The sequence below is a fragment of the Phaenicophaeus curvirostris genome, chromosome 3 (genome assembly GCF_032191515.1).
Source record: "Phaenicophaeus curvirostris isolate KB17595 chromosome 3, BPBGC_Pcur_1.0, whole genome shotgun sequence".
In the NCBI taxonomy this organism is placed as follows: Eukaryota; Metazoa; Chordata; class Aves; order Cuculiformes; family Cuculidae; genus Phaenicophaeus; species Phaenicophaeus curvirostris.
This window is the reverse complement of record NC_091394.1, coordinates 72640578-72712666: the sequence shown is the minus strand read 5'-3', so window position 1 is coordinate 72712666 and position 72089 is coordinate 72640578. Positions and strand designations below refer to the sequence as shown.

General features: G+C 39.4%; 1 protein-coding gene across 1 annotated transcript; it reads left to right on the top strand.

Annotated features, from left to right (window-relative positions):
* Positions 1–49131: 49131 nt before the first annotated feature.
* On the top strand, positions 49132–67582 carry CALB1 (calbindin 1). The gene is made up of 11 exons (XM_069854346.1): positions 49132–49234; positions 49348–49424; positions 54122–54196; positions 59049–59132; positions 59221–59277; positions 62286–62363; positions 64759–64814; positions 64908–64947; positions 65041–65094; positions 65227–65298; positions 65712–67582. Exons 1-11 carry the CDS (start codon positions 49153–49155, stop codon positions 65823–65825), a joined length of 789 nt encoding a protein of 262 aa, XP_069710447.1. The 5' UTR covers positions 49132–49152; the 3' UTR covers positions 65826–67582.
* The last annotated feature ends 4507 nt before the right edge of the window (positions 67583–72089 follow it).

Here is a 72089-nt window from a genome sequence, read left to right as displayed (position 1 = left end):
GTCTGATACCTGCCACGCTGTGGGGGCTTCCCCCTGCACCCTCACACAACTGCTGTGGGCTCTCCTCTATTTTGCTATTTTTTTTTTTCTATTTTGATAGAGAAGATGCTCCTGATCACAGAGTTGTAATTTGGTCTAAGTAATTAGGATGCCTGAAGCTGTAAGGCATATTTTGTCATAGTAAAATATGCTAGAAGATTCATTTATTTTCTGGTGAAATTACATAGTTGAGTGTTAATACTCATTGGAGCTGTTAAAAGTAAGAATTTATAGTGTAAATACTTGCTAATATTTGCTTTTATACTGAATAAGGCAAAAGAAATCCCATTTCTGGATGATATCAATACAGAAATTTTGAAGTACTACATTTTGACTTTGCTGAATATTGATCTGCATCCTCTTTAAGCCACAGCAGTATTTCAGGAGATATGTAGTTAAAAGCAACTTGTGATCCCATGATGCTCTGTAAGTTAGGCTCCTTCACTGGACTACATACGCTGTAATACAACACACATAAACAATTTAGAGGCAGATTAATGCCCAGTTGAGATGAGGAAAATAATTTCAGTTCTTTCTTAATAAAACATTTTTTCTGTGTTCAGATATTTCCTTCTAAAACTGAAATTGACGCTTTCTTTTGCAGCATTTCAGCGCAGCAGGAAATGTAGGAACTCTTCATAGTAGCTTTGCTGCTGCTGAGATTTTACAAGAGAGGGAAGTTTGATAGATGCAAATTACAGGGAGACATACAACACAAACTTTCTGATAAAACTTAAAGTTCTGTGGTTCTTAAAATCTCAGGTTTCTTAAAATCTCAAGGCTAAGAGTCCTCTGCAAGCAGGCAAGTACGCTGAAATGAGCACATATGAAGAACCCACTGCTCAGGGAAGTTGCCTTTTCATGCCATACTGTGATCCCCTGCACCTTCTCCATCTTCAATGCCTTGCTGGGCAGTGACTTGCTCTACCTAACTGTGTCATGAAATTTTTAGCCATAGGGTTTTAGTGGCATTGGTTTCTGAGGCAAGATCATCCTCATTCTTGGCTCATGCATGGCCCACAGGGTGAGCACTGCTAGGAGAGAGAGAGTAGCAAAAGAAAAAACAAGATTTAAGTTTGTCATTTACACCACCACTCAGCTCAAACAAACAAAAAAATCCCCACAATTCCATTGTGGGAACATTTCTCACTCTGTTTATTATTGCTCAGGCTACCCAGGCACACCTTGCGTATCAGCAAATGATCCAGGATGGACATGCAAAAGGAGCCCTCCCACTCTCTACTGCAGCTTCTCTCAGGGTGTCCCCTTTGACCAGACCATCTACAGACGACAGGGCCTGTTCCTGCAACACACACATTGGAGTTAGATTTAGAAGTGAGATCATTGTAACCTTTCCCTTCCATCATCAATCAACAGAAGGGACTGGGCTACGAGCAGACCAAGACTCCCTCAGAAATGGTAGGATATTGCCATATTCACCAGGAGTCCATAGAAGATACTTTGCTCTACACTGAGCTACAGTTGTCACTCTACTAAGCTACACGTTCTCACTCATGGAACACTTTGACCCATACAGGTTTTCTGTCATCTTCTGTGTGCATGGAGAGTTTGCACAGAGGACATGAAAAAGCACTATATTTCTACCCATTAAACAACTAAAAGCAAGCATATGCTTTTCCTATTGTTACTAAATATGTTTTCATGTGAAGAAGACAAATATATATTTCATGTTCTAAATAAAATTATGATTTTAGATTTCCCTAGTAACCCCTTATACACTTCTTGTCAGAGCATAGGAGCTTATCTATTTCCAGTCTGTGTTTTCAAAGTCTTGCTGAAGAGACACACAAAAATTTTGGCTATCTAGAATTATGATTCCAGGACTAGGATGTTCTTCCCTGGTCCAGCAGCACACAGCAGCAATAATACTACCTTCACCACTCTGATCCTGGGGATTCCTCTTACATGAATCCACAGTTTGACATAATCGTTCTGGATAACAAAGTGTGCTAATCCCCAAAGAACCCGTTTCTGCATCCTCACTCAGAGGCATGCCCTGTGCTGTTTACTTTTTGCCATATAATTGAATTATGTTTCTCATAGTTTCCAGGGCTGAACTGCTTTGTATCAAATTTTAGTTTTCAGAGGATATCAGCAACTAACTGCATTCTCCTACCAGCAGCAGAAGGCATCTGGGCAGTTCTGATGCATGCCAACTCACACAGTAGTTCATCGAGAAGCCTATAACAAATTATTTCCAGGGCTATCCTTCTGGGTCAGCAGTTCGCAAACAAATTTTCAAATGCAATTAAAATGTTTTATTTCCCCACAGGCCTGAGGATAATAAATGAAAGAATCTCTGTACTCAATATGTCTCTCCTTCAGAAATTCTTTATATTCCTCAGGCTTGGAACCAAAATACATTGCCAGAGACTCAATCCTCCATTGCTTTCCAAAGTGGAAGCAGTTACTCATGCCTAGGCATAACTAAATTTAATGAAGGGGCTAAATCACCATGCTCTGGCAATTTTCTGTACCCACTCACATAAGTATACCATAACAAGAAAACAAAAATGCGTGGAAAAAAGCTCCATGTCTTTTCAGACATTCAGACTCTTTAACATTCAAATCCACTAAATAAACAGACAAGACATCCACCAACTGTGAATGCAGATTAGACTTGCCCATTTGTTTATAGAAATTACCAGTTAATAAACAAGCATCTAATGGTAGCTTAGTTTATATAACAGTTACATAGTAGTAAAACTTCCATATCAGATCACAAAAATCCAACTTTGTCTCAAGACAACCACATGACAACGCGTTGTGTTTCTGTCTGAGCAGTGGTGGCTGTTTACAAAAAACTCCTTCAGTGTCTAAACTCATTGTCTCCCTTTTCCTAACTCAACGTATATCAAAATTCCTGTTTTTTCTAAGATACATTCAAAGCAATCCTTTGTTTTCATGGATTACAGCATGATGGTTTCCCTTACCAAACATTCTTCCTTATCCTCTCTTAGCCCCTGATGCTGGCATTAAAGTTAAATAAGAAATTTATCAGCCATTTTGGTCCATTGCTTGTTCTGATCCACTATATGCAGCAGGAATTTGAGGCAGAGGTCTGTGGTATGTTGTAGCTCAAAGAGAATCAAGGTAATCAAGTAAACTAAAGAAATTTGATAACTACCATTGACTTTGTCAGAATTAGATATTAAGAACACATAGAAAGGTGTCATACCTAGATATAAAATTATTACCTATAAGCACACACACATCTAGATACATACTTTTTACTACAGTTATAGAATTTAAATTTAAAGGACCCTGATAAGGGACCCTAATTAAGCTATCTTGAACCACATTTTAGAAACACATCAGTAAAGTTCAATGTCTAGAATGAATATTGGTCTGCAGGTTGAAAACTATACCCTAATAGGTACCCTACAGGAAGGACAGTTTATCTATAAATATACATTACTGGATAGTCCACAAAATGGTTGTATTATTGTATTGAAGAAAACAAGACTCATCATCCAAGCTGACCAGCTAATAGCATACTTCAAGCTGCCTCTAGACTGGATCTGTAAGAGGGTCACAAACCCCCCCAGGTTCCACAGATGCCCTGCATTTTTGGAATATGATATGCAAAATTTATCATCTTGATATTTGGGGTTGCTAATTATGTAAGTATCGCCTTACTACCATTAATTAAGTTGTATCTTATTATTTGGTCTAAAGTTTAGCTGGTCTTGTTTGGTCTGATTACTCTTCTTGAAGGCTGGTCTGGCTGTTAAAGCGGGATCGTGAAATTGGTGAAGAATATGACCACCGTCCACTCCTACTGAGACATCCAGGACCAACAGATTCATGGCAGTGAAGCTTTCTGGGAGATAATAAAAAAGAACAGGGAGATCTGTTTGTTTACATACACAAAAGCAAGAATGCATGCATGCATAGTTTAATTGCATTTTCCCAATGTCTCTTAAGATCTCCCTTTTTTCACATGCTAATTTCTTTTTTTTTTTTTATTTACTGAGTGCAAGCCACTGTAGTAAAAATACTTTATCCTTGTAGTCACCTCTGGGCATTAATTACCAACACAGTAGATCAAATCCAGTTATTTGATGACAAGTTAGGATTTTTTTCATTGGCTTGCAGAAAGTATTTTTCTCTTAAAAAGAAAGAAGTAAAGCATTTTAGCATATGAATACATATACTGCACACCAAGAATCTTGTACTGTATACCTTTCACTAATAATAGTGTTATGAGTACTAAATGAAAACAGTTTTCTTGGGTCTGGTCTGAGACACCTTCTTTAAAGTTTAGTATGGGAATTTACTTTGTAAATGCTTTAAGGAACCATTTAGTTCATTCATTCATACAATTAGCTGAAATCTGGTCTCAGAAAAGTGAACACTATGCCTGACAGAGAATCCATGAGTAAATAAATTCTTCCTGGAAATGCAAATGCAAGTGAAGATGCTGTTTCTGTACTGTAAATCAGAGCAAGGTCCTGGTTTTTTGAGGTAATTTGAACTAGGAATGACTTCAAAGAAATTAAGCCCCCTGATGCTAAAAGCCATCTGAATAAAGGCCCTTTGTAGAAACAGCTACAATATCTGTTGTCTTTCCCACAATGTTCTGTGAACAGCAGATTCACTAAAATGCCTTTAAATTTTAAAGAGTAAGGTATTAAAATGAATAAAACACTACTGAATCCCAGTTGCCCAGCTAAGATACCCTGCAGCAGAAAAAGGCCCAAACAGAGCCAATTTCTTTATGTCTTTGATGTGAGAGAAGGCATAATGAGCTCAACAATATTACTTTCCAAGGAAAGATGTGCAGAAATTAGCTCTATTTTGCTTAATAAACTTCTAAAACAAAAATGTTTTGGATATTAGCCTTGGTAGAGTTGAGGCTTTAAATCTTTTTATCCTCCTGCTCTCTGGGATGTGTTTAGTTGAACAAAATAGAACTCATCTGTCTAAATTAATGGAGCTTCCTTCATCTCAGGATCTTACTCTGTAAAGAGCGTTTTAGATCAAGTAAACATCTCTTCAATTAAAACAGCTCTTCAATTACAATTGATTTTTTTCAGCAATTTTTCATTTTGGTCTGTGTTTTTATAGTCTAGCACTGACAAGTAAATAGAATAACTCAGGGAAGTTAATGCCATTTTCATATAAAATGGAACTTTTTGGTGCTTGTTAAAGTTTTGGTATTTGAGAGTTTAATAATATTTTCACAGTGAACTTTGCTCTTTTTCAAGAAACCTCTGCAGGTTTTGGGTTTATTTCATCATATGAAAACTAAATATTTTGAAACGTAAAAATATACAAACCAACTGGCATTTAAATAGCTTAACTACTTATTTTTCCATGCCTAAACCAGTGAAGGAGATACTTCCTCATTCAGACTTGTTTTCCAGTGGAAAACTGGAGTCGCTTCTGTGGTAAAGATGATTTCCTGCAGAGCAGATGCCCACACTTGCCTACAGGACCTATAGGGCAGGAAGGATGGTGGCACCAACTTGTCTTTCCCTGAAGTGCAGATTCAATCATTGTCTCCATCCCGAAATGTCAAGGAACGGCAGACTGCCAAGACACCTCTTTTTAATTCAATCCTTTAACCATAGTGAGGGTTTTTTTTTCCCCACAGCTTTTAACAACAGTGAGGGGAGTTTTATGAGGAAAAGCTTGGGTATCTCAGTGCCACACTACAGACAGAAGTGTTGGCACACTCTGCATCTTTCCAGAAATTTCTGAAGCAGTTTCAAGTACCTTGAGCTCAGGTAACTAATGCAACATCTGAAAAGGGTATGCATGCTTTGAGAATAAACACTGGATATGGAATTGGATAGGTTTTCTGCTTTAGTCAGTTCCATTGCTAATGTCTCCTTAGTCATCAGAACACACTATTTGTTTGTGAACACATTAAATATCCTTTGCTGAGGATAAATGGTTTCATTTAGGATGTGTCTACACCTGCATACATATCCATGATGTGAGTTAACTATAAGCTTACAACCGAGTAGCTGCAGAGGAAGCTGCAGGGCCTGTTCCAGCAGTACCTTCTCCATGAAGCTCCCTGGAGAGGTTTCACCCCGGTTAAGCAACATGGGCAGGCAGCCCATGGCAGAGCTGTGTCATTGTGAAGAGATGTAACAGACTCAGCACCTCAGCCTGTGCCCTTCTTTTGCTTTACTCAGTGTTCACCCCATTCAGGAGCTGGAGGAAATGTTAAAAGCAGAGATATTTACATCAATTAATGTTGCAAATACCTCATACCTCTAAACTTTGTACATTTCCTTTTGAGATATGTCATTCCAGGTCTAATTATCTGACATTGCCATTCCCTTCACTTTTCTCCATATATAAGTAAATAACCTTTTAGACTCATGGAATAACTAGTGATGTCTTTTCTTTCAATGACTACATTTTTCCAACTGGAAAATGGAAGAAAATTTTCTGTGTTCTAGTCTTTCTGGCTCATTAACTCCAGAAATCTGATAATGGTTTTAATGCAAAAGAATAATGTTAGGTTTTAAATGGGAACAAAATAAAACATGCACAGGAATAAATTAGCCTGTTACATCCCCCAAATGATTACTTGTGCTGATTTGGAATTTGCATAGACAAGTGCCTTGCAAACAAGTATACAATCTCATGGTTCAGGTCTGAATATTGAAAGTAAGTCGGAAATTCAGTCTGTACAGACGGACCCTATGGTAGGTGTCTTCTGATCTTGCTGTTTCTTGTAGCATCTTTAAACTCAGAGGAGTGCACAGTAGCTGCAGGGGGTTCAACAGGGCATGGTAGGGTTCAACAGGGCACGGCAGGGCTCAGCAAGGCACAAAAGCACATCTATTGCTTGGAGCTTCAAATGCAAAGGCAAGCAGTGCTAAAACTTTTCTTAAACAGGAACAGTCAGCTGCTATTTCCACTCCAACTTTTAAAGCGACTGCTAGTCAAGAAATCTCATGTTCTAACGTATGCTTTGAGCTCCATTTGGTTGTATATATGTACTAGAAGAACAAAGTCCAGTCTGTTGAATGAAAGGTGAGAGCAACATATTAGCCCTTAAATGTGAGGGAAGTTAAGAATCCACAAACTCTTCATCTTCAGAATTACTTTAGAGAAGCTTCAACCACAAGAAGTGTTTAAGGTGAGTCATGGAAGATTAAAGGAAGGACAAAAACACCCTGCAGCTTCACACAATGAGCTTGATAGTTTGAATTGAAGTCAGAACAATTAAGAAGTCAAAGGACAACAGGCACAAAGCGAAATACAGAACAAAAGTGAAATACAGAATTCGTGTCTGAACATCAGGAGATACTTTTTTACTGTGAGGATCACAAGTACTGGCACAGGTTGCCCAGAAAGGTTGTGGAGTCTCCATCCTTGGGATATTCCAAAGCAATCTGGACATGGTCATGGTCAACTGGCTGTAGGTGGCCCTGCTTGAGCAGTGTGGTTGAACCCGATAACCTCCAGAGGTCCCTGCCAACCTCAGCCATTCTGTGATTCTATGAGATGCAGCTTTTAGAACTAGAAAAGAGCTAATGTAACGATTACTAGTTAAACCTACCTAATAGGTATGCATTTGCAATGCACATGAGGAATTGTTTCCTAGTGACCTTCAAGTGTAACCTCAGCCAAAGAATAATTACAGGTCTGCAGCAGAACCTCAAAATTGGAAAGCTAGAAGTTATGTGGAGAAAGTGGAATTCAAGAGAAACTGTCCAGATATATCAAGACTGGAAATAGATCTTCTATATCCTCAAAAAACAAACAAACAAACAAACCAACCAACCTATATGACCAAGAAATCATTAACCAATTAAAGTTTTATCGAAAACACAGTTCTTACTAAGGGCTAGGGAAACAAATTTATCTCAGCTGTTCAGGCTTGGTAAAACTGAATTCTCCTGTCAGGTCTACACGAAGAGCATAGCTGTCCAAATACTTCCAAAACTTTCCTGTTATAACCTTTGAGGCATAATGAGCAAGAAAAAGAAACTATGCATGAAAAATTGTATTTGAAAGGAGAGTACTTCTCCCAAATGTCTCAGCAAAGACCAAAGTAGTTAATCTGTCCATCTACTCTCCATCTTTGGCAAGATCTAAGCATACCTCACAGTGCAATATGCTCCTGGGTGATATATGGGCAGCAGCAGAATATTTTCCACTCCTAGGGAAACCACACTTATGTGTTTTCTTCAGGCTTGGAAAGTATTGAGGACTTCAGGGGACATTTTATCAGAAATGTTCCAGAAAAAAAGACAGTTGGAGAGGGTTGGGTTTTTTTCCCAGCTGGAAGCATATGAAATATTCCATGGTACTGAAGGCACTGTTTGGCAGTGGAAGGAGGAATTAGTCTGTAAATCAGGTAAGTTTTTGGTCTCTGGCCTGAGAAGTGGTGCATGTGTTAGAAGGGTCTTCATACTCCAAACTAGCTGTGGATCTAGTCCTCTGGGGGCACCAGGAAACAGGCCAAAATCACAGGCTGGATTCACAAGAGCCTAAGGAACAGGGAGAAAGACGGCAGCTGGTGTGTTTGCCAGCTGGAGTCTTTGGAAGAAAGGGTACACATCTGTGTTTCTAAATGCTCATCCTAATCACATGCTTTGTTCTGAAAGATTTCCAGTTGCTCTAAAATGTACCAAGAGACTGAAGGATCTCCAAGTAATCCAGGTTCACAGGTCTCCAGTGGGCAACTTTGTGCTTACTTTTCCTTAAAGGCAGTGAGTAGGGGTAGCTTTAGAGGCTGTATGCGCCCCTCCTGGCTGCTGCAACTGGATCTTTAACATATGTAAGTATGTCTGAGGCATCCATCACTGCAACGTAATGCCTTGTGATACGTAAATCTTTATGTGGGGAAATGTGATTTATTTTAGGAGTATCCTAATCCATCAGGCTCTTTCCTAGACCTCTGCATTCATCGGGCTGGGAATTCCAGGTGCATGCCCTGATGGCATACTCTGCTCTGCACCAGGACACTGACATAGTGACAAAGTATATAGTAACGGTGGAGAGGCAACAAGATGCCATGACATGTGATGCTTCTTATCCCCTATCTGCAAGAACAGGAGTACCAGCACTTGCAGAGGTATCAGATTCTTCACAAGATAGAAGTGCAAGGTCTAAAACTTGTTGCGAGTTTTGAGTCAAAGCAGACTAGCCTTTGGAATTTAGACCTATACATCCCTGGTATAGGCTAAATCATTTGCTACCTGTTTAGTAGCTAAGCTGTGTGACTGTCTGCTTCTTTCATAACTGTATCACACATTTTGGGGGAATCTGAATGAAAAAAAAGATTAAAGAAAAAGGACAAGCGTGGGTCCTGTCTGTCCTACAACTGCCTAGCACAGGTTTGTTCTGTGGGAATGATGGTTCTGGAGCACCTGTGCTATGAGGACAGGTTGAGAGAGCTGGGGCTGTTCAGCCTGGAGAAGAGAAAGCTCCAGGGAGACCTTATAACGGCCTTCCAATACCTGAAAGGTGCATACAAGAGAGCTCAGGAGGGACTTTTTAAAAGGTCATGTAGTGATAGGATGAGGTACAATGGTTACAGATTGGAAAGGGGAAGATTTAGTCTAGACATTAGGAAGAGATTCTTCATGATGAGGGTGGTGAAATACTAGAAGAGGTTGCCCAAGGGGGTTGAGGATGTCCCATCCCTGGAAGAGTTCAAGGCCAGGTTGGATGGGGCCTTGAGCAGCCTGATCTAGTGAGAAGTGTCCCTGCCCGTGGCAGGGGTGTTGGAACAGGATTGTCTTCCAACCCAAACCATTCTATGATTCTATGACAAGAAAGGGGAGCAGGTTTCTTAGCTAGGATTTTTGCAGTCATGTATGTAGCCCTCCTCTGGACCCGTTCCAACAGTTCCAAATCCTTCTTAGATTCAGGATTCCAGAATCAGACACAATTCTTTTGCAGGTCAAGTGGTGATGTCTTCCACTCATGAAAAGTGATTTATGGGTAACTACTTTTTCAGCCAAGAAGTCGGTTGCATTGGGCTTATACAGTCCCTGAACTCCTTAGTGTGGCCACAGGCAGAGAAGGCTGCAAAGCCAGGAAATGACAATCATCTGCATCGTAAACCTAGACATTTTGCCTTTTCCCTGTCTTTGTGTTGGTTCAGAAGCCAGATGAGTGCTCAGACCTGTTCATGGCAGGAAGCCACAAATCACAAGGACAAGGCACAGCTCCTTTGGCATCCATTCAAAGTTTGTAGAATGAAAAGCTAGACCTAAAATCATGTTCAGCTTGGCCCTTTTCCAAGCATCCTAGGAGGGAAGGTGTTGGAGGCTTCTAAGGATAGATAGAGCAGAGGTGTTAACAGTAAATGCTGGGTTGCTGTCAAACGCAAATCCAAGATTGTTAAAAGTGACTAGCAACTCTCTGAATCTGGTTTTAAGCCACTATCCTAAGGTGACTAAAGGAACTCTGCTTCTTCAGAAAAAGAACAACAACAAAAGTGCCCATAACTGTATTGGAAAACTAAACCACCCATTAGAAAGCTTTCATATTGCTCAGGACTGAGAGTTTTTGTCTTTCCTTGAAGACAAACAAAGTAAAAACAATAAACTTATCCAACTTCTACTAAGAAGGAAAGAGGTCCTTTCAGCCAGGTTGCTGGAATCAGGTCACTTACACAAACACATCTTTCTTGCTGCTGCTGGATTATTTTTCTGCTAAAAGAAGCATGTGGAGAAAGATAGGATGACAAAAAAATGCTTTATCACTTTACCAAAAAAAAGAGAAACATTTGCTGTCCTCTGGAAAGTGAGGTGGGTGTGTGGTGAGTGAAGGACAAAGGGAACTTCTGAAAGCCTCATTTTCCCAGTCAGCATGTGGTAGACCTTGCTAGAGGCACCTCTTCCTCTCTGCTTACCACGGCAAAGGAAACAATCATTCAGCACCTTCTAGATATGCTGGCAAAGAAGGCAGGTGCAATGACCAGAGATGGAGGGAACTGCGAGTTATTTATGAGACAGTTCTGTATGAATTTCTATCTTGCTAGCACAAGAAATCCCCTAATTAGATGTGTCCTAGAGGAAGCCAGACATTAAATTAGAAAGAGGATGAATTTGGTACAATACACCTTGTTCTAATTGTATGCCAGTAGGCAATCAGTAGCTCCCTGGATAGACGACTTCTTTATTACAGAGAATTATTATGAGATGTACTTTTTTCAAGTGCTTCAGGTTTTCAGAAAATGGTAGTGTTATCAAGCAGCGTGCTGAAGACACAAAGAAGCTCTCTTTCATGTGGGACATAGCTGATGGGTTGAACTCTGCAACAGGGCATTGGGAGGGCCAAAATATCAGTGCTCTTAGCAGGAGATTTAGTATACTGTAGACTAGACGCAACATTCTATTCCAGGGATCTCTAAACAGCTTTTTTTTTCTGGAAATGGAGAAATTATGATAGGGAAGCAGAATATACTGAGGAATAATAACCAGGAATATATATTAAAAAAAAGCATCAATAAATCATGCCTGTTTCTTACACATATTCTTCAAGCTTCGCATTACTGGGAGCTGCTGGGGACACAGCTCAGCAGCAAGTATGCATACAATTCATAGAATGTTTAGATTAGGGCATTCTATGTACTTGCTATTAGAGTCACAAAACGTCCTAACAAAATTTTGTTAATGAAATAAGTTTCAGGAAAAAACAAAGTTACCACAGTTACCTAGTCAGCCTTTTAATATGACTTGACCTGCCCTCAAAAGCACAAAGATTCACTGACTCATTCACAGCCTGCCTATTGAATTTATTTCCCCACAAAAATCCCCAAAGAAGGTGAAATTGCATACAGGCTAGTCAGCAGGTTTAGTGTTTGTGTCTGAGCTTTCTTAAATGAAGGTTCTTCCTGCAACATGTCAGCTAATAGAGATCCAGTTCTGCACAATTCACAGTTTGAGGATGTACAAATTAAGCTGACTGTAGAGTATATACAAGCATTATTTTTTGTGAAATCATTTGCCCAACAGCTGCCTTTTCAAGAGGAAAAAGATACAAACTTGTTCCAGTTTACAGCTGATGGAGGAAACAAGAAACCCCTTCTGGTGTTTGAGTGGAAGCCAAACATGAATGAATGAAAATGTAGATCTACATTTTTCTCACACTGACAAAGGATGCATGTCTTTTTCTTTACATTGGTGCAGGGAATAGGCCATCGTCAGCAGTTTGAAAATAAAAACAGATTTTTGAAAGAAACTTACCCTTTATTGATTCAAGAAGCACACTAAGATCCCATCAGCAATATAAGACTTGGGGAAATCTTCCCTCAAAAATCTTCTCAAGATTTAAGAAAATAGCATGAAGAACAGATGAACCATTCCTCTAATGAATGATTTTTCAAATTACAGTGGAATAAGAGTTAGCGAGCAAATAAATAAAGCCATTCCCACCATTTCAGAACTCCCATTTTGCTAATTATGAATGTTTCAAATTCTGTACTAAATTTAGGAGCTCTGCATGAAATCTTGGCTCTATTGAAGTTAATGGGAGTTTCTGTCATTTCGAGGAGTTTCTAAATTTAGCTAAATGAATTTACTCTTCAGTGGTTCAGTGCTTTCTCACGGTTTTGCTGACATGAGCCAAAACTACACGTTCTTGCATTAAATATCAACAGCTAATGTTTTGTTATTTCACATTAAATGCTTGTTTGAGGCAACATTTAAATTTTATTTCCCACTATCTAGTTTGCTTCCATAGATCTGAGAGAGCCCTTTTCAGTTTGACAGCTCTGAGTATGATCCTACAAAACTGAGTGAATATATATTCAGTGTTGAATACTTAAAAGTCTCAGCTGTAAAGGACTTCAGAGCCTCCCAAAGCAGAGTCATCCATAAATCACTTACAAAACTGTGCAGTTTTGACTGTTCCTATAGTGAGATAATCTCTCTGCTGGGAATCACTGCTATTCTAGATATTCTTTCGAAGTCTCCTAATCCAGTCTTATGCATGTTATCCCCCCTCTCTTCTTGTAAAATGGGAGACCTTCTGAGACAGAGGAAGTTTGGTAACTAGCTGTTTTATTTTGCATTTCCCTCTGAATTGGGCTTAATGAAAACTGTAAGTTATGTCACAAGCTGCTAAGTGTAAAAGAATTCTTCCCTGATCCTTAGAACTTTCACTGGTGAAGTTGGGGGTTAATCAGGTAACAGAAAGCAGTCTTTGGGGATGTCCCCACATAACCTGCACAAAAATAGACTAGCAAGAGACAGTCATAATGACCAAACTGTAATACTGTAATATTTTGTGATGCAGAGGCAAAGAACCAGACACTGAGAGGACAGACTTCAGGGAATTGTGTTAATCTTTACAAATTGTTATTTGGTAACAGGAAAATGCAACACAAACCACCAACATTTTTAACTCCAGGAGCACTAACATTAACAAACCACATGTCCAGATCAGTCTGTGAATCTGTGGGTTTTTTTGAAAGCTGCAGAGAATCATGAGATTTCCCTGCACTGTAGAACGTACTGTGTGGAAACTCTGAAATTAGCTTTAGATGAGATAGTAGAACAGTTTGCCACCTTTAGGAAGTAAATCAACTAATGCCACAAATGCATCCATAGTCCTGCTGGGAATCAAGCTGGTATCTTTTTAATTTGGTTTGGGATCTAGGATTTCCATTCTGTCTTCTGTAATAGTTGTGTGCTTTACCAATAGCATTACATCTATTCAAAGTACTGCAGACAGAAGAGGCAAAATAATCTTCAGAAGGCTTCTGTCTTTTGCAGAGCGTAGATTTAGGATGAAGCACTTAGGAACCTGTTTTTTAGTGCTGTTTCTAGATTTGTGTGTTAATGGCTGCCCCAAGAAAGCTGAAAGTTTGCAATGCTGTCTTTGCGTTCAGCAGGCTAAGAATTAAGGACTTTTTAACATTATTTCAATATGTCAGAAAATACAAACCAGCCACCAAATATTTCATTTAAGTTATTCTACTTTTGCCATGGAAGGAAAAAGAGGATTGTGTATCATTACTGAAGTTATATTCTTTGTGGAAAGCTTAAATATTCCATCTGAAATTATTGCTGTTTACAAAAGTGAAGTCAAATTTCTAAGCATAATATAGGCAATTCCCATTGAATTTGGTGGAGAAAGAGCTTCACCAGAGTAGATATAATCTTATTTAATGCAGTTGCTGGAGTATGCTGCAAAACGCTCAGGTCTTAGCATCTCTGTGAAGAGACCTTTTAAATCTGCTTTGCCTTGTGCCTGGCGCTTCCACTGCATGTTTTATCCTGATGTGAACTTGGGCAGGGACCACTGTGAACACCACTGAAAAGACAAAGTAATAAGAAACACACACAGAGACCCCAAAATGTGCAGAGAAATATTTATAACCTTGTAAGACTGGGATATAACGAGACCAGCACTCTATCTTACCGAGGATTTAACTGGAGATGAGGGACCAGGCTTCAACATAATACTGAGGTGTGGCTGCTTATAGCATATCCATGGTAAACAGAGAATCCAAACTCAAACTTAGCGCATGAATGCAAGCATCCACAACGTGAAATGCAGTTGTTACAGACTTATGTCAAGTGGCGAGCTAAAAGCTTCAGCTGGGTTTATGGTGTATCAGGACCTGAATCAGAGCATTTACTTGCACCCTCCACCACCAGCAAGAGGCAGACCTTGTTTCAGGGCAATGCAGACCATGAAATATCCAGCTTAGTGATGGTGTGGACTGCCAGGAACAGTACGGTCACTTTATTTTGACCTTCCTGATCACTGTCTATCCTGACTGCCTAGGGAGACCCATAAGTGCACAGAGAGCCCCACTGCCATGTGGCCATAAGCTCTTCAGTTCATGCTAAACGCTTATATAATATAGCTGTAGAGGGCAGCCTCAATCCGGCTCCTTTTTCTCTTCATCATTTAAAGAAACCGGGTCTGGCAGTGTTCAGTATCAGGTGGTCTGCCCTTTAACTCAAGATACCACACGGACACCTTCACTACATCTGAGCAAAGCCCCTAATTTACATCTTCTGGGAAGCCCTGTGCTAACAGTGGATCCCATAGATAAGTGGATTGTTGCAGCTAAAGTAGCCTGATCTCTAGTTCTTTTTGGCTTGGGTCTTTCTATTGAAACTGCCAACAAAAGATCTAATTATAACATCAGACATTTCTGTGATGAGACACTCACCACCAGGAAAGATATAGGGAGCATTTAACACTGCTCTCCAGATAACTTCTAGATGATAGAAACATCTGATGGTGGCCAATCTGAATCAGATTTGATTCACCTACTCTAAAAGGAAAGCATTCAAAGTCCTAATTACAAGTCTCAGACTATGTGAAAACTAGGTCTGTTTTACACTTGCAGTATTGTTTGGAGCTTTAGGAAAGTGCAAAAGAAGGCAAAATGTTTGAAGATCAAGGTATGCAGAGGTCAAATGTACAAAGAAAGGAGGGATATAGGATATAAATTTTAAAAAAGGCAACAGAAACCACCCAACAGAATTCTCTTTAATGTTTTACATTTTCAGTAACTCTTATTTTCTGATTAAAACTGAGAAGACATTGAAGACCTATCCTTCCTACATGAGGAAACAGAGGAATTGAGTCTGTCACTACAATCTCCTCTTTCCTTATCTTCAAAGAAAATATTGGCTTTACGATACTGTACGATATCTGTTCTTGTTCATGAGAGAGGTTTCATGCTGTGCAGATCGTCATAATATCAGGGTCAACAAGGGCATGAGTCAACTTATATGCAAATTGTCCTCCTGCTAGGCTAAGACTTACAGCAAATAGTCTTTGCTCTCCAGGTCGATGAGCACAGCCCTTGCCTTCTATATGTTTCAACCTCCCCGAAGTCTTAGTTCAGCTAGGCAGCAGTTTTGTGAGGTAGAAAAGCATTCCATACACACCTGGAAAACTCTACTTATAATGCTGGGATTTCAGGCTGGAGGTCTTAAAATGATCTAAACTTGAAAGACAGAGGAAATCCTTCGCTTTAATCCTCACTCAAAAGCATTCACTGTATTCTAGTCAAATTACTTCATCCTTTCTGGTAAGTAAGCAGGTTAGAAAGTAAGACCTGCAGGTTTAGTATCCAAAGAGCTCTTTGAAGATCATGTATCATATTAGTAAAGAACAGGATCTCAAAATAATTCACTTTTTCGCATTTCTGTTCTGGGAAGAAAAAATCCATCACTGCACACAGCATTCAGGGACCATAATCAAATATTTTCTGGCAATTAAAAAATAAAAAAAAAAAGAATGGACTAGTTTTAGTGGGAAGAGAAACAATATAGCTTTGACCACTGACCAGAACGTCTTCTTCTATTGCACTGCCTTACATATGTAATGTCTCTCTATCCTTAACACGTCTCATGACTCTGTTGATGCTGGTAACCTAAATTTTGGACATTATGCTATGCCTGCAGTGTCTGTAATTGCTTTGTAAATGGTGCAGCTGTTTTTTCCCCTGAAAAGAGACATCAGGACAGGAAGACAAATGCAAAGACGTTGGTTTCCTGTACATAAGCCTTGATAACTTTCTTAGTAGTGCAGAATGAAACTTTGTTAGAAGGTGAGATGGAAGTCAGCCTCAGCTGTGAAGGTTAAAAGGAATCAGGGAGTTATCTTTTCCAACAGCTGTTGAACTCCCAAAATTTTACAACAAGAAGGGGGCATAAATAACTTGGTACTCAGCTTCCCTATCTCATTGGGTTGATTTATTTTCAGGATGTCACAAGTGTTTTATACTGGGTGAACGTATGCAGATTGGGGAAGATTATAGTATTTCACTCACAAATCTCTTAAAAAGGCATTGCATTCCCCATTTTATTGCCTCACCCTGCATCCCATCCTGATTGCAATTGCTTCAGCTTGAGAACAAAGCCCAAAAAGGGGTGTTTTAACTTTTTTTTTTTTCTCATTGATACTCTGTTTAAACCAGTCATGACTTTTCCAGAATCACAGGATCACGGACTGGTAAGGGTTGGAAGGGACCTCTGGAGATCATTTAGGTCAATACCCCTGCTAGAGCAGGTTCACCTAGAGCAGGTTGAGCAGTAATGCATCCAGTTTCTGGCCAGTGGGTTTTGAATATCACCAGAGAAGGAGATTCCACAACCTCTTTGGGCAGCCTGTTCCAGTGCTTCATCAACTTCACAATAAAAAAGCTCTTCCTCATGTTCAAGTGCAACTTCCAGCACTCCAGTTTGTGCCCATTGCCCCTTGTACTGTCATTGGGTGACGGAAGAAAATATGGGACGACACACACCGATCAATGTGATCCAAGTGAAGCCGTTTTATTTACGGTTCGTTCTGCTTTTACAAACTTGTTTAACCTTAGCCCGCCACGGCTCGTAGCTCCATAGTTTGTAATGAATCACCTGTCTGTGTATTTAACAATACAGGATACGCTTCCACAATTACCCCTTCTAAAACCGCATCCCTAATTACCCCCTGCCAACGCGCTCCCGGTCCCCGCCACCTGGTCCCCCCAGTCCTGGTATCAAACCCCATCGATGGTAGAGCCGGTGCAGTTGGTTCAGGGCGTGGCTGCATTCCTGGGTAATCGGGAGGTGGTTCAGGTGGACGGCTCTCCTTTTCCTGGCGAATTCGAATTTCTTCTAGCTTTGCCAGCAGTTTATCAAATTCTTGTCTGAAATTGGAGCACTCTGGAGAGGGCGACACAGGACATTCAGAGTCCTCACTAAACGAATCCTCTAAGGAATTAATTGAAGGACTTTCTGGAGGAGGAGGCCAAGGAGGACCTTTATGTCCTTCACCTTCAGTAGCGTGAACCTCCTCATGTTCTTCCACTGGGGGAAATGGGGGAGAAGGCCAATCTTTGGAAGGTGGTGGTGGTGGTGCCTTCGTGGGTAAATTACTTTCACGGAACGATAATGGAGATGCAAATGAACCACCACTGTTCTCTTGATTCCTATGCAGAGCAGCATAAGCCGATGCCGCAACTTCTTGCTTGACTTTCATATCACACAATGTCTCTTTAACTAACCGCCAAAGAGTAAGATACTGCCAAAGGCTCTTATTTCCTTTTGTGCATTCATCAAACAGTCTTTGTCCCATTCTCTCCCAAGTTTCTTCTTCGAATAGGGCAGTGGTCGTTGTAACAACGCCGCTTTGATGAGCCCATGTTAACATAGACTGCAACGCAGTTTTTCCGTAAGTAATTACTCTCACTGAGAGCATATGTTGGAGGAGCTTCTGCGCAGATTCGATCCGCGCCTGCCCCATCTCCTCCCCGACCGCTCACCTGGCCAGTGGCGAGTTTCCTCAATTCTTTAAGCTGCGCAGCTTTGGAAAAATTTTTCCCGAGTGCCGGGGACAGCACTCACCTACGGCCGGCTTTTCCGTACCCTCTGCCGCGTCTTCAGTCGTTCAAGGCAACTTCGGCAGGCCATCTGAGGGTCCCTGTTCGGGCGCCATTCGACGGAAGAAAATACGGGACGACACACACCGATCAATGTGATCCAAGTGAAGCCGTTTTATTTAGGGTTCGTTCTGCTTTTACAAACTTGTTTAACTTTAGCCCGCCTTCAACAGTTACCTTCCTAATTTGCATAACACAGCAGAGTCGTTGTAACCTTTTATAACCTTGAGGACCCTGGCTATGGCTTCCCAGCTCCTCCCAGCCACAGTGCTTGGGCTGCTCATTGTATGTTGCTACCCAACAATTCCCCCGTTTTCTTTTTGAGCGACCCAAGCACTACAATAATGGCTATCAAGATAAACAATCCTTGCTTTAACGCTCCAACAAGCCACTTTCTTGACTTGTGACACAGCTTCAAGAGCTGCAACTTCTGGGGCTAATAAACGGGCGAAAAATTTTTCCTGAAAACTCCAAAAACGTATTGTATACTTGGTGTAAACAACGTTAACTTTCCCAAATAACAAGGTCCACCAACTGGTTTACTGGGTATTCCGCCCCATGCTCTGTCACCACAGATTAGAAAATATCCGGGTGGAAGAGCATTTTCAGAATCGTTATTCCAAATTCCCTTTTCTGTCAAAAGACCACCCCAGTTTCTTCTTCCGATGTGAGGTCCTCTTGCTCAGTCGTTTTCCTTTCTTTCCAGGGCTTGATCCACTTTTGTCGCACCCAGCGAGGTCCAGTATCTGTTAGGACACAAGCATAACCTCTTCTTGTCATTTTTAGTTCAACAGGTCCTTTCCATTCACCTGAGTCCCAGTCTTTGTATTGTACCTTGATACCTTGCTGGTCCTGGTTATTCAATCCTGATTCCAGTGATCGATGATGAATTACGATTGGAGGACTATTCCTAGTTCCAGTAAGGCGCAAAAAATTTAGCACATAAGTCGCTTTTGCAATTCTTTCACTAGGGGGCAATACATCTCCTCCCCCTTTTTGTTTTTGCAAAAGGGACTTCAAGGTTGCATGAGAATGCTCAATGATTGCCTGACCCGTTGGAGAATGTGGGATACCCGTATTATGACGGATTCCCCACTGAACACAAAAATGTTTACATTTTTGAGACATAAGCTGGCCCATTATCTGTTTTTATCATTTGAGGTATCCCTAATGCCATTATAGCAGCATACATGTGTTTAATTATGTGTTTTGCAGATTCCCTGGTCTGTGCCGTGGCCCATATGGCCATAGAAAAAGTATTTACTAAGACATGCACATATTTCAATCGCCCAAACTCTGGAATATGGGTCACATCCATTTGCCATAATTGTAAGGCTTGAAGCCCGCTGGGGTTTATTCCAAATCCTAATCCCATACCTTGTTTTTGACAATCTGGACAAGAATTGATTATACCTTGTGCATCAGACAGAGGAATATTAAATTGTCGTTTAAGTACTTTAGCACTTTGGTGAAAAAATTCGTGCGAGGCTTTGGCTTGTAAAAAGAGATTTGTTCGAGGATCATTCCAGACTGCAGCAACAAGGCGATCGGCACGATTATTCCCGATTGCCAGGCCAAAATTAGGTTGATGGCTTCGTATATGAGTAATAAAATACTTATGCTCTCGTTGTTCCAACAGGTACAGCAATTGTAACAATAAGGCATACAAAACTCCTTTTTTAACTTCTTTTATCATAGCCCATTCTATTCTACGAACAGTACCTACAACATACAATGAATCAGAAACTATATTAATAGGCTGTGATGTATATTGTTGAAATACCCAAACCACGGCTCGTAGCTCCATAGTTTGTAATGAATCACCTGTCTGTGTATTTAACAATACAGGATACGCTTCCACAATTACCCCTTCTAAAACCGCATCCCTAATTACCCCCTGCCAACGCGCTCCCGGTCCCCGCCACCTGGTCCCCCCAGTCCTGGTATCAAACCCCATCGATGGTAGAGCCGGTGCAGTTGGTTCAGGGCGTGGCTGCATTCCTGGGTAATCGGGAGGTGGTTCAGGTGGACGGCTCTCCTTTTCCTGGCGAATTCGAATTTCTTCTAGCTTTGCCAGCAGTTTATCAAATTCTTGTCTGAAATTGGAGCACTCTGGAGAGGGCGACACAGGACATTCAGAGTCCTCACTAAACGAATCCTCTAAGGAATTAATTGAAGGACTTTCTGGAGGAGGAGGCCAAGGAGGACCTTTATGTCCTTCACCTTCGGTAGCGTGAACCTCCTCATGTTCTTCCACTGGGGGAAATGGGGGAGAAGGCCAATCTTTGGAAGGTGGTGGTGGTGGTGGTGCCCGCGTGGGTAAATTACTTTCATGGAACGATAATGGAGATGCAAATGAACCACCACTGTTCTCTTGATTCCTATGCAGAGCAGCATAAGCCGATGCCGCAACTTCTTGCTTGACTTTCATATCACACAATGTCTCTTTAACTAACCGCCAAAGAGTAAGATACTGCCAAAGGCTCTTATTTCCTTTTGTGCATTCATCAAACAGTCTTTGTCCCATTCTCTCCCAAGTTTCTTCTTCGAATAGGGCAGTGGTCGTTGTAACAACGCCGCTTTGATGAGCCCATGTTAACATAGACTGCAACGCAGTTTTTCCGTAAGTAATTACTCTCACTGAGAGCATATGTTGGAGGAGCTTCTGCGCAGATTCGATCCGCGCCTGCCCAATCTCCTCCCCGACCGCTCGCCTGGCCAGTGGCGAGTTTCCTCAATTCTTTAAGCTGCGCAGCTTTGGAAAATTTTTTCCCGAGTGCCGGGGACAGCACTCACCTACGGTCGGCTTTTCCGTACCCTCTGCCGCGTCTTCAGTCGTTCAAGGCAACTTCGGCAGGCCACCTGAGGGTCCCTGTTCGGGCGCCATTCGACGGAAGAAAATACGGGACGACACACACCGATCAATGTGATCCAAGTGAAGCCGTTTTATTTAGGGTTCGTTCTGCTTTTACAAACTTGTTTAACTTTAGCCCGCCTTCAACAGTTACCTTCCTAATTTGCATAACACAGCAGAGTCGTTGTAACCTTTTATAACCTTGAGGACCCTGGCTATGGCTTCCCAGCTCCTCCCAGCCACAGTGCTTGGGCTGCTCATTGTATGTTGCTACCCAACAATTGGACACCACTGAAGAGTCTGGTCCCATCCTTTTGATGCTCACCCTTTAGGTATTTATAAGCGTTGATGAGGTCCCTGCTTGGTCTTCTCTTCTCTAGAGAAGAGATGCCCTCTCAGTCTTCTCTTCTCTTTTAGCATAAGACCTCTGCTGAAAAGAGAATAACGAGTGGGTAAGGAATAGAGATCTAGTTACACTGGGTGGATGCATAAATTCATGCTCTGTGCTTCCAGACATGTCTCATTTGTTGAATCAGCTCTTACTCTATTATTCCAAAGTGATCTCAACTAGCTTGTGATTTATTTCTTAATAAGAAGAATGTGGAAAGTCATATATCATTTACACTCTGAGATTGTACAGAAGATCCTAAACATAACTCCCAGTGCAAGTGTAATTTCCAGTCACCTCCACCCCATCCCTTTCTTCCTTTGATACTGCCTGCTCGTGCTACATCTTGGTTTAGCTAAGTCATTGTCTGTGTTCTGAATATTTGGGAGGAGGACCCCTTTGCAAGAACACACTAACTTTCTACACCTGCAGAAAGAGCTTCAGTACTCAGCAAACTCCAGTGCAAGAGGCACATACGAGATGCCACTCAATTTCTTTAAGCATATATTACAATATAATAGCTTTATGAAGCCTCATCCAGGCAATGCTCCCAGTGAATCGGTGCTGGAATATGCATCATGCCAAAACCAGTGTTCACCCCACTTTCCAGAAGTACTTCATGTTACAGAGTTTTCTCTTCTATCTTGCTCCATTATACAATACTCCTCTTCCAGGAAATGCATGGCTGCTTCTTTGGCAGGGTTTGTTGGGAAAATGAATGAAAGGAACTGATATTCCCATGAGAAGGGAAGAAGGGTGTTGCTCGTTAAAGCAAGGTTCTGCTGTTCCTTAACATCTTGCACTTTGTGTGCTGCCCAGGATAAAGGTCTGCCTGTGTTAACAACAGTGTGGAAAACACCTGAAGAGAAGGGTAGTGTCTCATGCAACTCCTTGGTCTCTGTTGGTTCCACAGGTGACCCAACAGATGGGCTCACCAGGCAAACCTGGTGGAAAACAAGGTAACAGAAAACAAACAAGTCCTGATGTGCTTGCTGCTTCAGCAAACGAGATGTCCCTGCACTTTCATCCCCTTTCTGGCCTCCTATTCACCCTCTGTGGTATCAGCCTTTGCTTTGTTTCTGACTTCAAGGAATTCTTCCACCTTACATTTGGGATCACAGTCCTCGTGTTTCACCTGTGCGTACACTGTGGAGAGCTGAGTTTAACACACATAAAGTCCTCTACAAAACTGTCCCCAGCAATAAATCCAGTGCTTCAACCACTCTTCCCGAAACCAAACCACTACTTCAGCAGTAGGAATACAGTTTATTAAACCAGGAGAAGAGCACCTGTTATTTAAAGCTTTACTACCAATCCTCTAATAGAGACTTACCCTAATAGGTGTCTTGCTCTCCAGCCAGCTACATTTACACTAGTATTATACATTTTCTCCCTCAGCAAATAGCTTCCTTGGCTTCCAAGAAGCTTGTGTATTGGCAATGTTCTCTAGCTTGCAGTAACACCCAGGTTTCTTGGGAATTGTATGGAAGAGTGCCAGCTAGCCTGGACTGCACTGGGGACTGTTTTAACAGCTAGCATAATAGATAATAAAATTTTACTGTCCAGCAACATTTTCTAACACCATTTCACAGTGCAGGCACTCTAAGGAGCTCTATAAGCTGCTGGCTGATGGAAGAACTGTTCCTTAAAGGTCTGTGGACAGGATGTGTGGCTGGAGCACATCTCTTTTTCCAGCTGTAGAAGAGGGAATTCTTCCTTTTGTGGTCAAATTCTTCCTGCTTCCCTATCTCTCGTCTCCAAAAGACCATCAGTGTAGAGGCAATCTGGATTTAAACATCTAGATCTGAAAACAGTACAATCATATTTGTCCATCAGAACAGAACGGGTAATTGTCTTGTCCTTTCATGCTTGCTGCTGGGCAATACTTCTCCATAGACCCATGAGGTATTCACAAATGTAAGAATGAAGAAAGAAAGGTGGAATTTACAAGGAAGCCAACTGCACATTCACATAGTAAAGGTGTGTGTATTCCTGCTTATGTGCCTATGGAAATAGGCCATGTCAGATTTACAAAATGAATGTGAAAAAATGCACATTTTGGATCACAAGCTTACTGCTGTGCCAGTTTGATATACAAACACACACTGCTCCCTCCCATCACATACTTGTGGGGTCTCATGCCTGTAAAAATCTGTTTCTATTAACTTTTTACATAGATGACAGTTCATCACACCACCCCACAGTCAGACAGCAGAAAATTCTATAGAGTGGAATATGCAAGACATTCAATCCTCCAAGACACTGCTCATATTTTCAAGTGAATTTAGCACTCATAAAAAAGCGGTGCAGATGACCAGCATCTCGCATTTAACCTCTGAAGGTTAACATCAGGGTCAGCTCCCTGTATAGGTAGACGCACTGGTTCCAAACAACCCTGATGCAGAAAGAATTGCCTCTGAGGTAAGAGTTACAGCTCTGGGCTCCAGCTGAAGCTGCCAAATTTTGGGCCAGTTACAGTTATGTAGTTTGTAGTGTCTGTCTTCTTCCACATGGAAATGAACACCTCACAGAAGTCAAAATCCAAGCATCACCTAGTGCCATTTTTTAAGTATTTCTAAGAAGAACCGTGTGGGTCCAACCTATTGAGGATTCTCTATACATTTCAAGGGGAAGAAAAATCTTGGTTGATTCTTACTGTCTGACTTCTACACCTCTTGCGTCCCTTGAGTATCTCACATGGTGATGTTGAAGTAGAAAATTGTTGTCAGTCCTTGTTAGAGGCCTGCACCAGCCAGTACAGGGCAGACATATAGTTTTCCAGAGGAGTATATTTGCTCCAGCTCCTTCTCTGCAGCTAGATTTCTAATGGACTCACTGCTGAACTGGTTACAGAGCTCCACGCTAAAGCTGAGGAGGTGTTTATGGCTCCAAAGGCTCATAAAGGAGAATGGTAAGATTGTTCCTGCTGACTGCCCAGCAGGGAACTGAGAATACAATTACTGTCCAGACACTTAATGCTTCCAAGTTAAAGAGCAAACTACCTAATTGCAGCAATATACATGTCCAAGATAAAGCATAATATCCCTTACAGAGGATTTTCCAGTGCCCTGTGTACTTGGCTAGAAGCAATTTATATGCACTCATAATTTTACTCTATTGCTTTTTTTAAGTACACTGAAGCTATTTTAACAGCTTGCATTCTGCTTGATGATGTTGTCTTTACTGTCCCAATTCAACTTTTTGGGCAGATGGGGGGGGAAGGGGAATCTTTTCCTTGTTAAATTCCCTGTAATTGATAGCTTTTCTGAAATGGAATACACAATGGATCAAGCTTGAGACAGGAATTTCTGAATGTCACTTCCCTGAATGAGGGTTTTGCAGATCCACTGAGATAAACATAATGGCCATTTTACTTTTAAAATCCAGGAGCCTAGTTTTCATAGTGAGCTATGAAGTTTTTGGCTCAGACTGTCCGTGTTTTCTTGAAAGAAGTCAAATACAGTAGTAGAGTGCAAATGGAAACCATTCCTATTGAACAACACTTCTAGAAACTGGAGGCCAATAATTAAAAATCATGCAGAATTCCTTAATGTTTCACACCAGTGCAGCTGCTGCAATGTAAAAAAATTACTATGTTTTTCAAACCTTTCTGGAGCTAAACAAAACCAATTACAATTTGAGGCAGCAAAATGTATTTAATTTAATTGTCTAAGACTTCGTTGTTACACCTCAAGGGTGGCACTAAACAGGATTCAGTAGGCTACCCAGAAGTCTTTGACTAGCATTTTGCTCATAAGCTATTGCATGTAATTAAGAAAACATCCTGTTGCTACGAGAAAGATAAAATAGTTGTTCTGTCCATCACGTTAGTTGTCTCAGTTAAGTAGTCCTTTAAACCATTCCTCAGGGAAGAGATGACTCTGTAAAGCATTTTGCCCCTCTTTAATCCATTAATAAACAAGATGGTGACAAGGATTATGACAGTATATCTGTTGGGGAGGGAGTGAACGAGTTGCCTGCCAGCTTTGTTAAATCTTTATATTTTACATACCCAGTAGCTTTCCAGTTGGCACTGAGATCTTCCACCTTGATGTTGCATTAATGTTGCCAAGGTCATGCTGACAATGAATTCAGCGGCTGGAGAGGATGTAGAACTGCATGACCACTTCCATTGAAGGAAAAATATTTTCAGTGTGACTAATGAACAGTAGTGTATTTTATATGGATGCATTGTGTATATACAGCAACTTAAAAAGTCACTCCTGTTGCACAGCACATCTGGAACAGAGCTCAGGGTCTTCAGATTCAGAACTCTCCCAGCTGAAGGAATATCTCTTCATCCAAAGCAGAGAGATGACACACACACGAAACCTCCTGAAAAGACCCATTTACACAATGTCAACCATCAAATTAAATTTGAATTAAGGATTTTTGCATTTCTCAGAGTTTTTTCTAGAGTGTTAGAGACTCTGCATTAACTCCTTCAACTTCCCTGGAGAACTTGGTCAAAACCTCCAACTCCCACATTCCAGTCATATAACAGCACCTCAACGGCTTCTTTCAACATGACTTTATCTTGTATCAAAGTGTTCCATTCATTGACAATATGCTTCAAAACATTTACTCTAGGGCAGTGATGTATTTTCATGGCTTTATGATGTGTAAAAGAATTGAGTTTTTTCTCAAGTCACAGGAGGATGTTTGGATACCTTGACTTCTTCTTATAATAGCTTCTGTTTCTAGTCCTCTGTTGCCTGATAAGGCCTGGAGTGAGAGGTTACTATACGCTGTTGGCACTTGAGTGCTGTTACTGATAGTTGAGTCATTTCTCTTGTTCACTTGAAGTTGCGTGTAAAGGATGAACCAAACCCAGCTGTTACTAAATTATTTGAAATTAAAAAGAAAATCTGTGAGGGAGTGATTGACACAATAGCTGATGTAAAGGCTGTGGTGTACTGAAGCCTTCTTATCTGTCTTTTGTATCTCATCCTTTGAGATGATCATTCTAAACCAGCAAAGAATAACACAAAAATAACAAGGGGTTGGAAAAGGTCTCCTGACCACAAAATCCTTCCTTCTTCCATTTCAGGCACCATGCCACATGAAATCTTTAATACCCTACTAAGATCTGCATCTGCTCTGTTACAACACAGTCGGGCATCAGGCATCATCTCACAAAGCCACAATCTCTCTCTTGCAGTGCAGTAAATGTGAAGTTTAAAGTTCATAAGGATAGAAAGATGATTTCCCAGCAGACTAAGAAATTACAGGAGTATCTCATATAAGCTACTCAAAAGTGACAGTTCTCCAAGTTGATAAAGAAATCCAGTGCATTTATTTCTCCTCAAAATAAAAGTGTCAAATATCAGGTCAACTGTAAAGAGGATCTGCAGTATCTGTGTATTAATGAGGCCAGCAATAGCCCGATAACCAGAGCGGGAGAAAACGAGTGGAAGCATCAGTGCTATTGGAAGGGACGATCATATTTCCCTGTCTGTATAAAACAGTGAAATCAATGTGCTTATGCTCGTGGAAGAAACTGTGGAGGACAACTGTGCTGGATCTGCTGTTATCTGGCATAGCCCCAGCCTTTCTGGACCTAGAAGAGCACTTCCACCTGACTTCTGCCAAGTGTTCTACGTGAGATGTGCAGTCAAAATGCACATAGGGTCCATCCACTGCAAGTAGACGATAGAAAATATGAGGAAATTCGTTTGCAGATCTGCTCAGCCAGATGTGTCAAAAATCTTCCGAGGTTACTGATAATTACAGTTATGCACTGAAACCAACCTGAAAATGTTTATAAATACTCAATAAAAGAGGGACCTTTCACAGTTTCCAGTGGGCTGGGGGCTGTTCAGGGCTCAGGGTGCCATGGGGTCCCCATTGCAGCAGCAGGGCAGGGAGATGGGGAGCAGAGCAGCAGGGACAGACCCAGCCCCAGCCCTGAGCAGCCTCCAGACAGCTGAAAATCGTGTGAGAGGTCTCACTTCATCTGTGTGTCTGTGAATATTGGGCACCTACCCAGGGATGAGCGCAGGCTAGCACATGCTCCAGCAATATTCTGGAAGTTACCACAAGACCAAAGACTTCATCTTCCCCTATCCCCCATTTATTTTTCAAGTGCCAGGCCTGGGCCTGATTGCTGTTCCCCAGGCTGGGAAATGTTGTGGTTTAGGGAACACTACAGGAAATCCTTCAGATGAGAGGAGATGGGGCAGAAAGTGTCATTCGGCAGACTACTATCAAGTCCTGCTTTCTCAGCATCTTCATGTAGCTGAATCTCTAAGGAGAATCAGCTCACAGCTGGATCAGAAAAGCTTCCTGAGCACCCAAGACAGACAAAGAGACCTTAACAGAGCTGCTCTTTGCAGAACTAAGCAGGGGAGAGGATGATGTGGATGTCTAGAGTGGAGTGATGCAAGATACTCAGCAGTGAAGAGGAAGGATGCTGAATGGCTTATTTACAACATCATTTCCTCTTGACTCACAGATGCTATCAATATTTGTGCATGTGTGATATACTCCTCTAGTTCCCTCCAATTATGTCCATTTTCTATGCCTTAATAAACAGATTTTCTATAATTAGAAGGAGGTAGCAAGGGTATGATTTGCCTGTACGGGTCAGGTCACTGCTCCATGAGTAGGAGATGTACCTTGCTCAGTCACTTATGAAGAGCAGTCCTAGATAAAACAAACTTGGTCTTTTTTTGCTGCTATTAATTACCCATCAGAGACGTTATGATTATCCTGGTAAATTTACCCTGACCAAGTTTGTTTCTGAACAAACTTGTGAGTTCTGGCAATTTAGTATTCAAAAAAAGTATCAAAGACACTTGTTGATTCTGCTGTGGAGCTGCCCCAATCATTTTCCTCTGCTCTTAGAGCAGCAGTAGTAAAACTAAGATTTGTTGTAGCTATAATAGGAATTTTAGAAGACAATCTTACTGAATCCTTTAAGGAAAGACAGAGTGGCAGAACACAACTGAATGGCCCAATTAACCTCAGCACAGTATCATCAATTGGCAATATAGAAGGCAAATGCTAGAAGTTTTTCATGTAAGAAGATAATTCAATCTTCTGGCATGAATACCCACTTTATAGAGATGACCAGAACTGCGATGGCAAGCAGCTCTTTTACCATCTCTGCAGTTTAGATACCAATTTATGGAGCTTTTCCTGGCAAAATAAGTGGCAATAAAAGTGCAATTTTGAAACTAGCCCTCAGTTTAGGAGAAATTTGACTTTTGGATATAAATAGCAGCAACACCTGCGTAACCTAAATGTTCATTTTCCTTTAAACTAGTTTAATTTAAGCAATAGAAGTTACACTTACTTTTAATGGGCAGCAGCTGTTCATTAAATTTATAATGACATTTAGATACCCTGGTGATAGACATTCAGAAATATCATATACATAGAGACAGAAATTCATTAGCAGCATCACTGAGATGGTTTGGAAGTGAAATTAATTTGAAGAAAGACACTTGTTTCAGCTCCATCAGCAGTTTGAAAACTTGATCTGTTTTCTGAGGCATATAAGTGCAGTGCAGAGTGGTATTAGCTATAGCCCATCTGCAGAAAATCTGAAGTATTTTCCTTGCACAGACATACACACTCTTAAGAATTTTCTACTAAATGATGATGCTACTACTACCACTAAAATCTATATCAGTTTCACTTAAATTATATATAGATATACAGAGACATGCAAATATGGGGTAGAGATGTATATTATTTCCACAGACAGTAGTGTGTGCATTAGAGTTTATGCACAAAACACTATGCAAGTCAGAGAAGCTGCTCATTTCCAATGGACGCTCTGTGTGTCCTTCTGATTATACATGGAATATTTTTATCAACTTCACTACACAAAAAAAGGTTTTACCCATATATCAGAGACTAACACTGAAAATAGTTACAGAACTCCAGTAACTGAATAGACTTATTCTTTTATTATTATTAATACAGTCTCTTAGTCCATTAATTGCACAGGGCTATCCAACTCCAGTCTCTTAGCTTGATCCTTTTCCTCATTTCAAGTCCATTTTTCTCTAAAATTAGAACTTCTAAGATCCACCTGTATCATTTCATCTACACAAATAAAGTACTCGCTTTACAATCTGGAGAACCCAACATGGGATTAGGATTAAAAATTACTTTCATGTCACCAGCATTAATAAGGCAGCCAAGGTCAAACAGCGTTGCTGTGTAAGAACCCCATGGTATTTGAAGTAGGCTGCAGTGACACCTATGAAACGTTTTTTACTTCAATGGAACTGGGAGATGTTATCACTTGCATTTCATTAAGCAAGCCTGTTGATTAAACACAGGAAAAGATTAGAACAGGCTGAATTAGAAGAAAACAAGTAAAGTGACACACAAGAACAAACAACAGCTTTGCTAGCTTCATTCAGCAAGGGAAGCAGCAACAAATTTTTATTTTTTTTAGCAGGTATGGCCCTAATGATGCAGCCTGTATTTGGTTTATCTAATAGTGTGGATCAGTAGAAACAGAACTGTAAAGTCAAAGAGTCTGAGAACCCAACATCTACATAGCAGCCATCACAGGGTTTTGGTTTGCGTTTTTCTTCAGAACATGTCTAGTTCAGTCTTACAGACTGAAGACCTATTTGTGGCTGCGGTGCATTAGTTATGCTACTAGAGAGCATTTTCCACTTTAGATTCAGGCAAAAGGAATCCAGTTCATGTCTTCCACGATAGGAATAAAAGCAGAGCAAGCATAAGTAGAGATATTTGTTTCAAAACACACTTCTGGTCCAAAATAAAGCAAAGTAGATAACCCTCTCTCTATACAGCAGATTTGTTATGTATAGAAAAGACAGCATCACACTGGAGCTGCTCAAAAAAGGACTTTTGAATATATGGAATAGCTTTGATGAACTAGAAACATTGCACCCTTACACAGTTCTCTGTATGCATCTCCCATTTTATTCTGTTGAATAAGTCCTAGTGTGGTAGGAAACTCAAAAGCAAACTCTTTCCTGAAAGTAATGCTTATGTAAGTTTAAGACAAGTACATTACCAGAATAAGGTTTAGATATATTTGTTGTACATTAACTGTACATCTTGGTGACTACAGCAAATTCTCTTTTGAAGGCAACCATGAAAAATTATACATGGATGTATTTTTTCAGAATCTAGCATTCTGAGAATATTTAATTACCTCTAACAAACGTTCAGTGTTTGTTTACGTCTGGTCCCCATTTAAACTGTAGCACACACCTGCAGGAGCACTAGCAATCTGAGGTCCCAGAGGGCTTCTTCCAAGAAAGCTCATTGCAGAGCCATAAAAAGTCCTCTTGTTAAAAGTCAACAAGGTTGTGTGTTATGTCACTCATGAACTACAGCTGGAGAACGTATATCAGCTTTTCCAGAGAACTCACAGAACTTAGTTTTCCCAGCAGGTCAACTGGTTTATGCTTTCTTAGCATCCAATATCATTGCAAACCCAAAACTTTGACCCGACTTCCTTTAATGACACACATATTTTGGTGACCTTTGTCAGAATACGTAACTAGTTTGACTATTAAACTGGAACTTAGAGAAAAATCCCACACTTTTCTTCTTATCAAATTAACAAATGGGATTTATTGTGAGGAAAGAAGCAGCAATGGACTACCCTTGCATTTTATCCCAGGGTAAAAAAAGAGTTTAAATGAGGGATTTCTTTCTGTACTGCATATGTGTATTCCTCCACTTTAGGATGATGATGAAGACATCATCAGTGTTTTGACTATACATACTAGCAACTGTATCACTCACAGTAAAATAGCTGCACAAGTAACAATGCTGTGCCAAGCTGGTACTCTGTAGTTATATTTGGCTAACGTAATCTGCTAGATAACATCTATCTACAAAACAGAGTATTCTTTACTGCAGTGCTGCCATATATTTTCACCAGAAGGCCTTTTTTTTCCATTCCCCTGTTGTTTCTGAGGAGAAAATGAGTGTACTGCATGTATTTCTAGGTTTTTAAAGAGTTTTATGATACTCTGGACAAGAGCACTTCTATAAATATAAGTGAGCTCATCCTCATTTTCTCCACAGTTTGCCACCTGCTTAATTTTTCAGTAGGTTTGCACAGAATACGATTGTCCTTTAACTTGGTTTCAGCTAAGTCTGACCTACTGAAAAACGGGCTCACCATTTTCACTCAGCTGCTGAGCAAAGACTGACCAAGGTGAATTACCAGTTAATAATTGATTAAAAGAAAATGGCCCTTCCTCCTAGACATCTCCTCACTTTGCCAGGGTGTAGTACCAGAGAAGTGGGAGGTGCAGTGGTCTGCTAGCACTGCTTCTATTCCTCCTTCTGCTGGAGGAAGGAGGGCAGTGAGTACTGGCCAGCAAAAAGACATCAGAAACACAGCACGGTATTAACAGCTCTTGCTCATTAAGGATAACAAAGAACCATATTTCAGGGTAAGGGCACAACATCTGCCAAAAATCTGCACAGAGCAGTTATAGACACAAATGAGTACTTTGTGCGTACATCCAGGTAATAGCAAACTTCAGTTAAACAATTTGAGTGAGTAGGTAGCTTTCCAAATACCTCCCTGGCTTTCATCCCGAGGCACAATGATGTGCACAAATCAAGCAGCTCAATAGCATTACCCTATGGAAATGTGTCCCCAGAGTCCAATGTTCCCTCTTTCTTCTCCAGTACCCCTAAAAATGACTCCTGTTAAAACCACAACTTGTTACGGACATAAAAAGAGCTTGAGGAGTCTTGTCCTTAAATCTTAACTGATTAAGAAGGGAGAAATTTAAAGGCATGATGCACAGAGAAAGTCAATAGGAAACTCTTGGAGCTCTGTAAAACATTTCTTCCTGCCTTGCTGCTAAATCAAATTAAACAAAAATTTGTTTCAGTTCTTTCTCTATAGACAGATTTGAATGCCTTCAGTTTTGAACTATTGTTATTAATACAAACACAGGGTTAGAAACACAAGGGATTTTAGAAAACTTCCTCCAGCCCTATGATCTGTGGCTGGGGAGGGGAGTCTGCCTGGCTTATACAGGCTGGAAATAGTGCAGCAGATCTGAGAGATCTAAAAACTAGTACTCAAGGGAAAGCCACCTAAGTCAGCAAAGCAGAAAATCTCCAAAAAAGGTGTCTTAAGAATTTTCCTATTGGTGACTCTTAGCTCTAAATCTTTTCCCATACAGGTAAGAACTGAGGTCTACAGAGAAATGGAGGTGCCTTTCAGCCTTGAGTGTTATACTAGGCAATATTCTTCTGACTATAGGTGTTACGCTGGGTGCTGATTAATGCTGAGCAAGTGTCACAATATTCCTGAATCTTCCTCTGAGTTTGTTTCTTTCATAAACTGGTCATAAAAGAGCCTTTTTTGTTCAAATCTGTACTTGAGATCTACTTTCCCTGTTGGTGTCTGCAGCTATGAGATGTAGAGATCTGTATTTAGCTGTTGCTTTTGTCCTAACGGTGTTGAACTCCGAGCATGAGAAGGCTCTATCCATGCATCTATAGGCTTTTTTGTGGGCTGGAAAAAAGACATCTCCTCCCTGCTATAAAAGCTATCAATTTTCTGCATAGAAAAGGGGGGACAAACACTTTCTCTGGCTAGTGGTTGAGGATGCTTATCTGAAGGAGGAAACATCTGAGTACTATTGACTATGCAGTATATATCAAGTAATTTTCAATAAAAAAACTACTGCAGATGATCTGAAAAGCATATTTTTATAATTGATTAGGAATTAAATAAAGGTTTCACATTTAGTAGCTACTGCAAATGAAACTGTTTTATCTCGGCAGGGCCATGTCAGTGCAGCACACCACACTGGATGGTGTAGCTTGCCTGGCTTCTATGGTCCCAGCCAGAGCACCAGAAACAGTTCAGGTTTCTCCATATGACACTGAACTGTGCAGCACTGACACATCCATTACTTCTGCATAAAGGGGACTTGCTTTGAAGAGTTTTGTTTCCCACCAGAGCTATCTCACTGACACTAATAAAGTCCTGCCAGCTACCACTCCATGCCCTTACAATTAAACGCAGAAGCACTACAGCAGGAGTGGGACCTAAATTCCAAATATTTTTCTCCTGAGCAAATATTACAGGAACAGTCAGGACCCTTTTGGCTCTGTACCCTCTGTTATCTTAAATCCATAAAATAATTTCCTGAAAAATGTAGTGCAGTTTTCCAGTAGTCTCAGGAATGACTAAGGACTGCACAGTTTTGAAAAAAAAGCCCAATGTGCTTTCAAATCTTGTTTCTTGTAGCCTTCCATATTACAGCCAGACCTAGCTTAGCACGTCATGGAAAAACAAGATGGGCTTCAACACAAAAAGCCTTGTCATCTCTTCCAGTTCCCTCACTACATTTCTTTATTCCATTTCAAAGAGACTGACCTTTTTCCTTTTGTATTGGTCTTCTATTCTTACCATATTGCACAACTGAAAGATCTGACATCCTTAGCTTCCAAGGTATTCATTTTCACCAAACTACTCTGAGAAAGAAAATTCATGAGTGGGAAACCGAAGTACTGGAGATCTGAAGAGCTCCCAGAGCCATTCAAGGAGTCAGTTCAGGGAGCACTGTGCCCAGACCTCCTAAATCTAACAGCAGTACCTCAGCTATTTGATCATCCTTCCTTTCAATAGCACCATTTTACTTGCCCAGAGATCACTTTCAAATGATAAATCTTCATAATAGTAAAAATACTTATATTCAGTGTATGTTAACTCATAACAAGACAACTAGAATGTTTTCACTGAATTATATTTGTTCTGTATCAGGTATTTGTGGATACCAGAGTTGTAACTCCTTATTCAATAAAATAGGTATGTATTCATTTGAATGAATGCAAATAAACCCCATTGATTCCTTTGACCTCTTTAACTTATTAGCCAGGCAGATTAGTTTTTTAGATAAAGTTGAAGTGAAAAAATATACCCAAGGTGAATTTTGAAACAACTGTGTCAAACTGAAACTGATCCTGGAGTGATCCTTATCTGCAAACTACAGGATATTTGTTCCATTGCACGTCAGAAGGATAAAATCAGTCTAAAGTCTCATGTTAGCGATTGGCAGCCACTTAAGAGCACTGCACCTGAGAACAGGCTTTACTTTACTGACTGTAAAAGTAAACTATGTTTCTTATAATTCTATACTTGTATAGCAAAATACTTTGAGATGGTAAATTGCAGTCTATAAGTATACAATTTCTTAACAGGTTAGTACTTTACCTAAAGATAGTCATCAGTGCAGACCTTGTAAACCCAGCCATTGTATCAGAAAATATCCTGACATTTTTGTCCAGAACTGGGAGCTGGCTGAAAGGCAGAGACATGAGGTTCTTACAACCCAAGTGGAAATTTTCAGAGTGCTTGGTCTGGTGGGGACCACCTTGGTCCTGAGAGTTTTACAACACATCTTCTAAAGGCTGGTTATCTGGTACAATGATAGGGCACATCAAAGCACTTTTCCTCAGAAGATGTATGGCTCCTTTTACAATATAAAGAAGATTTAAGAATGGAGCAGCCACAGAACTGCAAAATTTGTCAAGGATTGTTGCAACACAAGGCAAGCTGGGCGAATGATCCCAGAAAAATGGGAACTCCCACACCCTGGTCTTTAACCACTGGCTTTTATGAAGTATTCAGTAGGGTGTTGAAGCTTGGATTATACTCTCCTTCTTGGCCAACAAGGATTTGAATCCATCACGCCTCACACTTTTCAGGGGAGTAAAACTCTCACTTTCAGGTTATCCTATTTTCTTGGGCTGGAGGGAGAGGAAGAAGGCCCACTTACAATTTTTCCTGTTGGAGCCACTCATTTTATATAGGATGATTAAATATTAATTGGCCAGAAGATAAGAATTACTCTCTAGATGCTCCTTTGGCCAAGGGGACACCCATATTTTGATTCTGCTTTCTGTTACCACCTGAACAGCAGTAGAGTGGGAACAGGAAATCAGGTCTCTCTTCCGGTCTCTCCTCTCACTTAGGTGAGTGACCAAACATTGGGATGATGCTCTTCTCCAGCAGCAGGAACAGATAGCTACCCACTCTGTGTAGCACAGTTGCAGGGAAAGGATGGAGAGACCACTGTAGCCCACCACCTGCTGTGAGAGAACTCACTCTTGCAACTGAGTACATGGGCAGAAAGGAGAGAGCAAACCTGCTTTTACTGGGTTTGGTGATGCAGGAAGAACACAGAGGGAGGCATAAAACCTGAAGTAAGAATAGCTGCTCTACCAGGGTTCATAGCAATACGGTTTCACTGGAGACCAGAGCCTCTGGAGTTCTGGGACTTGTTCTCCTCTCCCCAGCTCGCTATGCACCTTACTAAAGAAAGAGAGATTTGAGGGAGACAAAAAACCCAAAACAAAACAAAACAAAAAATGATCAGTGTCATCTGGGGCTGTGCTAGCAAGTTTCCTGAGCTAGAGACAAGCAGCACCAGAGGCTGAGATCTGGCACGAAGCAGGAGGCCTGACAGCCTCTGGAGAAGCAGTCTCAGGGAAGAGGGCCCATGTGCCTCAGCACAATGCTAGACTTATGCTCTACCCTACACAACAAGAGAAACATTTCTTTTCTTTCTTGAGCATTTAGCTCTGAATCATCTGTAAAAATGGGAAAATATTCCTTGAAAAATTTACTTGTGCTCTTTATGTTCTTATTTTCAAATGTGAGTCATAGACCCAAGTGACTTTTAGTTCACGGGTTATACAGAAGAAATGAAAGACAAGATTCCGGTAGGTAATGAGAATTGCAGTGGCATACCTGGCTGTCAGGCAAGCCCCAGCAGCAGGGTTATGGGAAGGCAGAACCAGCAAAATCTCTAATATCCTTCACCAGATGCTGAGCACCAGCAAGAAGCTCACTTATAAAATAACCATTTAATTCAACCCTATATAATACTGTAGCTATTTATATTTACTATGTAAATAATGAACTTTATGCATGTATTGCATTGAAGACTGACTAATCCTTTCCTCCATTTCAAATTATCCAAGTAGTACTAAGTATGAACTAGCATCTTGCATGGCTTTAAGAGATACCTTTGGAAACACTGGGACAAATGTGCATACTGCCTCTCTCCATGCAAATGCGCTTCATGCCTTACTCAAACGCCTCTGGAGAAAACAAGATTCCTTCTTGCTAGGTCAGACTTTTGCTCTGCAGACAACATCTGTAATGACACATGTAAGACAAATTTGTAGCTTTCTAAGCTCTGTCAGCATAAAAATGAGGAAACACTGGTTTTATGGGAAATGGGATACATGCACTGATTTTGTAGGCATAATTTAGTGCAGGTGCCAAAGTCTTGAATCTGTAAATGCCAGAAAATTACAAATAATAGTAGGTAACATAGAAGTGATTGCCACTTATCCCTACTCCTGAATTCCTTTCCTTTATTAGATTATTATCTTTGCTTTTAAGAAGAAGTTCTTCCTTCCCAAATCTACAGTTCTTTAGCACAAGTGGGGACAAGAAAATGGCCAATCTATTTACAAGCAGTTTAGTCACTAATCCAACAGAAAATCCAGACTACTGTGTAATAAACAAATTGAGGTTTCACGCCATTAACACAAATACATAGCTTTAAGTCAGAGTTCTCTCGGCACTGCTCATCATTATAATGAGAGGGCACTAAGGTGGTTTTTTTGCCTCCCTGACTGGGGGGGCTTCACCACTTTCCTGACCTCCTCTACTTCTAGTGGGCATTAGAGCTGCTGAAGGATTTCTCCAATTACTGAGAGTCCACCTTGAACTCAGTACTGAGTTCACCTAACCCAGCCACCTTAGTCGACAGAGGTGCCATGGCAGTTCTCAAACTGGTTTTGCTCAGCCTGTGGATCTCCCAGTTGGGGATTATCCAACAGCCAGTTAAGCTGATGTTAGGTCTGGGGGAGCATTAGGGCAATTAGTTAGGAGTCCCTCCAGTGACGTGAGATTTCTTGAGCATGGTGACCTGGTACTGGCAACATGATGCTTTACTGAGACAAGGCTGCAGAAAAGTGGTCAAACCAGGGTATTTTCTGGTAAAAGTTTAAAAGACCTCTCTCCTTACTTTCCTCCTAATTAAGACCATGAGTAGAAAAACAACAAAGAGTAATCAATGTTCTTTTCTAACAACCACAGAAGCTGACACATTTTAGGTCTTTTTTTTTGTCTTTTGTGTTTTCATAAAATAGAAAAAATTGGTGTTTCCTTCCAAACCCAGAATATTCTGAATCGTACAAAAACATTTGTTTAGAAAAAGACCAGGATCCAAATAAGGATGAAAAAAAATGGAAAATCTGATATTAGAGACTGAAGCAGAGCTACATCTCCCCAAGTAGCAGTCCCTGAAAGCTGAGAGGATTGTATAAGCAATGATTTAACTCACATTTTTGTAAACGTCACGTACTTAAAGGCATTAGAGAGACTTCAGCATTGTCAAGGAGAGCTACTAAAATGACTGCATCAAATTCCCTGTCATGGTTCCAAATACTCCTATTTGCCAATGTAAAGTACTTAGAAATGACCACTCCCTAATAGCTTTTTTCTGCTGTAAAGCAGTTGACTGTATAAAAATCTTATATGCTAACAAGAGAAGGAATAAGAAATTTTACCTGGTAAGGATAACACCTGCTGACAAAAACAGAAACCTATATTTAGGTTCTGTTACTTCATGCCTGGTTAATCCAAAGAGCATGTCCGGGACAGCAACTGGTGTTAACAGTGTGATGCCCGCAGCAATACAACTTGTTAATCTTAAGTTTAAAATAGATCTTCAGCAGCAATTCAAGTTAACTATGTCTGATCTGAGTAGTTTTATCTTAGACAATTCACTTCATTTCATCTCCTCTCTTTTTGTTATGGGAAGATTTGACCCTAATTTTATATAATGTTTTGATCAGTATCTAGCCTGCACTTAACTGTAGAGACGGGCAATTTGTAGACTTTCCAAAGTAGTAGCTTGGGGCCAGTGGAATTAAATGAAATGTCAGACACCTAAATTTAAGACCCTTTGGGCCCGGTTATGGGCATGTTTTGGTAGCCCTTGCAGTTAAATCATAAATTAGCTATGGCTCTGAAAAAAAAAAAAGTTTATTCCACTCAGGAGATTTAGGAAGAAGCTCACCTTCTCCCAACTTGACCTACAGTACACAGCATCAAAGGTCCTAAAACTGATGATGATTATAATAAACTTTTCTGCCTGCAGGAAAAAAGCTTTCATGAGGCTTTTTTTCATGAGTATCTGTAGCTTCCATTGCTTTTGTAGGATTTGTGTGCACTTGAGTTCTGGAAAGTCATACAGTGTGTTCATAGGTGCTTAGATACAGACTTCAGAGCTTACTATAAATCCCTAAATTGAAGTATACTGGGCAATCTGATAAAACAATATATATAATTCTTTTACTGACTTTCTTACTGTTAGGGGAAAGAAAGACTCATTTGAAAAACTGAGCTGCAAAGTGTTATACTCTTGTTTGGCTTTGTTTTCTTGCATTTGTTAGCAACTTTGGTTTAAAGCACAGAAAAATCACACTGGACATTCATTTAGCTTACATTATTAATAATTTTATTCAATCTCAGGAGATCTTCAAAGATTTCTGTATCACAACATCAAGACTCAGAATCCCTAAACTTCCCTCTCTAAGAAGTTTCAAACACTGAAGAAATTAGGTTTTTAGTTTGCCAGATTGCAGGCAGAAAATGTAGCTCATTCAGAAGAGGTCTTTGGACATTCCCTTATTATACAAACAAGTTTGGTCCCCTTTCTTCTTTAAATAAAGTTTTAAAAATAGAGTTCCACACTCTTTAGTTTTTCTGATGATATGAGACACGATCTCGGCAGCAACCATCCTCACTGGGATAAGAAGAAGTTAACGTTACTTGGCCCTTTCAGCTCCTGCTACCAGTGGCCCAGTCAGCTCCTCCCAGTACAGGAGACAAATATCCATGTTTATAGGTTGCCGTGCACACCAGGCAGGAGGGGCTGCCTCTGTGCGTAAAACCAGCAAGCAGACCAGTTTGATCAAATGCATCCATCATTCTGCCTTCCAAAAGCATATTTTTCTTTTTTCCACATACATTTGACAGAGGAAGGATGAATAAGGTCCTGGGAACTATTGGCCTTGGTACTCTACAACCACGTTAGATAATGGAAAAGGTTCTTTCTTGATATTTAAAGACCTTCACATAACATTCCAGCTTGTCTGCAGACCCCTCCCAGGCTGCAGCAGCTTTTCACTATGCTCTGCACTAAGGCTAACGGCAAAAGTGCTGCTTAAACTTATGTCTATCTGCTCTCTCAAGGGAGTCACTTCTGTTGGAATTCCCTGGGCTATGCCTTCCACTTCCAAACCCTAGACACTTTCTGGTTTTAGGATCATGCTGTTCCTGTGTGCCTGTGATTAACTGTCTTTTAAATACATGGAGAGTGGAGACCATGAATCGTCATTACTGGTGATCTCCCCCTGAAGAAGTGAAGTCACCATTAAGAAAGCTTCCGCCGACTTTTTCACCGAAAGAATCCAGCCTGCCCACTATGCTATCCTGTGAAATCAAAGCCTCCTCCCACTTTCTTGAATTGCATCTGCTTTTCAGATCAGTTTTAGGAACAGATGACCTTGAAGATATGTAGCAAAAGGAAAGAATATGAGTCCCATGAAAGAAACTAGAAGAGCCCTTTGTACTACAGCTTTTCTTGTAATATACAAAACATCAACTAGCCAGACATACATATGTTCCTCATTGTTCTGAGTTAAAGAAATGAGGCTCTTGCATACAAGGAAGAAATGTGGCTTACAATATTTAATAATACATCTTCAGGTTACTTGAAACATTAATTAGAAAGATTAGAGATTAATCCTGCTCTATGGACTTGGATCGTCAATGGAAAATATATGGCAAAAAAGATTGTTATAAGTCTCTAGGAAAGTGCTGAAGAGACTCACTGAAGTTAGCAAACTTTCCTCAAAGGTAAAGGCTTTAACTGTTTCAAAATCTTAGCAGCAGCCACGCAAAATACTCTAAATCATGCACTTATCTGTACTCTAAACAGTATCACAGAGAAGAGGGAACAGGTCAGCCCAAAAGGCATATAGGATATTGCTGATGTGATGAGAAAAGTACAATTTTGAATGGAAAATCAGAGCAAGATTGCTCTAAAGTATGTGGGGTACCCACAGAGCAACCTTTTGATTAGCCAGGCATAAGCTCCATAGGACAACTGCTGAACGTGAATGGAGCTCAGTGTCAGCAGAGATATTTACTTTCTCGCAAGTCTGTCCTTCAGTTTGCAGACTGGCTTCAAAAGAAGTTACTGGAGCTCTGCCTGCACCAATATGGGAGTAGTTTGAATCTGTATATATCTGGCTGGAGAAATTCACCCCTGTAGAAGTGGAAGGAGACGGTTAATCTCTTCCTGTGGCCTCCAGATCTAACCCAGGCTCTGTCAGACTGCAGTGTTTGCTGGTGCTGAGCTCACATGTTTTACTATGTATGAGTTGGTTTATTCAGCTATTTGTGGCTTTCTGGGAGATTTTCCTCTGCATTTGCTGGATGCAGATTCACATATTGTTTCAGGCCATCTTCAATTTGAGAAGATACCTTTTAACTGTCATTTTTGCCTTCCATGGCACAGAGCCAAGTTCTTCCTTGCTGTCCTCCAGTTTGTGGGAAGAGCGGGGACGTGATGAGAAACAGAGGGACCGACATTTCAGAAAAAGTAATTCTGAAACTGAGCACCTGAATTTAGCTAGCAAGGCATTGCTGAAAAGTTGTAGGTAATCTCTGGCTACTATTCTCATTCCCAAGAAATCCAGGACAGGTTCACTGCAGGCAGACTGGCACTCAGGAGCCAACTCAAGCACCTGAATATGTGGGATTTCCATGCTCCAGGTGAAGAGCCCTAGTGCAGCTAATGGTGGATGACACAAAAAACTTGTGCAAAACTCCTGCTAGTGGGACAAGAGGCTTCCTGGGAGTATCCCTCTGCTTCTCTCACAAACAGATGCAGGACTAGAAACCTGGAGCTGAGGTCTGTCTCAGGTTGCAATCCAGTGAAACAGAGAAAAATACCTGGGCAAGTAAGTTTGGGCCCTGACAGAAAAGAAGTCATTTGAAATATTCATGACAAATTTTTCCTGTGTGGTTTTTAGTGCAAAACCTGCTCAGTCGGTATGCCCACAGCACATACTTTTTCATGTCGTTGTTTTGCTTAGTCTGTAGCTATATAGTCTGTAGCTAGTATAGAATGAACTTCTCCTGATTTATGTTGCTTCCATCTGGTCAAGTTGGCAGCCCTGCTGGTGACCATTTCCAGCCCTTAGCTGAGGAGAGAGAGCAAGCACCCCAAATCTTTTTGTGCCAGGTACTAAATACTCCCACTCACTGATGAGAAATAAAGCAACAGGCTGGACTGCATAGCCCTTAAATTTCTGCTCGCTCCCACAACACTGGTATTGCATGAGGCACGGTGGGAATAGCCTTGCAGCCCAGGCTGACCTTGATCAAGAAATAACAAAGAACCTTGTGAGTTCAGAAAGAGGGCTCTGAGGCTAAAGTTGTAAACTGATAATAGGTTGGACATATTGCACTGTTATGTTGTGAAAGCTTAATGTATAGCTTTTGTTTGCTTTAACTTGCTAATATTTTCCATTCTCTGGCTGTTGTAAATGTCACTTCTTTCCAGAATCACAAGGCCAGGCCATGATCTTTGCCCAGAAAAGGGTCCAACTCTTATATCAAACCTCCTCATCATAATTTTACTGCAAACCTTGGACAATTTTGATAAACGGCTAAGTTATGAACTGTTGGAAGGAAAGCTTCTAATCTTGAACATAGGAACAGGCAGGTAGAATGGATCGAATTTTGATATAAAACAAAGTAAATGCTTTTTAATGTATCATTTACAAGCTTCCAAGAAGCCACTGTGCTTATCAGATGCTGAAATCATTTCCAGGAGTTACTTAGAAGTAGCTGTCAATTCTTTTCAGAAGTGATATGCCTCGGAGAATTAATAAAGAGATTCCTTACTAAATTCCTCTTTTCTGATCTTGAACTCATTTACAAAGTAAATTATTTAAATTTTTAAAGAACATTAAACTTTCTCTTTTTTTAAATAGATCAGAGGGATGGAAAATACTGTTAGCAGCACTGCCTTCTCAATGTAATGTTCTATCTTCTTGATAAAATCACACATATTTTTTGTTCTGTGGATAAGAAAAGAGATAAGCTGGTGGAAATATGGAAAATTTTTAAAAAATAGAAGAATGCAGCAGTCTGTGTAAAAAAACCCCTCACATCATTTAGGAGATCAGTAGCATTCGGGAGAGTTATTCTCCTTTTAATATGCAAGATTGCCAGCCATTTATCTTCAGTGAGAGCCATACATAAGAATGGACATTACAGATGAACTACAGTTGTTGGTATTTTGCACAGAAAAAGTAGAGTTGCACACCTGCTTCTGTAGACTTACAGTCACAGCAATCGTTGATCAGACAAATTTCTCTCCATACCAAGAGATCATATTGCTGTGCAGCAGCACGCAGTGACTAAGATCTTTATTACAATGGCACTTGTGTCACTTTTGCTGAGCTAGTTTTGAGTTCAGCAGAGTTGAAAGATGAACCTATTCACCTTATAATATTGTTTGCTTTATTTATTGGTTTTTTCCATATTACACTTTGAGACTCTCACCATGTAATTTTACGGCTTTGAAGTTGTATGGGTTGACCTGTAACTGTAATAAAAGAATTTGGAATGAGATAACACAAGTTTTTCCATTATTTACAAAAGGTTGAGGCTACTTATTAAAGACCTTCATATTCTGTAAGTTTACTAACATGAATACTTTTTCAAGTAGTTGTTATGTTGTGGTAGCACCCTTGCAGCACACCAATTGTACAGGTTAGGTCTGTGCTGTGTGCTCTAACAGGAAAAAAATCCAGTTCTAATTTTTTATTCAATCTTTCTGAAGAACACTGCATTTCCTAGTTACAAATTAGCCGTGTGTTTTTATCCTGCATAACTCCTCTAGGACACATGTTCTGTTTCTTCTGATTCATGCTCTTTCAAAATCATTAGCTTTAGTTAAAAGGAAGTATGAAAAAGAGAGGAGAGCATTTTTCTCCCATTCTTTTCACAGGGGATTGAGTTGTAACACTACTTGCTTGGATCCCATCACATCTAACATATCCCTAAACTGTATGCTCAAGTTTTGGTCACACAGTCAGCTTTTTCTCCAAGTAGAATAAAGTCCCATGGATGTTCCTGGGCTGCAAAGCAGACATGCCACAGAGTGCACTCCACAGCCCTGGTCCCCTGTTCATCCAGACATGAGGCACGTGTGGGCGTACTATGGAGTTTCCTTTCAGCTGTCAGCTCAAGTTTCTCTCCAAAAAAAAGTCGGTGTTCAGGAAGTGAGGACTCTGAGAGCAGGGACCACTGACATACAACCAGCTCTCTTCCTGTTGTGGAGCTAATGCTCAGCCAAAGCAAGCATATTACCTGGCAAGCTAGACACACTCTGAGTGGGTAGGGTAAAGTGAAAGTGCCCTAAATACTCCACAGGAGCTCTAAAATCTCCCCAAAAGACAGTCCTGCTAAATCAGGATCGTAAGTTTCCAGCAGTCTCCCAGTAAGATCTCACAAGATGGGACTCTGAAAGCTTTGGTAATCAATCACCAACACCACAAGTAGCAATAACAGTCCAGTTAACTACTTGCTAGGCTATTAAACTGTGCTAAAGTTGCTTGGAATTACATACAAATACACATTATTCAAACAGTAAGAAGATAATAAAAACCTAGTCTGGCATATAGCAACATAGGCCACTAAAAATCCCATTGAAGCTGATTGGAAATCACAAAAAGGATAAACACCGATTTTAATCAACATTGGATCAGTCCCTCAGAAATAGCACTGAGTCCAGACAGCTTGCAGCTCATCCCCCTCAGTCCATGCCATGCAGAAAGCTCAAGGCAATAGCTGAAGATTTCCTTATGCCAGCTTTGGTGGTAATGGTAGCTTCACAATGCCATGATCCCATGAATGTGAAGGTATTATGGAATCATGGCAGGTGGACAAGAGGACATGCTTTCATGGGGCATGAGTTAGGTCATCCTCAAGCTGCTTTCTCCCTGTATGATTTAGGTCACCCTGAGATTCTTCTAAATCTCATAGTCAGGCAGGTATTTGCCTGCAAAATACAAGAAAATAAAACATTGTTAAGCTTTATCTTGGAAAAGATGGAGCTAAATACAAGAATGCTGCATGGTTTCTCTTTCTTTCTTCTCAATTTCCTTTTTGATCTATAGTATTGTAGAGCATCAGGCGGATACCATCGACCTCAGGTGCTCTTCCCGGTGGCACTGATATATCAGCACCCCAGTATAGCCTTTCATGCAACTGTAGCACTAACATTGCTGGATTCCTTCAAACAAAAATGCCCTTCTCCCATTCCTGGAGCCACAGGCTCTCACACTCACTGCCCTCGGGAACTGCTGTGCCAAAGGGAAGTGCAAAGCCAGTGCCTGTGTGGTCCTTGAAGGAATGGAGCTACAGTGTGAAGAATGAAATATTGTGATGTTTCCAAGGATCTTGCAGGGTAGGAACATATAGCAAAGGATGGTTGCATGGACTTCTGGCCTTATAATACTGAGGAATCTGTTCTTGAACATTGCCTTGTCATCAGAACACTGCTCCTTGGAAAGCTACAGATGAGACTGTAAGGGTATAAAATAGGTAAAAGGGGATTAGTTAGTCCCTAAATTCAGCAGGTTAAGGCTTGGGACGTGCTGTAATCTGAATTTACAAATGTCTTGCCAAATTGCGACTTATATTAAAATACATTTCATGCCCTTAGAATTATTTTGGACAATTTTGTCTGGTGCATGAAAAATATATTCCTATATAATCTTGTATTTGAAAAACAGTGAAGATCCATGTAAATCCATGTTTACATAATGTATTTTCTGTGCAAATAATGGCTTACCATAATGACTATATAACTCTAGGACACTTTAAGTTACAGTGTGCACTTCAATGCTACGTTTTCTTTTTAACTTTTAAAGAATACAAATACTGAATGAAATCCACTTCTGATAGTGGACAGAGAATAACTGAGTTATATATAAATATATAAATATATAAATATATAAATATATAAATATATAAATATATATATAAATATATAAATATAAATAACTCCAGTTGTAGTAGGGACCATCTGTGTTGCTCATGTTTCTCATTTGAATGCTCTTACATTTCGGTCTCTTTTGGTCTCAGATAATCAAAATCCAAGTACGTGATGCTTCACATGATGATGAAATTTTGGTGCTTTTCTGAGATGAGAATTACTTAACTTGTTATTTCTTACTTTTACTTGGGGGCTATTTTTGGTTGGATTGCTATTATAATTGGCATATTTTATTTCCACACATCTTAAGAAACCCTTGGGATATTGCAGCTAGGCAGTCTTCAGAGAGTGAAGAAGTCTGGTAGTCAAAACTAGGAAGTCTCAGAAAACTGACATATCAAAAAATATTAATTAAAAGCATTTGAAGAACAGCTATGAACAAAAATGTTTTCAAAGAAAATCACAGTCACTTATATTCTGGGTCAAGTTCCCAACTGGCTTCAGAGTAGCATTTCTGGCTTCTGCCAGATATGGATCTGGCTCATTTTTTGTAAGGAGTACTTCAAGTAGCTCTAGCTAAAATGAATGACAAGGCTTAGCCTTCTCAGTGAAGTAATTAATCAATGTGTATATATGCATATCACCATACATATACTTTCTGAAAATATGGAGAACTTTGTCCTTGCATAAAGCCCTCTTGAGTCACTAGAAACATTTGCATGGACTTCATTGGGTTATGGATCACATCATGTATATATCTGCATTTTTAAATCTTTTCTAGTGCTGCTTCTTTCAGTGAAAATTAATAGATTCTTGGAATTGAAATGACGAGTTTCTGATTTAGTTTTGCATAAGAAGCGGAGTCCAGTGGGATTAAATATGAATGGTGGTGTGGTAATTCATTAATCATGAAAATATGGTGTGCAGTTAGTTATATAAGTGATTACTTTTGCATGGAAATGTCTGCTACTTTTATGCCCATGCAGGATCATTTCAAGTACAGTAGCGAGAACTCACAAACCCATTCACCTCAATATACTGTTTCACAAAGAACATGCAAAGATACTTACATGCTCTGTAGAAAATACTGATTTTGCAGATGTTAGCACAATGAGAGGTCAGTGTGTCCAAGTATCTTACCTGCACACAATTATACATATTCCTGGTGTGGAGAAGTAGCACATTTTGAAAGTTCCTGAGAGGCTTTCTTCAAACCCTCCTGGCTATATGTGATAATATTTTATTCTGAGAAATTCTGAAAGTGTAAACATTACCATTCCCATTCATTTAAAATTCTGAGCACTCAGGTGGTCAAGATTGGGCTGGCCTCAAACAATGCTGAATTCTTCTCTCCCATTGAGCTACAGACTTCTAGGTCAGGGAAATGTAAAAAGTACAAGCTTTAATGTGCCATTGGAAAATGGTATACAGCAAAGAGAAATCCACATAAGATGCAAGTCACAAGACTGTTGAAACAGCTTCACTGCTCTGTTTCCATTCATGCAGGCTTGCTGGAAGCTGAAATTCTGCACTGAATGGAGTAATTCAATACGCTTGGCAAATATGAGAAGTTGCCTCACTGGCACAGACCTCTTCTATCTAAAATGATGGAAATGCCAGATCCACCTTTGTCTCCTTCCAGTGCCCTTGCGTCACTGGCACCCTGTTGTCTTTGGCAAGTACAAAGGATAATCCCAGGCTTGAATCACTATGCTTCGGCTTGTCAAGGCCAGTGTTCTGACACGTGCTTGCTTCTGGTAAAAAAAAAAACCTCATGAATTCTCTCTTTTCTTGTCATCATTACTACTTGATGGAAATGCATTAGTTTCAATTTTTATTTTCAAGACAAGATGTAGGCAGATTACAGAATTTTCAGGGTTTGGCTGCCACTGAAATCTACTCCTCTGAGAAAGCCATGCCCAAAAAATAGTTCCTAGATGGGAAATCAACCCAGCCATGAGTTTTTTAGTCTCTTTTTTACATGGCAAAACACAAAGCCTGGTTGTAAGGAAACATTTAAAATTCCTTCAGTTCTTTTGCAACTGTTCAATGATATTAGTGGTTGTAAAACTATTCTGAGCATTTTTCACTAATATTTACAAAGATTTTGAACTGGATGGATTAATGATGAGATTCTTATGTTATTCATCTTAGTCATTGCTTTGTTCAGCAGCCCACAAAACACAGACCAACATGATGTATCTCTTGAACAACTCACAGCCAAACAGCAGCAACACAATGAGAGAAAGCTGTACATAACAGGTGGAGAAACAGGAGAATGGAAAGATGGAGGGAATCAAGTGTAAGGTCTCATGATTACTTAATCGCTATGCCCACATCTTGTTCCATAATGCATACAAGATTTCAGCCACCCAATCTACTAAAATCCCTCTCAGGACATGTCAGCCTTTAACTAAGCATCCACCTCTCATCCTGCTGGGTTATCTGTCCTCCTTGGCATTTTGCTGTCTTCTGTTCTGCAGCATCTCATCATTTTCTTATCCTCATGCTATACGTGAGTCCTAACACACTAGTGTCCTACTGTTGCTCATGTCAGACACTCAACACATGGACATTCATGGGTTTCCCAGCTGTACTCATCCTCCACCCTCACTATACTACCTAATGTATTTGGCAATGTCCTGTCAGCTGATCATCTTGGCCATCAAATCAAGATAACCCAGTGCAGCATCTGCAGGAGATCGCTGACAGGGGGAAAGAAGTTTCAGAGTACCCAGCTAACCCTAATGACGAAAATGAGTCCTCCCTAAAGGAACTTAAGCACTATTACTCCTAAAATCCCACGTTACCGCGTGACAAAAGGAAGCTCTTTGGTAAGGAAAGGAAGAGCCTACTAATGAAGTCTTGCAGGTCTGGTTTGGGGATGGAACAATGAAAAACGGTGTAAACAAAGGCAACTCCTTGCACCCCACACACTGTCCCATCTGCCTTCCTCGCACTGGGACATCCCGCAGCGCTGTTAGTCACGCTCCCACACCCATGACCCTTTCCCAGATGGACACTCAACGGCTAAACTGGGAGACCCGTGCTCGCCCTCCGCCCCCGCCGTCTCACGGGCGAGGGATCCACGGTAGCCCCGGGGCCACCCCGCGCGGTCCCTCGGCGGCCTCCACCGGCCACCAGCGCACCCACGCCCGTCCCGGGCGGGCCCTAGACCCGCTGCCGCCGGCGGGAGACCCCCCGACCCCCCCGCACGGGGCGGGGAGAGCGAGCCGGGCCCCGCGGAGAGGGAGGGCACGGCCGGGGGGGGGAGTGGCCCGGCCGGGGCGGCCCCATAAATAGCCCTCGGCGGGGCGGCGGCAGGAGCCGTCGGAGCTCGTCGCCGCGCTCGTCGCCGTCGCCGCCGCGCCGGCCGCGGGGAGAGTCAGCACCGCGGACAGCGCCCCGGCACCCGCCCCCTGCTCCGCGCCCCCCGCCGCCCGCCATGACGGCAGAAACCCACCTGCAGGGCGTGGAGATCTCCGCCGCCCAGTTCTTCGAGATCTGGCACCACTACGACTCCGACGGTGACCGCTCGGCTCCCCCCGGGGCGGCGGGGGCGCGATGGGGGGTGGGGAGGAGGGGGGGCGAGAGAGCTCGGAGGGAGCGCTGACCGCGACCCTAACTCTTTCTGTTGTAGGCAATGGGTACATGGACGGGAAGGAGCTACAAAACTTCATCCAGGAGCTGCAGCAGGCGCGGAAGAAGGCAGGCTTGGTACGTTAACTTTTTGCCCTGCTTTTTCGCCTTCTTTGGGAAAAAGAGAGTTTTCTTGAGCGAACTCCAGTGCCTTGGTGCCTTCTGTTCTCTGCTGCTGCCGCACGGTCCATGCACTCACCTCACCGAGCAAAGGAAAGCAGCTCAGTTAGGAGTGGCAGGTAGCCGATGAAGTAAATCGTCTGCTTTGGGAAGGTCAGGCTGGCCCACCTCTCGGACAGGAGGCCCACTGACATTTGATGAGCTGATGCTTCTTACAGCGCTTAAAACAAATCCAGTAAATGCATGGACCTTATCTTTCTGTCTAGGATGAGACGTTATCCCATTGCAGTTAATCTTAATTGATTCAGCTATATCTTTATACAAAAACCCACCAACCAACCAACCAACCAACCATCCAACCGAAAAACAGTACTTCACGTTACTTTGATTCTATTTAATTTCATACCTAATGGGCAGTATGGGCTGAAATGCATTTCTGCCCCTTGGTGGTCAGTAAATAGATCTGCAGATGATTGCTAACTACTTTTTATCCTTCACCAGTTTTATATGCTGGGAGTAGAAGTAGCAAATGCTAGTAGCTGAAATTGTTCAAAGGGCAGCAAAGTTTTTGGCAATGCCATCAAAAGAATTCTGTGCATGATTTATTAAAGCACTAATTATAAATTTTCTCCAAACTAAACCTACATGGAAAAAAACCAACACAAAAACAGAGAAAGGAGGGGAAGAGCAAGAAATTTAAAAAAGGAAAGAGGGAAAGAAAGAAAGAGGGAAAGAAGGAAAGAAAGAGGGAAGAAGGAAAGAAGAGGGAAAGAAACAAAGAAAGAGAAAGAAGAAAGAGGGAAAAAAGGAAGGAAGGAAGGAAAGAAAGAGGGAAAGAAAGCAATGAAAGAGTCCATGTAAAGATTTGAATTAAACCAGAAGTGAACCATTTTAAGAAGTAAATTGCCTTTAAAATAATTGATTCTAAAGCGAGCCACATAGCATCAAACTCAAATTTATAACCTAATGAAATAAATTTGAGTCAATCTATGCTAAGAGACTTCTGGAGTAACAGAAAGTAAAATTATAATTTAAGTGAGTGGCATCTGTGCATGGGGGAAATAAATTGCTGTTTCATATAAGAGTATCTCCAAATTGAGCAATGTGTTTTCTATAACTTTTCCTTAGAAGTTGCTCTATGTTTTAGAAGTAAAGGGAAAAATGCATCTCAATTTATTATGTGGAAAATTGTATTTTATTCTTAATTTTATGAGTGGAAATTTTACGTATCTGGAAATCTGTCTCCCAGCAATGCCTCTAATGTAACTGCAGCCTTGTTACCAGTTAATTCTTACAGCCATTGGTGTAGGTATTAATTTTCGTGAGTGTGAGTTTAAACTAAAATTAAAAAACAAACCAACTCAAAAAAACCCAACAAATTTGAAAAAGAAGTGTGTCTTTTAGAGGGGAAAAAAGTCCTTTTTTTCATACAATAGATTAAACAGAACTTTGACACCTTACAAGTACTGCATCAGAACAGATTTCTGTATTGAAGTGCAAGAAACTTAAGTATGTCCATTAGAAAATATTGAAGCCTGTGTGTATTTAGTATGAATGACATTCTTAATTTAAATGCTGATCTATTGTTCAGTAGTTAAAAATTAATTAGATGCTCAAGGAAAAAAATATTTAGCATTTTAAGATCAGATTCTTTTCTCTCTCAAAGTAAGTGTGCACCTCTGCTTCAAAACAGAGCCTGCTCAAAATTACGCAGAGACGCCAGCCGTATTATTTGCTACAAATGTCATCATTTATGTCTTATTTATAAAACAAAAATACCCCAAAAACCCAAGCAAACACAGCTTCTGCCTGTATCTCACACAGTATTCTAAAAATGCTCAAGGGCTTAATTAAGTTTTCTTTCCCATTTCTCTGATTCAAACCTATTTTTGGCGTGTTCTGCTGATATGAGCAACCTACAGTTGCAACATCAAATTCAATGCTTGATCCATTGGCTCTGCCTTTGGTAGATGTTACCTTCATCCCTGAAATCTTTTTCTGGAGTATGGATATATGTCATCTTAGGTTTCAAATCTAAGCTGATTCTTGGATTTGAAGGCTCATTTGCCAAACAAGCATCTCATTAGTTCGTGTCTTGTCTCATGGGATACTAATTCAGTAGCTTCAAATTTCTGTTCTTTTGCCAGAAGGGACACATTGAGAAACTAGTGTAGGTTATATGTCATTTCCTCGGCTGTCCTTCTTTTAACACCCCAAAGCTTCTTTGTCATCATTAACTTCTGTATTTCAGGTCACTCTCCTGCTGACTATTTTTGAAATATTCAATTATGCATTCTTCATAGCTGGATTTTACATCAGTCATGCCATATGCATTGAAGAATCACATTGATTCTGTCATTGAACAGGATGGTTTAACATTTCCCAGTATCTTTTCCAGCTACAGAACTGTTCTAATTATGTTCTTGTTCTAATCCTTTTATTAATCCACTCAGTAAGCTTGTACTTTAATTTGCTTTTTCTCAGACAGGGCAGTAGCATGCAGCCTGATTCATGCTAGTCCCCAAGGGTGAATGTTTACCTGGAAGTTTTAGGTCTTGGGCTTTTCTCTGATAAAACATTGCGTCTTTTTGCTTCATGCATTATGGTAGATTATGAGTTCATCTGCTAAACTTTCAGACATGCTGGAAAAAAAATGCCTTGTTTTTAAAGATAAAATCTATGTAAGTACATAAGCATGGCTTTCATTTATTTATTGTGGCCATGTTTGTGCAATACCTTCTCTTTTTAGGTATGCTGGTTGCCAAAAGAAGCTGTAAGGTATAAGTGTCTAACACGGAGGTTGATAAAGGGTCAATAGGTGGATTTCAGCTGAGTTATTCCACAGCTGTTTCTCACTTTCTCTGCATTTATAGAAAATGACGATATTTCTCCACAGAAATGCATGATTTACTAGATATTTATGAATACAGTTATGTAAGCATTTCTGTAGTGCCATTTATCCTTGGATTTTCAAATCATAATGAAAAAAGCTATTTTTTTTTTCTACAGTTCCACATGGTTGAATAAGTATCTCTTAAATCTTAAAAGGGGAGACTGAGGTGTGAAGGGCTAGTTTGTTGATTTCAAACATTAAGCTCTGCATCTATATCAAGCTTAGGACTAGACTTGGTTAAATTTAGGACAGGTTTTTTTGACTGCAAACATTTATTTGAATAATACAACTCATCAAACATCAAAACCCAAACACTTTCTAAGTAATTGTAGAGAACAGGCATCGTTTTGCTTAACCGTAATTGGCTGTGCCTCCTTCAACGGCTGGACACTGTCTGGCACTGTGGAGCTGCTACTGGAAAGATTAGTAAAATATTTAACCAGGACTTATTAAAATACAGGTGTCTAAATTCTCCATTTTATCTGCTAAGCAAACCTGTCCCCACTTTGGGATCATTAGATGAAAGGTGACATTGAAGTGCTTTGTATTAATAACCACATCTCTAATTAAAGCTATGGCAAATTACTAACCTGCCATGGATGACTTTGACAGAAATAGGATACTAGGTCGTGACTGTATCAGCTACAAGGAACTGACATTTTAGTTAGCTTTGGTAGTTGAAATTGGGGACAAACTACAATGGACTTTGTACAGCTGAGATTCCCTCTGTCTCCAGTGAGAGAATCACTTAGATTCTATATAATCAGATCTATTATGGAAACAAAGCCTTTAATTTCCAATTATTACTTCACCTATAACCACAGAATTGTCCGTCATTTTAATATTATTGTAATCCTGGTTCTTGCTGCATGGAGTTATTTGCTCACACCTGCAGGAAATACAAAGAAAGTTAGAAGTTTACCCAGTACTGAAGGTTGATAGCTACTCATATCAAAACAAGGCAAGTGAAGTTGCAGCCTGACACCAAACATTTAGATATTCACCCCAAGGCTGGCACCTTTGCTGCAGCCTAGAGTGAGGATAGCCTGTAGAGAACACATGTATAGGAGGGAGTATAATTTGTGTGAACAATTATGCTGGCTTTACTCTGTTGGATTTAATGTATTACTCAAAGTTTTATTCCTCCTAAATCTATCTTTCTGCATTTTGGCAGTGACATTTTGACTCTGTTTCTATGATAACCAAATATTAAACAGTGAAAAATATGATATGATGAGTTCTTTCAGGACTAAAATAGTATCCATTGTTCAGGAAAAAATCCGCTCAAAGATATGGAAAGGCTATTTTGGTGTTCAGATGTGTTATACTGAAATGTTCCTTATTTTGAAAGATTTTGCACTGCCTTCAAGTTGCTAATTTAAAAATGAAAACTGAGAAAATTGCATAATAATTGCCGCTGAACTTCACTGTCATCCTCTTAAACAAAGGAGCTCTTATACGCATCTTTCAACACGTCTGTCTATAATTTTTTCATTCTGTAAACTAAAATAGGAGTTCTAAGTATTTAGATGCCAATCATCCACACTGACTATAATATAATTCCCTGGGAAGTAAAATTTAACACAATGACACTATTCATATCAAAAAATAATATAATTTAAACTTGAGGAATGTTGCTGCAGTAACTGTGAGTACTTCATTAAATATAATATATTATTTGGCAACTAGAAGAATATTAAAGTAAGTTCACATACATTTCTTTGTGTCTTGAAGTAATGGTTCTCTCATTGTAACTTCGTAGGATTTAACACCTGAAATGAAAGCTTTTGTGGACCAATATGGGAAGACTACTGATGGAAAAATAGGAATAGTTGAGGTAAGATGGTTACTTTGTAACAAGAGACTGACATGTTTGTTTATAGAAAATACATTTGGCACAGAAAGATAACATATAAATATTTTTAATTTTTTGTTAGACAGAAAATTTCTTCCTCTATCTTAAGACCTTGAGTATTTTTTCACTAAAATGTTTCATTAACAAAAAGTAAGGTATTCCTTACCCTTCTCCAGACATTTCACTACTCTTCATTTAACTACACATTTTTTTCTGTGTAAATAAGCATCAAAAGCAATTTATACTTCCTGTGAATCTGATAAAGTTTTATTTTAGAAATTTAAATTGTGAAAGGTAAATGAGATTTATTTCTACCCATAATTTTGAACTGTATTAATAACCATTCCTATAGTGAGGATATCATACAACTGAATGCAGTTGGACAGTCATTGTATATAGTCCGTTCTAAAGAAATATATATACTCTAATAGAGCAGGTTAATCATGTTAAATTTAAACAAAATTTTAGGAGTAGTTGTGTTCCCATTTGTGAAAGATCAACTTCTCTTACAAATTCCTTTATTGAATTTCAACAGAACTTCAGACAGAAAATTCCTATATTCTTACTCTTGCTTTCTAAAGAGGGCAAAGATAACCACTCCTTCTACACATACAGTGGATCAACAAATATATAGTTTAGACAATTTGCTAGGTAGGAGGAAAATATTGTGTTTTCTCTCTCTTTCACTCTTAGTGCTGCAAGTCAAAAAGGAGAGTTCAATGGGTTTACGCTTGAAAAGTCACTTTTTTAAGCCTAGATCTATGACTCACTTATGTCACTCTGAGTGCAGTGAGACTGTGGGTTTATTATTAAATGCTATTTAATTTTTTTTCTGATAATAAGAAATCTGACCTAAAGAGCTAATTAAGAAATAGCTGGAAACAAGCCAGATCTGCAAAATTTCTACAGTGACCAACTTTGGGTCAGTAGATAATTTTAAAATAGAGGACTGAATTGAATCTGTAAAAGTCAATATGAAATATCGCTGCTAATATAACAGATTATTTAAGGGGGTAGCTTTTCCCCTCTGTCACACTTACGATTTGCATGTGCTTGTTTAAATGCATATGTAATTATGACTAAACTATCATGGAAATATGAACAATTTGTTTCACTTGCAGCTGTAATTCATCTTACTTAACATGGGTCAAATAGTTCTGCATCTAAAAAGAACTAGTATTTGGAGTAATGAATTGTAGAATTTGGAGTAACGAATTTGGAGAATGAATTGTAGAATCATAGAATCTATTATTGCATGATTCTATGAATTGTTTGGGTTTGGACTACCAAATACTTTTTCATTCGACATTGAAGAATCTTATTTAATTTAGTATTTTCAAATATGTGTAATAGCAAGCATTGTATGCAAGAACATGTAGACAGTGCCTGAAAAAGACTGCGTTTCTTTGCTTAAGAAAGATAGGTGAAAGTTTTACCTTTCAAATTGTATTTCTGATTCTGTTATTGATTTAGTGGGTAAATGTGAGCAAATCTGATAGGGCCTGATGTGGTGTGGTGCTCACCACCCCCAGTGAAGTTCCAAGCATTCTCAGCATCCAAAGAAGCCATTGAATAGTGACAGTACCAGTCCAGTGACTGAAGGGTCTTTCTCCCTTAATATAACAGTTTCCTAACTCAATAGCTGTATTTTCTTTCACTTACATCAGCATGAAGCTTGATTTGGAAAGTGCTGATGGGACTCAGGTAAAATGTGTCGTACATGCAAGGCAGCATAAAATTAAAGTTGGTGTTTGGACTTGATTCCCCTTCCTTAGAAATAAAAATGTCCAGGAATTCCAGACTGCTCACATTTACATAGTACATCAAATATTTTTTCAGAAGCGTATGAATGTTGTTTAAAAAAAAATTTTGTAAAGCCATTCAGACTCCCAGTCATTTTAATGAATAGCCCAGCATCTGACAGAGAATGTCCTAGCAAATACTGAGTTTTCAGGAAATGTCTGTTGACTGAGATTAAAAGGAGGCCTGGGTGGCTTCGTAGAGGAAGGTGTGGATTTTCTGTCTTTGCAAGCACACTGCAGTTAATTCACTAGTTTTATCCAGTGCCCTCCAGCTAAAGGCAGAATCTGATTTGTCCACTTGCTTGTCATTGTATAAGGGACCTTTAATTCACTTTTTATACTCCTTTAGAATAATGCTTACACTAAAATGTGGATGTGCAACCCAAAGTTTCAAAACTCAGGATTTTGGGAATTCTACATCCAAATTATTTGAAGCTTACTGCTGCTGTAAAAATAACTACTTACTAGCCTAAAATATTCTTAGTACTCTCATTCTCTATTACAGGATTTTAAAAAGCAATTTCACTGTATTAGGTGAAAGGAATTTTAAATAGCATTAAATATCAACAGAATTTACTCAGAGAATGAATTCTAGAAAGTAGTTTGGTTTTGGTTTAAGTACCGAGAGTACGTTTTCTGCTAGGTAACCTATAAAGACATGCCTCAGCTTGCAGCTGAGCAGACCAGAAGTCAAGCCAATTTCAGGCATTGAGGTTGTCTTCTATTACTCACAATGCCAAAACAGCCAACATTCTCAATAAAAACAGCAGAGGTCACAGAAACACTCATTAAACTGCTATTGCTGCCATACACAAACTCGTAGTGGTCTACACTCTTATCCAAACAGGCTTATGGAATCACCCTGTGCATATCCTCACAAAGAAGCCTTCATTACAAATAGCACCAGGTGTTCATCTTCACTTTCTGTGATGTAACTGGGAAGCTGAGCCCATTTCCACATCAACTCCTTATCCTTCAGTAATACAAAGTTTTCCACAAGAAGCAATTTAATGCTATTTGATGCATGAGCTTGGAGAACTGAATTTCCCTTTATCTGTATTGTTTCTATTACACTGAAAGGTATGAAAGAAAGAAAGCATGAACGCCTAATTATTTTGGCAGAAGCCTCAGCTCATATTGGATATTGAGCTAGTACATCTCTGTAATGTAACAGCCTGTGTTTTCCCCCAAGATTTACAAAGGGTGAGAGACATAGCTTAAAATAAGGTAATTTTCTTCCAGAGGTAGTATATTCTGTACCTCAAATACAGTGGGTACTGCTAGGAAGCTTTTAATGTTTCTTTGGAAAGTTCCTGTTTTACATTTACCTTTGCAACTTGTACTATTTTACAGTATGTTTGTAAAATTCATCAACTAGCTATAGATGTCCCACAAACTAGGTCTTATTTATAATTTCCTCACATGTAAACCCTTTCCCATCATCATAATCAGTCCCTTCCTCCAAACTCTTATTATTATAATCAATTCTTCCATTCAATGTTTGTTGTTGAGTAGGAATGTTGATTTACTCAAAAAACCTTGTCATGGGAAAAATAAAGACCTTCTTTTTTTTCCACAAATCACGACTGAGTTACACATATTTAGCTGCTGTATACATATGAACATGTACTTACCCACATGTGTATATGCATACTTTATGTTTAATGCATATGTATATGTATAGTGAAGTAGGTTTTGAAAGCTGCTGACAAAAACACATTAAAGTTGGTTTGGTTTGATGCTTAGAGATTTAGCAAAAGCACTCAGAACACTCTGATGGGTCTGACAGGCTGTCATCAGCTGCACCATTTCTGTAAGGAGCGTGCTCTGATGTGTCTTTTCAGTTGTGCCAATGCTTAAACAATATAGCTGATTCCTTGCACAGATAATTTTAGAGAAACAAGAGATCTGTCTCCATCCCCTTGTTGTGCCTGTAGAGTGGGAGGGAGAGCTGAAGTCACCTATGGCACCACCGGAACCCATTAAAAAAGCCTGAGCAGTTAGGCAAAGCACTGAAATAGGCATAATGAGGGATTTGAGGGTATGAAATGTATGCAGAAAAAAAAAAAAAATCAAAATTTTAAGATGGGGCTCCAGGAAGTCTGCAAATGTCATTTTTCATGAAAGAATGCAGCTAAGAAATCTTTCTCCATTTTCTCTTCCTAGTAAGCACAGCTGGCCTATTATTCAAGTAAAAAGTTTCCTTTAATCAAAACACATTTTATACATTTTGAGGACAGTAAAAAATATTTGGCTTTTGTTAAAAACAAATCATGATTTCACACTAAATTATACAGCATACTCTCCATCTTCTGCATTTGTCACTTGCCAAAATTGAGTTACAGTAAATGAACATTTTCAATAATCATTACAATAATGTCTGATTTTAAAAAAGCCTTTTGTACAGCAGAGGCATTGGAAGAACCACCCCTGATTTTGCAGGTCTAAAAGCCTTTTTGATTTTTTACTGGTATTTATAGCTCTTCTTGAACACATCTCTGTGCCCGACGAATGTTGACAAGTTGCCGCCCATTTACTCTCACCAATATCTTCTTTTTCTCCTGGATTTTCCATAAATTTTTCTATTTACTTTACATGTGTTCTTCATGTCAGTCTTCCTTGGTATGTGTGAGTAGACTATTCTCCTCACTTTCTTCATGCATGGTCCTTCACACCTATCTTCTAAACCTCCTTGCATTATGCTTTCCCTTCATGCTCATTCCAAGGCTTTCACCACAGATCCTAACTCTGCATGGGTGATTTTTTTCCCCTCTTTCCCCAGCTACCTCTTTGTTAAAGTTCTGTATCACTCCCTTCTCTCAGACTTCAGTTCTGGTTCACCTTGATAAACATGGCAAAACTACAAGCCAGAAGCCTTTCAGAAGCATCTTCCAAACATTTTAGCTAATAGGATCAACATTCCTAAGGGGCCACAGTAGGGCAGTATGAGCACAAAGAATTTTGTACCCTTTTAAAGGCTCAGCTGGACTTAGGAAGAATCAAAATTTAATCTTTCTTAAATTCTGTTACAGCTTGCTCAGGTATTACCGACGGAGGAGAATTTCCTGTTGTTCTTCAGGTGCCAGCAGCTAAAGTCAAGTGAAGACTTCATGCAGGTGCAGTTTGAAAAGTTGCCTTTTGTAAAACCATCCAAGACTCACTTGCCATGAATATAGCATTAAAACATTCATATTCTGATTGCAGACATGGAGAAAATATGACAGCGACCACAGTGGCTTCATTGATTCTGAGGAACTTAAGGTAAACCAATACCCATGAGTACATGACATGAGAATAGGTGTTGGATTACAGCCTGTACTGATATCTGTTTCTTCAGATACCCACTCATGCATGTTTTTGCATTTCAAACATGACTGAAAAGCAATATGATTAGCTGATGTTTTTATCGCCAGTAAATTATTTAAAGTGAAACTCTTATCTAATCAATTTTTTTTAGCGATTTAATTCAGATCAATATTTATCTTAAGTGACTCAAGGTATCCTGTACTCTGGCTTAGAAGTAAGATTAAGAAAATAAGATAGGCTTCTGAAAGCTATGCTGTTCTTTTTTATGTATATTAGGGAGGAGGGCTCTTTTGTTATTTCCTGGGGTTTTTTTTCCTAAGGGCATTGCTACCTTTAATCACTCTGCTATTGGACAGATTATGCTTTCTCAAGCATCATGTCACCCTACAGTTTCCACCATAGTACTGTTAACTAACACAGCTGGTATTGTGTTACTGCTGCTTGCTTAACTTGGTGGGATTTTGGTATCAGCTTTAACGTGCACAAGTAAGAACAGAATCAAAATTATTCCATTAGCTATCTTAGCCTTGCAGAGTTAACAAACCTTAAAACTTGAGTGATATATCTTCCTAGTCATTACACTAACAAAAAATTGTAGATGCTGACTTACAGAGTCATAGCATCATGGAGTAGTTGGCAGAGACCTCTGAAGGTCATCCAGCCCAACCCCCTGCTCAAGCAGGGACACCTAAAGCCAGTTGCCCAGGACCATTTCCATCTGGCTTTGGAATATCTCCAAGGATGGAGACTCTCTGGGCAACCTATGCCAGTTCTTATTTACTTTCCTGATCTTTAGAGGGAACCCCTTGTGTTTCAGTTTCTGCCCATTGCCACTGATCCTGTCACTGGGCACCATCTTGGCTCCATATTCATTGCAAACTCCCTTGACTTATTTATTTTCATTGATGAGGTCCCCCTGAGTCTTCCCTTCTCCAGGCTGAACAGTCCCAGCTCTCTCAGCCTTTCAGCATATATAAGAAATGCTCATAAGCAGCAGACTCTGAGTAGAAAGGTGCCATTTCCCACAGTTCAATTACACTTAATAAGTTACTGTAGTTTTAAAATTGCAGCAAAGAAAGACCTAGAAGTGTTTATCCCTCTGATTTTGAATATTTTGCTCATATATGTTATTTAAAAGAACTACATAAGCTTTACCAACCAAAGCACCAGAAGATGAAACTGAAATCCTTATAGCTCTTCTGTTATGAGGAGGAATACATATCACAAAATTCATGGGTGTTTTTCCCCTTTCCCTTCTTCTTTGAATTTGATATCTGTGACATTTGCCAAGGATTCTGCCTCAAGGTAAAACTCAGGCAGACAAGCCTGTTCTTTCTGTTGGCTGATCGCAGCAGGCTGGTGTATTTAAAGTTGGTAGGATCAGGAGGAGGCCATGCATGTAGAACTCTCCAGCTGCTAGACAATGCCTTAAGGACTGTTACCAGCTGCTATAATTTAAAATAGACTTACGAAGGCGGGGCTGATTGAGGACCAGCTGAAGAATGAAGACATTTTAACTCGATCTCTGATGGTCTCATCTCTCTTCTGCTGTGAAATTTTGTCTGCCTCAGAGAAACAGGCTGTTTTAACATGTAGAAAATAAGACATATCCAATTTTATTTTGAGATCAGTTTTTGTTGATAAGCCCAAGCATTTTAAGTATTTGCTATGTAAGAATACACCCACTTGCAACATGGTAAGAGAAATCTAAGCTGGAAATCAGGAAAACTTTCTAACAATAGTAACGGCAGTGGAATATGCTTTCTAAGGGGGAGGTAGACTCGCCATCACTGTCGGTATTTAGCATAGTTTTGGCAGTAGCTCAGATTGGGTAATAACTCAGGCAGTTTAGATATAGAGATCCTGTCCTGAGACACGTAGATGGACCGGACAGCTTTTCAATATCCTTTCCAGTTCTATTTTGCATCAAAACATGTATTATTAAATGTCTCCATAATGTCCACTTACAACTATGCAGACGTGTTCTTCATATACAAACAAATACAAACTACCGGAAGGCCTTCTAGCATGGACAGGGCAAGACTGGAAGAACTACAGTAGGTATTAGTCATATGACTTATTGACATGTTTGCATTCAAGTTCAAGAATGTCATCTACGCACAAATAGATTTTCTTATAACTTATGCCATTTTCTACCTTGAAATGTGGGCTAAAATTTGACATAGATAATGACATTCCAACTAACGACAGTAATTAGATACTTCATTGAGCACTGACATCTGAGCACTGAGCATTCAGACATCTCAGGCCTTGTAATGCTCTTGTTAAATAAATTGTATCATTTTAATGTCACAGATATGGTGCAGAAATTTGAACCACTGAATGGGTGGAAGCAATCTTATTTTTTTAGTAAAAATGTCTTGTATTTAAAATCATGTGTTACTATATCAAATTCTCATTCAAAAAAATCCAGTGAAACTGGCTGCACACATTTAAAGTACAAGATAGGAAGGAGCAACATAGGTTAATGTTTACTTCTAGCATCGGGTACTGCCATAGGCAAGGAGAAAACTTGATTAATCATTAATCTTTTCTGTAAAATTTTTCCTGTGTCGCAAGAAGTGTTTAGGCATCCAAGTTTTCAATGAGGCTCAAGGTTAATTAGTTTAGTTTACTGATAGAGCTGATTATGAAGCAGTATATTTGACAGCCAAACTACTTTTTCCAAATTCACAATACAACAAAGGGTATCCAACACAGAAAGTTTTCCAAGTTACTTTTTCCAAATAAAACTGTGCAGTATACCTGAATTGACCAAAGTAAATTGTTATATTTTCAGCTTTTAAATTACTACCTCTTTTCATACTTATTAGGAACTTCAGTACTAAGTACTAAAGTGAGAGTAAAATAGTATTTCCCATTACTTAATTTGAAGTTAGCAAGTCGAGCATTTTACACTGTAGATAAAAATTCACCTATTACTCTTCCATTTATTTTAACAGAGCTTCTTGAAAGATTTATTACAGAAAGCAAATAAGCAGATTGAAGACTCAAAGCTAACAGAATACACAGAAATAATGGTAAGAATATTTACAGGCATATTTCAACAAGACTGAATTAATCCAAATTCTGTTTATCTTTAGCCACTTGAAGGCTCCAAGTGACCTGGAGCCCCCCCAGGTCCTAATCAGATGAACTATGTCATTGCAACAAAGATGACAGTGGCATCTAGGGCTTCAAGTACTTCTGCAGCTACAGAGCTTTGATGAGCAGTTTGCAGTGCTGCTTAAAAAAAATGCTCAGGAATTTTGAATTTCCTTGGTATTAGACCATACCTATGCATGGTGCAAAAAAATTACCCTGGCTTTGCCTCCTTGTGCCATTAATTGTAAAACTGAAGTCTTCACAGTCCATAGGAGAAAAATTGTAAGATTAATCAAATTATTATCTTTAGATAAAATTAAATTTGGGTTACTTCCTATGTTTTGCCTTCTTATGGTGCTGTAGTGTTTGTATCTTGTCCTAAAAGCCATCACTGCATGATAACTTCTTATCAGATTTACAAATATACTTTTCTTCTCTTACCTTCAAAAAAGGAGAAACTGGTGTTTTAGGTAAACACTAGAACAAAACTGCCACTTCCCTGGCCTTAAGTCACACTCCTTCCATCCCGCTGCTATGGTGCTTCATGGTAGGGAACAGTATTGGCTTCTCAGCAGACATTTCCAGAAAAAACCCTCAGAACTCTTCTCTTCATGAAATGCATGACATAACATTTTCTTGTTTTACCAGATTGTTTTCATTCTAAAATATTTTTATCAATCAAAAACATGCTATGCAAACACAGTAGCCCTCAAACTGTCCTGAGAATGACTGATCAAAACTTGTGGTTCTCCTAGCCAAGGTCTGCTGGTTTGTTGTACCAGTATAAACCATTTTCCTAGAATTGTCACTGATTATTCACTGTTGAAGAGAACATGTATCCTTTCATTCAGGAGGTTTTTTGACCTTCATCTTGAAGTGTGCTCTAAGTTCTGGCCTCTGCAGAGAGACATCATAACAAGGAAATTACAGCAGTAAGAAAGAAATTATAAGGCCAGGTCTCCCATAATCTCTTCAGAAATTAGGAAAGAAGACTAATAGAAAACATGCAGTCCTGAGTGGCTGCTGGCCAAGGCACAGCCAGCCACTAACAAGTTATCAAAATACAGAATCTGTTGACTTTACTGCTGCAACTGCTTTACTTCCCAAAAATCAAATCTCCTTGCATGGGAAATGCATGCAAGGCAGATGCTTTAAACAAGGAAAGGAAGTGTTAGAAGTAACCAGGGTGTTATGTAGAAATAAATGTTTATAGATTTGGTCTCATTTCTGGTCTCCTTTGCCATGTATTGTGTATTAGCCAAGTAAAACTGGGTCTTTTTTCATGGCATTAATTCAGTCTTTAAAAGGATATACACATATCTCAGTACAGGATGCTGCTTTTCCTCTTATCTAAAAATTACATCTAAAATTACTGTGACTGAAAGTGATGAGATGGAGCGTAGGTGGTGATGTTTTCAGTACAATGTCTAACAATGTTTTGTACAGTTTGCTGCTTTTAAGACTCTTTTATATAGTCAAGGCAAAATAATACTTGCAAGTATAAAAATGGAACTATACAGACATAAAAACTGGGAGAGAAAGTCCCATGCAGGTGTAACATCTCCATCTACTTCTAATATAGTTGTTCATGCCATTGAAGCAGCAGGAGCTCATGCTTTCAAGGGCTCAAAGGAAAATGATGCAGTCAGATGATTAGAAATTATTATAAATAACGTACACATATTTTGCTAAATGACATTAATATCTTTATTTCTGTAATTTAATTAAATTCGGAGACAATTAACTTTCTGTTTTCATACCATCAGCAAAATGCACTCATCTACAGCATCTGTTCACTTGTTTCTAGAAATATATCACAGAAACAAAGTGTGGTATTTACTTAAATATTTAGACCTAGCAGCGAATTGAATGAAATGTCTGTTATTTTCTGCCTAAAGAATCTCATGCCTTGGATTCCTTTGAAATTTACCCGAGTATTGTTTCACCTTTATGGATAGAGAATAATTATGCTGTTATCAGATCATGACATGAAGTGCAAAGTAAAACGTTATCATGTGAACACTTCTCTTATTTATAAATAATTACATGCACATTTCTCATATGGGACATTTGTCACTGTAGGCAGTTTAAGACCTACCTTACAGTAGGATCAGGATTGTTTTTTTTATCAGGCTTTTGCAGTAAAATTAATTACTGTAAACTACTTCTTCAGTGCTTTAAATAAATATATAAGAGAGCAAATGTGACAGATTAAAACATGGGGCTGTAATTTCAGCATTAAATAAATTGAATTTAAGTTTTCCAGATAACTGCTTTATTCATTATGTTGATTAATTTTGATTATCAATGTAAAATTTTATATTCCTTCAGCTCAGGATGTTTGATGCAAACAATGATGGCAAGTTGGAGCTTACTGAACTGGCCAGGTATGTCTTATGTCTCTTTTCATATCAAGTATCATGTACCAATCACTGCTATTGAAAGTTAAATATTTTGATCTTTGTTTTTTCTCTCTGAAGACTACTCCCTGTACAGGAGAATTTTCTTATTAAATTTCAGGTATGAATATTCAGATTTTTAAGGTAATTTGTTACCATCCATCACACATAACTGGTGCCATTCACAGATTTGTTTTTTTCTTTTGGCATTTAGGGTGTCAAAATGTGTGCAAAAGAATTCAATAAAGCCTTTGAAATGTATGATCAAGTAAGTCTTTAGAAAAAATTTTTATTAATTGTTTAATTTGGCGTCACTTATTTTCTCAGTTTGTGCAAAACTAGCCTTAACCTCTGAAATGAAAAATAAACTTTTAAAGTTAACTTTAATATTATTTTTCAGGATGGTAATGGCTATATAGATGAAAATGAACTTGATGCACTGCTGAAGGATCTCTGTGAAAAGAACAAAAAGGTAATACTAGAGGGATTTTTTTTCCCCTTAGAGGTTAGATTTAATTTGGATTTTAAGGACACTTTAATACACCCAATTAAGATAAATATAGAGCTTCTAAGTCATAATTCCTGAAGTCTAAAACTAAAACTAAAAATCTTGGTAGAAGTCATAGCAGTGTAAATCCTGCAAGAGGGGAGCTCTGATTACATAGCAAAACTGTCAAAAGCTTGCTTCTGAGAAATAAGCTATCAGCAATCTAACATTTGGCTCTAATATGGTTAACATATGAATATATAAACATCATTTGCAATGTGTTACTGTTGGATAGGCTGAGAATACTTTTTTTTTTTTTCATTTTCTACAATTGGAAGCAAACTTGTTCATGCTGGTAACTAAACAAGATTATAAAGTATTATCTGTTCTTTAAATAGGAATTAGACATTAACAACCTTGCAACATACAAGAAAAGCATCATGGCCTTGTCTGATGGAGGAAAGCTTTACCGAGCAGAACTGGCTCTTATTCTCTGTGCTGAGGAAAACTAGAACTCTTCTATCATGTCCACTTAACTAGTGATGTACTCTATCTACACAATAACTGTGCACTGTAAGGGAGTAGGCTGTATTTTTAAACTGCATATAGAAAATTAGCCAGGATGTGTGGCACATTCCTTTCAGTTTGTTTCTATACTGTTTGTAATGTACAGTTTTTGTAACAATAAGATTGATAAAGAGAATGTCTATGTTTGGGCCAGTCTGTATATTCAAAAGAAACTCAAATATGTCAGGGTTGGTTTTGGTTTGGGGGTTGGTTTTTTTTTTTTCTGCTTTCATAAACACAGCTGGGAAAAAACTAAACCTGCTGACATTGCTGTGGTCATCATATCCTTTGACACTTGCAGCATTTCTCCTTGTTGATCTACATAACAAAAAGGTCTATGCTCTTTCCCAATTGCAACTAAATGGTTTTTTAACACAAAACGTCAACAGATGGTTTATATTTGAAATAGGAAAGAGATGTTGGCATATCTGATTTCCAAAATTTACCAAGGCACTTCTTAGTTAAATTCTATTGTCAAACTACCCACCTACAGGCCTGTGCTCTCTGAAGTTTTTCAATTACTCTTCTCATTACAAACTCATAGCATATAGACAATGCATTTATCTGGAATAGATCTCCATGCAGTAGCTAACAAAAATATAGCAGTTTCAATCTAGCTGTTTACTCAATTTAAACATAGGCACTTCAGAAATAAATGCCTTTAATCTGTCTTGGAATCCTGGCTAAATGACAGGTAGTTTAGTAAATACACAGATTAACATATGATATTATGAGTGTACCTTTCATGACTATTGCTGTGTCAGAGAATATGACAATCCATTTTCTAAACTATTTTCACATTTTGCAGGTTATAATTATTCTAGTAAATTGCTGTTTTTACATCATATTCTGTGTAATCTATAATTAAATTTAATATCCTAAGATTTTTGGTGTCTAGTTTGTCTGTCTCCTAAATATGTGTTCCTATACCATGTAAAGGACAAAACAACTATTAAAATAATGTGCCTCCTTGGACCTTACACTGAATTACTAGTCTATCATAATAGTATAAAAATTTAACACTAAAAGAAGCAAAAGCTCTAGTACAGATTTTATACCAATTTAGTAATTTATTTTACTTGGTGGGCTCTGCTTTTTATTATGGTAGAGAGGTATTTTCTATATGGAAACTATAATATGGAAACAGCCCTGTCTTATTCCATCTTTATTTTTTTGGCCTGACTCCCTTTTCACTTTACACTATTTTCATGCCAGACAACTCCATGAATGTCCAAGCTGGAGCTCCCAGTATTGTACTGGTGTAGAAAGGCAATTGGGCTGTGTATTAAAGCCAATGAACCTATGTGGCCTCCATGGACAACTCTTATGGAAACAATTCCAACTTAGCAGAATAGATACATGCAACTTCTCAGATGCATCTCTGTGTCTTATCTAACAAGCAGAAGTGATTGCATTGTATTTGAATAGCATCTCAAACAATGAGGCTCAGATTCTTCAAGATTACAGTAACTGATCTTCCACTGAAATGAATTCTTTAATTCCTCAGGTGAACTCAGGCAACTAAATACCATTTCAGGAATGGTTTAGTGGCCCTGGGCTCTCTCCAGCCTGAGCCTTGAGAAGGTGAGGAGTACATGGTGGAGGATGAGGCCTTGCTGAAAAAAGCCACAAAAAAAAAAAAGATTAATCTAGCTCATTCTCACCCCATTACTTCCACTCCACGCACAGTGATTTAACTTCTCGTTTCTCTATGCAATGTGAAATACAATGTATATGTTAAGTGAAGGAACAGTGAATCTGAATATCAGTACAATAAATTATTTGTTGTTCATACTGGGCACTTGAAACCCTGGATTTTGCCTTATTTTAACATTCTAAAGGTGTAAAGGTAAAGGAAAACCACAAAAACTTGTATGCAAAAATACATGACTGCTAAAATTGTTACAGTGGAAGATGAAGTGTTTAAAGTGTTTTGACAAAAAGACATCACAGAAACTGGTGTCTGTCTTCACATAAGTAAACTACCTGTCACAGATCTGCTCTAAAGTCACCCTTCTGCTACTGCTGCTGCCCACCAGCCGGTTCTGCTGCAGATCACACAGAACACAGGTCTCAGTTACCCACAGGCATAATGTTCCCTGCAGTTACTTCTCATAAATAAAACTTGCATTAAAAGGCAGCAGTTTAAAAGCCTAGTTCTAGCAAAGGTGTGTATTATGTCAGCACAAAGCAAAGTGTAGCAAGTACAGGTAAGTCAAAACTGCTGCAAAAATTCCAGGTCTTAAAATCTCTATGACACTGAAAAACAGAGCTCTTAAAAATGTCAGATTTGGGGAAGAACAAGGCTTAGAATAATAAGAGAAGTGATGGTAGGGAAGACAGCAAACTGCTGATAGACAGCGACCAAATGAAAGATTGAAATTAAACTAGTAGCATGCACAATTTTAATTACATGAAGTAGGGCACATTTACCATATTTCTCCTAAAAAGAGAAAATGGCTGCAGGTAGCTACATGGGATCTACTTTACTGAGGTTATTAACTCTTTTACTGTCTAAAAATATATACTTCATTTAAATAAATAATCAAACTAATGAGCATTCAAGCTAATAACTGCTCACAGTCCTACAAGTTGCAAACAAATATGCTTTGCAAAATTTTAGCCCATTCTAGTGTAAATATGTACAGATGAAAATGTGTTTCCTATTCAAATCAAGTAAGAAGGTGATTTTCTATTAATTTGAAAGCACAAAGCACTGAACTTTACTAATGCTCCAAGAAAAAAGAAATCCTCCTAAAAGGAGGTTGTGGAGAGGAGGGTGCTGGCCTCTTCTCCCAAGTGACAGGGGACAGGACAAGAGGGAATGGCCTCAAGTTCCGCCAGGGGAAGTTCAGACTTGACATCAGGAAACAAATATTTTATGGAAAGGGTCATTGGGCACTGGAACAGGCTGCCCAGGGAGGTTGTTGAGTCACCTTCCCTGGAGGTGTTTAAGGGACTGGTGGACGAGGTGCTGAGGGACATGGTTTAGTGATAGATAGGAATGGTTGGGCTCAATGATCCAGTGGGTTCTTTCCAACCTGGTGATTCTATGATCCTACGATCCATTAGGCCCTTTAGAAACCTTGGCATTGCAAATGCCATATTGGCATAAAGACAAACCTTAATGGTATCAGGCCAGGCATAGTGAGTACCTGCTTCCAGCTGCACCCACCATCCAGTCCGGCAGTGCACATTAGGAGCCACACGTAATCCAAAGTCACTGCCCAGCTGGCAGCTGTGGTACAAACCACTGCATGTTTGGAGAATATCATGCTAATTTTCACTGATGATTTAATCAGGATTGAACACAGGCCTTGAAGCATGCCCTTTGCCTTGTGTTTTCTGCTGCACTGTTTTATCCTGAACCTTCCATGGTATGACTGCACCAGTCTAATCCCCCCGTGTTTACAATTTACTTACTTATCTTTGAAAAGATTACCCCAGTAAGCTTAAGAAATTTCTAGACAGCATATTCCATGTGTAAATGTCAAATACAGGTCAGGATGCTGACATCCAGCAGAGCTTTTACATAAAATTAACCTCATCTCACAAAATACGCAAACACTGCTGCTAGCCCCCACTTAAACTAGGATTAAGTCTTTGTTTCAGTAGACATTAGCTTTTTCTGATTAATTTCTATTTGGCATCTTGTGTGTTTATACTAAGTCCTCTTCTCATACTCATGGTTATAATCACTGATTATGGAGGCATACTGAAATCCACACCTACTTGCTGTGTCTACAAGGAGGCTCAGAATCCATATTTAGGGACCCAAATACACATAGCCTGATTTTCTGAAGCGCCAAGTACCTCCAAATCCCTCTGATATCAACTGATTTGTTCTGTTCTAATTAAAAGCAGGCCAATACACCAAAACCCCAAAGATAATTTTATTTTACTGCATATTAATTTATAATATGAAAGATTTGGGCTTTTACCTTGATTAAAGTGGGATTACATGCTTAGCAGCTACAACACAAGAAGCTCCATGGAGTTACAGAAAGTTACAAATTTCCTTGCTTTTCAGTCAGCGTGTGAAAAAATGGAAAGATAATTAAGCAGTTCATGAGCCAATGAACTTGAAAGCAAGTATAGACAGGTAGGAACCTACCAGGTCCAACACACACACACACACACAAACACACACACACACACACACACACACACACACACAAAAGACACTGCGCTTCTTAAAGCTTTTGTTTGACAAATTACAAAAATCAACTATGATCCCCTTCAAAATAGTTTGCTTCTGAGATGACAAACAGCTCCGTAAGATGCTGCCAACCTTCAAAGCAATTCCGCAGATCATTTTCTGAAAGGCTTTTGAGGAGCTCTGTTGGATTTGCTTTCACATCTTCTGCTGGCAAACAAAGGGTTCCTTTGATCTTTGGGAAGAGGGAGCCAGTAGGACCGGCTCTGGTGAATAGGGTGGGTGCTCAAGCACAGTGATGTTACTAGCTAAAAACTGCTTCACAGACAAAGCATCGTGAGCTGGCGCAAACTGACATTTTCCAATCAAGGGTAAGAACATGTCTATATTTATACATGTGTCCACACATACTGAATGAAGCAATCAAGTGGAGCCTTGTTTCACTGTGACAGGTTAGAGCTATAGGGTTAGTCTCTTGGTTCCCGTTCAATACAGTTAGTCTTATTTTTATTTTGTGTCGAACCTTGTACAGTTCCCTCAAATTGTGTCAAATCTCATACAGGTCCCTTAAAATGTGTCACCTTGTGCTTGCAAAGCAGGTTCTCAAATTGGTAAATAATGTCAATACTCTCAGAGAGGAATGAATAGCAGTATTCTCAACAGTACTGAAATATTCTAGAAAAGGGAATTTCCCGTAATAGGAGAACCAAAGATTGAGAGTTGTAGCATCATAGCAAGGAGGTAATACAATTAATCTATATCATTTGCAACCTCAAATTATTTTCATATCTTGTTTATAAGTCTGTATTATAATACAACACCACTTCTTCATCACAATTAATATAAGTACTTGTAGCAGACGGGTTCAAGGACAGTAAATCATCAACAGAAATAAAGAGGGTTATTTCAAGATCTATCAAGCAGACAGGATGTACTTTTCAGCTGAAAAAGGACAATGAATCCTCCTTTGCAAGTGCCTCTCAGCTGAGTTCATGGAGGTGTTAACACCTTTGACTGACGGGTCATGCAAAATTTATTTTAAACAAAGGTATTTGGATTCCAGGAAAATTTTCCTTGTGATCTTTAAAAACTAAATTGCCTTTGCAAGCCTACTGACTCCATTAGTGATCTCCAACGTATACCATCATCTTCTTTCTGAGTCATCCCACCACTTCTCTCCAACTTCTTCTCAATAAAATTATGATAACACAAAGCAATATTTTTTTCATTCTCCTGCACCTTGTGGCTCTCTGCCAAGCTGAGATACGGTCAGGCATGTACTAGCCCTAGAGCAAATATGTGAGCATAAGACTGTGCAGAATGGGGATCCTATCTTCTAACATTTTTGCTATGTTTTGAATAAAGTAATGACTATGCTTTATATCAGTCTGTGATATACAACTGTGATGGTCTGCACAACATAAAACTGCAAAGCATGTTTACAGGTTGGACACCTCTTGAAATTTAGGATATGTTACGCCCTCTTCAGAACAATTTTAAGCTCATGGGTATTTGGGATCAGGTTCTTCTGAAATTTCCAAGCCAAGCCAGACACCACCTGGGTTAGGTACTTTCTATAAGGCTACTTTTTCCTTGTCCTTTTCCTGAGGCTATTTTACTATCAAACAATTAAATTACATTTAGGTAAAACATAAAATTGAGATGTTCAAGATTCACCTCTTGAGAATAACGTTCCTCTCCTGTCCTTAACAGGACTCACATCTCTAATGAAGGAAACAAACCTAAGCCAGACTAACTATTCCATTCTCCTGCAGAACTGGACAGCTAAATCAGAGTTAAGTTTTTTGACTTAACTAAGTCTATACATTAGGAAATATTTTATAATAATCCAGTAACATGTTATGCTTTAAAATATTAGATGCTCTTTCTAAAATCTGCATCGACACACTGTAAACACCTTGTCAAGACAGAATGTTTGGAATCTAATAGCAATTAACTTGCACAGTTTGAAATGGATGTCATTGGTATAGACAAGATAAAACAGAACCTATTCTTATTATAGATCCTCATTAAAATTTAAAATTTGCTTTCT

Bases quoted from the DNA above. Each gene is read 5' to 3' on its own strand.
- CALB1 (XM_069854346.1), top strand. From the start codon at position 49,153: ATGACGGCAGAAACCCACCTGCAGGGCGTGGAGATCTCCGCCGCCCAG. The intron at 64,948-65,040 runs GTATGAATATTC...TTTGGCATTTAG, and splicing joins ATTTTCTTATTAAATTTCAG to GGTGTCAAAATGTGTGCAAA. The intron at 65,095-65,226 runs GTAAGTCTTTAG...ATTATTTTTCAG, and splicing joins CCTTTGAAATGTATGATCAA to GATGGTAATGGCTATATAGA.